General features: G+C 43.8%; 1 protein-coding gene and 1 pseudogene across 3 annotated transcripts; both read right to left on the bottom strand.

Annotated features, from left to right (window-relative positions):
• Positions 1-26950: 26950 nt before the first annotated feature.
• On the bottom strand, positions 26951-29341 carry LOC125554199 (annotated as a pseudogene).
• A 148-nt stretch (positions 29342-29489) lies between these two features.
• LOC125554174 (pentatricopeptide repeat-containing protein MRL1, chloroplastic) lies at positions 29490-48550 on the bottom strand. Of its 3 annotated transcripts, XM_048717778.1 has the most exons (20): positions 48138-48549; positions 44884-45196; positions 44515-44766; positions 44202-44424; positions 44006-44069; positions 43788-43932; positions 43591-43706; positions 37081-37209; positions 36565-36756; positions 36304-36468; positions 36067-36207; positions 35767-35866; positions 35175-35283; positions 35009-35100; positions 34749-34839; positions 33368-33599; positions 33196-33288; positions 30802-30850; positions 30133-30226; positions 29490-29907 (listed from the first exon to the last, which is right to left on the bottom strand). In XM_048717778.1, the coding sequence occupies exons 1-20, from the start codon at positions 48453-48455 to the stop codon at positions 29679-29681; spliced, it is 3147 nt and encodes a 1048-aa protein (XP_048573735.1). In that variant the 5' UTR covers positions 48456-48549; the 3' UTR covers positions 29490-29678. The 3 variants fall into 3 exon arrangements, with proteins under 3 accessions (XP_048573735.1, XP_048573730.1, XP_048573742.1); XM_048717773.1 differs by having other exon boundaries at positions 44515-45196; XM_048717785.1 differs by lacking the exon at positions 30802-30850 and having other exon boundaries at positions 29572-29907; positions 44515-45196; positions 48138-48550.
• Positions 48551-72089: the final 23539 nt, after the last annotated feature.

Genomic DNA, 72089 nt, shown 5'->3' with positions numbered 1-72089 from the left:
TTAACAGTACGGTGGTTCCTATGACTCAACACAAAAGAAAAAGAACTACGAAAGATCTAAGTCTTCGAGCTCCATAGGCTTCATATCGTGTCTTCTCTTGTCATAGTCTTCAATGTGAATATCTTCATATACCACCTTTGACTTCAATGTCTTCATACATTTTTAGGGGTCATCTCTGGTAGTAAAACCGAATCAATGAGGGACTTCTACCTGTGTTATCCTGCAATTCTCACAAACACATTAGTCCATCAACTAGGTTTGTCGTCAATACTCCAAAACCAACTAGGGGTGGCACTAGATGCACTTACACTAAGCATCTTTCCAGCATTATGGGTACCCAGGATATTGTTTCTTGAGATCTTCTGAAGTGGTTTCAGTTCTGGATTTGTTTTGCTGCAGCGTTTATTTGCGCTGGTCGCCAACTTTGACAACCAGTGTATATGATATGCCGCTTTGTTCCCTATATTTGCACTGGTGGCAAACTTTGATGCCCAGTGGATGTAATATGTGTAATAGTCGTGATAGCCTAGCATTAGTTGCTTGCTTATTTATTTCCTTGTTGTCTTGTTTATTTGTTTGCTTGTAGTCATTGCAGTTCTTTTTCCGCGATTAGCTAGTGGCTGCAATAACCTATTTTTTAAAACTAGGCCACAATAACCATGGGCTAATATTTACTGTAGTGACACTGGGCCTCCTACTGGCCGTAGAAACAGTGGGCCTTCTATGGGCCGTAGAAACAATGGGCCTTCTACGCGCCGTAGAAACAATGGGCCTTCTGTGGGCCGTATTATCAATGGGCCTTATACGGGCCGTGAAAGTGCATTATATCGACTAGAGGGGGGGTGAATAGGCGATTTTTATGAAATTCTTCACTGAGGAATTTGCCGGTGAGGAAATTCCTTAGCGAAGAACTACTATGAGCGGAATAAGTACTCAACAGTAAACATAACAGAATACAAGCATAGTCATCATGATGAAATGAAGACAGGCACAGAGTACAGAAAGCGTAAGCACAGGATAACACAGGATGAAGACAGACAGACTGAAGAAATTGAACTGAGGAAATTAAGAAAGTCTTCATTCAAGGTCTTCAAACACAGATATGAACAAGCACACAACACAGTTATGAGGAAATGAAAGAGTTGAGGGAGTAGAACCAATAAGCTTGGTGAAGACAATGATTTGGTAGACCAGTTCCAACTGTTGTCTCAGTTGTACCTCTGGTTGGAGCGGCTGAGTATTTAAACTCAAGGACACACAGTCCCAGACACCCAGTCCTGAACACGCAGCTCAGGACACCTAGTCCTCACCGTATTCTCCTTGAGCTAAGGTCACACAGACCTCGCCCAATCACTTGTGGTAAGTCTTCAGGCGACTTCCAAACCTTCACAAACTTGGTCACTCGGCGATCCACAATTCCTCTTGGATGCTCTACACCATGACGCTTAACTGTCTGGAAGAAGCACAGTCTTCAAAGGTAACAAGCATCGGATCCACGCAGGATCAATCTCTTCAGTGATGCTCAATCACTTGGGGTTTGTAAGTGTTTGGGTTTTGGGTTTTTCCTCACTTGATGTTCCTCACTTTGTAGGAAATCCGCACTGGCGAATTTCTAACTCCTCAGTTAGGACAAATTCCTCAGAGACCAGAAGAACTTCGTCTCTGTCACTGAGGAAATTGACTGAACTGTATGAGATTTCCAATGGCTTCACTCGAAGGGATTGGTAGGTGTAGGATTTTGAGTTGAGCATCACATGGAAATTTTTCCTTAGTATTTCCTCGACCCCCTTTAACAGTACGGTGTTTCCTATGACTCAAGAAAGAGAAAATGAAACTACGAAAACAAAAGTCTTCACGCTTCATGTTCCTCGAACGAATACCAAGTCTTCAAGGTCACACCAATTTCTTCACTTTCAAAGTCTTCAAAAAGTCTTCAGTGATCCAAAGTCTTCAGTTGAAGAACTTCATTTTTAGGGGTCGACTTTCTCTGTAAATATCAGACTCCTCATAGACTTATAGACCTGTGTACACTCACAAACGCATTAGTCCCTTAACCTATAAGTCTTCAATACACCAAAATCACTAAGGGGCAGTAGATGCACTTACAATCTCCCCCTTTTTGGTGATTGATGACAATATAGGTTAAGTTTTCAACGGGGATAAACATATGAAGTGTAAATACTGATATTGAGGAATTTGATTGCAAGATATAGAAGAACTCCCCTTGAAGATGTGCATAGTGAGGAATTTTCTTTTGAAGCAATGCACACTTGAAGAGTTGAATCATGGAGATATCCCCTTATATCTTGTAATTCCTACACGCATTTGACATATAACAGAGAAGAATTTGAAATGCATGATGAAATATGGTGACTGATGTAATTCAGCATGCGTGCATTAGCATATATGAGGAATAAGCATGCAGCAAAACATATCAAAAGTATCAGAGCACCATCGGGTTTAAGTTTACAACTCGATCCATTAAAGTCTCAGAAGAACGAGAGTTGTAACTTAACACACAAAAACGCCCATATAGAAAGACCCGCTTGAAGACTAACTCAAAATTCTCCCCCTTTGTCATCAAATGACCAAAAGGATCAAATATGAGGACTAACGCCCCTGAAGAATATCAAGTTGATGAAGGAGCGCCAGCGTTGTTGGGGTCGTTTGTCGTAGTAGGGCCTGTCGCAGTGTCGTCCAAGTCTTCATTTTCATCAGTGTTGCGTGATGAAGAATATGAGCTGGCCACCAGAGAAGGAACCTTGACCTTCTTGAATTTCTTCGGTGGAGGTGCAGACCAGTCAAAATCTTCATTGAGACCCATTTTCTTCAGATCTTCTTCACCATACAGATGTGACAGGATTGCCCAGGTGCAACCGAAGACTTGATGGAGGTAGTAATGGTTTTTCTTCAGTGCATTGTGTGTGGCAGTCATGTTGTGAAGAAGTGAACCAAACTGACGCTTAACCCATTTGTGATTTCGATCCACCTTCTGGTGAAGACTAAGCAGAAGTTCACAGTCAGTCATCACGCGCGGAGCAGTAGCTTGGGGAGTGGACTTGGGTGCATTGGCAGAGTCATGTGTGGCAGAGTCATCATTGGTGGAATAAGATGCAACTTTGTGAAACTGACCATCCAATGGACGAATGCCTTCATCTATTACAGTTGGTGCCTTGCCCTTTCCATCAATTGAGGAATATGTCTGCTTGAGGACTTCAATTGGGGGCAAGTAGCTGAGGTGATTCTGGAAATCAGCTTTGTAGTTGAGTGAAGACCTTGTCCTGAGGAATCTCATAATCCAAGGTGCATAAGGCTTCAGCTCAAACGGAGACAATGCAACATTTGCCATAGTCCTCATGAAGAAATCATGATAATTGACAGGAATGCCATGAACGATGTTGAATACCAGATTCTTCATGATGCCAACAATTTCCTCTTCAGATGAGTCGTGGCCTTTGATAGGACTGATTGTCCTCGTAAGAATACGATAGACAGTTCTGGGCACGTACAGCAATTCCTTCATGAGGAATTTGGTTCTTGGTGCTTGACCTGGCTTCAAAGGTTTCATCAGCACCTGCATGTAATGATGTGTGAGCTCAGGTTCACTGTAGATGTAGCGAGCTTCTTCAAGGGGAGGACTGAGTGGTAGAGTACGAAGCAATTCAGAGGCTGGTGCAGTGTAGTGTGTGTTTTCAGACATCCAGTCCAACACCCATGAATTCACATCTTCAGCATCTCCGGTGATGTGTAGCGTTGCATAGAATTGAAGAATCAGTTCTTCATTCCAGTCGCAGATGTCAGAGCAAAAGTTTAGCAGTCCAGCATCGTGAAGAACACTGAGGACTGGTGCGAATCACGACAGAGATTCCATATCCACGTGAGGAATATGCTCATGGTAGAAGATTTTCTCCTTGTTGAACAACACTGAGGAATAGAAATTGGCTTGACTAGCAGTCCAGAAACGCCTCTTCCTAATCCAAGCAGAGTTATATAGGTTGTAATCTTCGAAGAATACATGCTCGCCGAAGAAATCATCAGCCTTGAAATTTTGCTTGCGTGAGAATGGATCCTTTGGCTTCGGCAGAGGAGTGTCAGTGAGTTGCATCACGACCTTAGGAATCTCAATCGTAGGTTCTTCAGGCTGAGGAATTTCTGGTTCCTCCTCAGTGGCAGTCTGCGTCGTTGGTTGTTCAGCAGCAGCTATTTCTTCAGTGCTAGTGGCTGGAATTTCCTCATGGACAGATGCAGTGGGATGTGTTTCTTCAAAGCCCATTTGAACAATTGGTGCATGCGACTGAGGTATTTGCTGTAGCGGTGTGAACATTGGAGAGTTTGGATGTTGACTGTCCCAGAATTCATCACTGATTACGGGTGTGGAGCAGCCAACGTCCACATCTTCATCTTCCATTTCTTCAACGCCAGCCTCTTCAGCTATGAACTGAGGCATAGGCTAGGAGATGATAGGTGTTGAAGGGATCGCATCCACTTCAATTTCTTCATCCAACGGCTCAGACAAAGCAGCAGAAGGAGTTTCTTCATCAGATCTGCTGGGGATCACATATTCTTCATCAAAAGGAACAAGGTCCTTTGATGGTCTGGTTGAGATGGGAACAACATCAATCGAATTAGCAAATGAACTTGTCATAGGCTTCATCTTCTTCAGAGCTGAAGAATCTGAAGCAGCTGATGCTTTCCTTTTCTTCACTGCAGCACGCTCTGCAGCCTTGGTCTTCTTCACATCTAATGCAGATGGAAGGATTGGAGTTGAAGTTGGTGCAGGAGCAGCTGAGGAATCTGGTTGATTTTCTTTAGGCACAACTGATGCAGTTGCCCTGAGTTCTTCATTTTCTTCAGGCGCACCACTAGTGGGTGCCCTGGCAGTTTCTTCAGCGGCTGGAATGCAGTCATCAGCCCTAGAACTCACATTTTCTTCAGCAGCCTGATTGTCATCAGCGGTGCTGGCATTTTCTTCAGTAGGCTGAGCAGATGCTTCAGCCTGAGGAATTTCCTGTTGCATTGGGGCTGCAACATTGGAAGTGAAGTTATCCGCAAGTTTCACAAAACGAACCTTGGCTCCAAGCCAATCAGCGCGATATGCGTCAAAGTCATCACTGAGTTTCTTGATCTCAGTCTGAATAGTGACAAGTTCTTCAGTTGTCATAGATACAACGTTTTTCTTCAGATAGCGCTCTTTCTTGTACCGCGCTTTCTTGATCTGCTTGGCCTTCTCAAATTTCCACTTTTCTTCTTGAATGAAGTGGGTCAGCATGTGACTTTGGCCAGGAGTCAGCTTGAAGTCAGGCATGGGAGTGTTGGGTTCCTTGTGCCAAACATCAATGTAGTCAAGGATCAACTTGGGATCCAAAATAGTGGCACCCCCGTTCCTTTGGCTCTAGCGGCCCTGACTTGCCTGTCTCTGATGATTTCTGCAAGTTCATCATCATCAGCTTCGTCTTCTTCAGACGGCACTTGGAAAGCGACTTGTTTCTTCTGAGGACTTGGGCGAGGACCTCGTCCAGTAGTGGCCTTTGTCTTCAGCAGTGAGGGGCTAGCTGAGGAAGTTGGTGCAGCTGAGGAGCTAGCTGAGACACCTGAGGCAATGGAGAGGCCTGCAGTCCTTTGGCACGAGGCAAGATGCACAGGTGCTGAGGATTTAGTCGGAATAGCTGAGGGCTTTGGTGGAGGAGCTAAGGACTTTGGAGGAACAGGAGCATCATGAGGAATTGGCCGTGAGGGCTTTGAGGATTCTGGCCATGAGGGCATTGCTGAGGAACTTGGCCTTGAGGGCATTGTTGGTGAAGCACTTGGCTTGCGCGCAGGCTTCTTTGACATAGCCGTCTTTGCTTTGACAGCAAAAGCCTCAGCAGAGGCAGCAGCAGCAGCAGAGTCTTCATTGAATTTCCTCACTGCTTCTCTGGCTTGCTTAGCCAACTTGGCTTGGCGCTTGGCCCATTCGCCAGGATAGTCCTCACCGCGCTTGAGGCTGGTGGGTTCAGCGATTTGGCCAGGTGCCAATGGAGCTCTTGGGCATGGAGGATTGAGTGCGAATTTCTTCATGTACTTTGGAGTTACATACCTGTACTCCCTCCACTCTCTTGCCCATCTCCTTTCTATTTTCTTAATGCGCACCTTGCGCTCATTCTTGGTTTCCTCAGTAGGTGTGCAGTACCCAGCATATATTTCATCAGGGATCTCAAACGCTGTATTGACCTCAGGCCTCTTTCCTCCCTTCTGTGGCTTCTTACCGTCAGCCATTTTCTTCAGTTGAGGAATTTGGACAATTGAATTCTCTAAAGAAGTATGCAACTTTTCTTCGAGGAATGCTGCAAATGAGTTAAGTTGATGAGAACCTAGTGATTCAGCAGCTGACATGTGTACCTGTGAATAGAGTATAGTTGCGAGGAATTTGGAGAGGTCATATGCGTTCTCAGAGGGTTTTTCCAAAAGAACAAGTTTGAGGAATTTGACCAGATGAGTCTTGAAGAATTTCACTAAGCGTTCTTTGTCTTAGGTTCCAGAGTTGTATAGATCAAAGATCCACACAATTGAGGAATCTTGAAGAAAAATGTTGCTTAGAGAAACGAATCAAGAACAGATGACTTGTGAGGTGTTTAGTGTGTGAAGCTATGAAGAAAAACACCTTTGAAGATTTTGAAGATAATCATTCCAATCAATGAGGGCAGTAAAAGTAACTTTTAATTACCCTGGACAAAGAACACGACGAACTGGAGTGAGGAGATGTGAAGTTCATCTGTGCAGATCTTCCACGCCCTAACTTGGAGGAGGAAGACGGCTACGGCGGCGGCGAAGTGAAGATTTCCACGGTCGGCACGAGTACGTCGGCGACGAGGTCGAGGCAGTGAAGCTCTTCCTCACCGGCGGTGATGAAGTAGCGGCGGCGCTAGGGTTTGAGAAGCTCGAGCTGGAGAGAGAGTTTGAGCGGAGTAAAAGAAGCAAGGAAGGGACGGAGGGGTATTTATAGCCATGGTGAAAAACTGCTCTCCCGAATAAATTGGACGAATGTGCCCCTGACCCTTCTCATTTGCTTGACATGTGTCACCCACGTACTGAGAGGTGGAGATCGTGTGCGATCGTGGGTGAGTGGATAAGTATAACGTGGGATGCGGAACGGTTTGAGCGGCAAAGCCAATTTTTTTGATAAGATAGGTTTTAAAGTTCCATTCGCAATTTCTTCAGCTGACAAGGACACAGTGAAGATTTTGAACGAGTTTCAAATAGAACGCATATGAAGAATTTGTGAATAGATTGGGTTGAGTATAGCATAGAGGGGGAAGGGTCCGATCACATTCACTTAGCAAAAAAAACACCAACTTGAAGAATTAGCAATAAGTGAATGTTGTAGAGGACACAAACTTATATATATAGCCAATGAAGAAAAACGACGGAAGCAGTGAAGACAATACAAAGTTGAAGAATATGAATAATTGAGGAATTTCAACTTCTGGTGGTGGCGTGACCCACCGTATAAGAATGATGATTTCAGACACCGCGTACAATTATCGTAGGGTTCTGAGAATCAAATTCTTCGTTAATTTCTTCACACTAAGAGTGTTGTTCTTCATTGAATTGAAGAAAAATGTTTCTTCATGTGTTGCACATCTAAGTCATCAATTTTGCATAAGTGTTAGGATGAGTGTCCTTTTCAAAGAACATTCGAAGATTCTAGGATATTTAGCTCACACCGCAACTTGCTAAATCTCTTCTCATCCAAGGGCTTTGTGAAGATATCGGCTAGCTGTTCTTCAGTCTTCACATGCTCAATAGAAATGTCGCCCTTCAAGACATGATCACGAAGAAAATGATGACGAATCTGAATGTGCTTTGTCTTCGAGTGCTGAACTGGGTTGTGAGCAATCTTGATGGCACTCTCATTGTCATAGAAGAGAGGTACATTCTTCATGTTGACGCCGTAGTCCTTGAGAGTTTGCTTCATCCATATCAGTTGAGCACAACAAGAACCAGCGGCAATGTACTCAGCTTCAGCAGTAGATAGTGATACGCAGTTCTGTTTCTTTGAGGACCAATAGACCAAAGATCGTCCGAGGAAATGACATGTACTAGATGTTGACTTGCGGTCCACACGATCACCAGCATAGTCAGAGTCAGAATATCCAATGAGATCAAAAACCGAGCCCTTGGGGTACCATAATCCAAGTGTTGGTGTGTGAGCTAGATATCGAAGAATATGCTTCATAGCCTTATGGTGTGATTCCTTCGGTGTAGCTTGAAATCGGGCACACATGCAAACACTAAGCATTATATCTGGCCTAGATGCACATAAGTACAATAAAGAACCAATCATGGAGCGGTATACCTTATGATCGAAGTCAATACCATTTTCATCAGTGCACAGATGGCCATTTGTGGGCATAGGAATTTTGACGCCTTTGCAATCTTGCATGCCGAATTTCCTCAGTACATCCTTGAGGTATTTCTCCTGAGATATGAATATGCCATTGCATTGTTGACGAATTTGAAGACCTAAGAAGAATTTCAACTCTCCCGTCATAGACATTTGATATTATGCACTCATCATATAGGCAAATTCATCACTATAACATTGGTCAGTACAGCCAAAGATAATATCATCAACATATATTTGGCACACAAACAATTCACCATCATAAGATTTAGTGAAAAGAGTAGGGTCTAGTGAATCGGGTTTGAAGCCTTTCGTCATGAGGAATTCCTTCAAAGTATCATACCACGCCCGTGGGGCCTGCTTGAGGCCATAGAGGGCCTTGTTGAGTCTGAAGACTTTGTCAGGATTCTTTGGATCTTCAAAACCTGGGGGTTGAGCAACATATACTTCTTCCTCAAGCTTACCATTGAGGAATGCACTTTTCACATCCATTTGATATAAAGTGATATCATGATGGTTAGCATAAGCAAGTAATATGCGAATAGCCTCAAGTCTAGCAACAGGTGCAAAAGTTTCATCGAAATCAATTCCTTCAACCTGTGTGTAGCCTTGAGCTACAAGCCGTGCCTTATTCCTCACCACAAGGCCATTTTCATCTTGCTTGTTGCGGTAGATACACTTTGTGCCGATGATATTGTGCTTGCGAGGATCTGGACGTTTGACCAGTTCCCAGACATTGTTGAGCTTGGACTAATGTAATTCTTCTTGCATGGCCTGAATCCACTCAGGCTCCAGAAATGCTTCATCTACCTTAGTGGGCTCTGTAATAGAGACAAAAGCATAGTGCCCACAAAAGTTAGACAAATGTGAAGCTTTCGAGCGTGTGAGAGGACCTGGCGCTTTGATGTCATTGATTATCTTTTCAACTTGCACTTCTTTTGCAATGCGAGGATGAGCTGGTTGCCATTGAAGAATTTGATCAGCGTTTTCTTCAGCACCATTTTCTTTAGCATTTTCTTCAGGTGGATTAGCTCGACGTTCTTCATGTTCTGGAATGAATTCTTTAGCAGATTCTTCAGTAGGAATGACATCCTCGGTAGCCTTGAACTTGATAGTTTCCTCAGGTGCTGGTTCATCTATCACAGTAGGTAGGTGCTCTATTTGTGAGCCATTAGTTTCATCGAACCACACATCTACAGTTTCAACAACCTTGTGAAGAACGTTGTTGAAGACTCTGTAGGTGTGCGAGTCCTTTCCGTAACCAAGCATAAAACCTTCATGTGCTTTCGGTGCAAATTTTGAGTTGTGATGAGGATCTCTAATCCAACATTTAGCACCGAAGACTTTGAAATAACTTACATTGGGTTTCTAATCAGTGAGGAGTTCATAGGCAGTCTTCTTGAAGAATTTTTGAAGATATACTCTGTTGATGATGTGGCATGCAGTATCAATTGCCTCAGTCTAGAACCGACGAGGCGTTTTGTATTCATCAAGCATAGTGTGAGCCATCTCAGCAAGAGTCCTGTTCTTACGCTCCACGACGCCGTTCTGCTGAGGAGTATAAGGAGCAGATAACTCATGAGTAATACCAAGTTCATCAAGATAGTCATCGAGACCAGAATTCTTGAACTCAGTGCCATTGTCACTTCTGATGTGCTTGATCTTCACACCAAAGTTGGTTGAAGCCCTCGAGGAAAATCGTTTGAAGACTTCCTGCACTTCATGTTTGTAAGTAACAAGGTGTACCCATGTGTAACGAGAATAATCATCAACAATAACAAAGCTATATTGAGATGCTTCATTTGAAATAGCAGAATAATGATTAGGACCAAAGAGATCCATGTGAAGAAATTCAAATGGGCGAGTGGTGGTCATGATAGTCTTCGCTGGATGCTTGGCCTTCGTCATCTTCCCAGCTTCACAGGCTCCGCATAGATGATCCTTGAGGAATTGGACATTCTCGATGCCAATGACATGCTTCTTCTTCGCAAGCGTGTGCAAATTCCTCATGCCTGCATGATCAAGTCGTTGATGCCAGAGCCAGCCTTCTGAAGCTTTTTCAAGTAAGCACATGGCTGGTTGTGGTCCTGTAGAGAAATCAACAATATACAGGTCTCCTCTCCTAAAGCCTTCGAAAACTTTGGAATTGTCAGCTTCCATAACCACAACACAACGGTACTTGCCAAAGACAACAACCATATCATGATGACAAAGCATTGAGACTGACATAAGGTTGTATCCTAAGGACTCAACAAGCATGACTTTGTCCATGTGTCGATCCTTTGTGATCGCAACCTTACCTAGACCCAATACCTGACTTTTGCCTTTGTCAGCAAAGATGATATGCTTCAGATGCGACGGAGATAATGGAGCATCCATCAATAGATTCTTGTCACCAGTCATGTGGTTTACATCCACTATCGAGGACCCACTCAGTGGCTTTGGGTTGATCATCCTCCAGTTGAATTAGTGCATCTTACAAACTCATATACTTTATCAGTGAAGAATATGACATCAATTCATCAGATCAATTTCATCAAGCAAAAGAACAGATAAAGCAATATGAGGACGTGAGAAATGAAAGTTCATGTCTTCATGATTAGCCTGCGTCCTATCAGGCATGCTCAGGTCTCCAGCAAATTCTTCAAACGATTACGTACGTCTGGTGACTTGACCCTGCAGAAGAGATTAGTTCTTTTTCTTCACCACCCACATCTGAAGGGGTGGCAAAGAGTTCATCATTCTGCGAGCTCCATAAGAGAAAGGTGGCATAGAAGCCAGTCCATTTCATTTCACATAAGAGGGGTTAGAATAAGCATAAGAGTAAGCAGAGAAATTCTTCGAGGACTTATGGACATAGTGATTTGAAGAATAATGCACATATCCATAATCCTTAGATCTTCCCTGCGAAACAGACGGGTTAGCACGATGATGTTCATATGAGGACTTTGATCCCTTTGAGGAATATGATCCATGCGAGGAGTTTGGTCCGTATGAGGACTTGGATCCATATGAAGAATTTGGTCCATATGAAGAATTTGATCTGGGGTTCCTATTCTTCACAGGTGGCGTCATGATGACATTCACCTGAAGATTTTCAAGGCATATTTTGGGAACCCAGATTTTCTTCATAGGAGGACCGTTCCTGCAGTTAGTGCCAACATATCTAGCAAATACTTCACCAATCTGATTTTTGAACAGTTTATAGTTGGAGTCAAATGACTCATCATCAGAACAAGGAGATTCACATGCAAATCCAGATAAGTTAGATGGATCAACTGGAGGTCCCTTTGCAACAACCCATTTAGTTTTTGGGTGCTGCTCAGGCTTCCAATATGTACCATCAGCATTGAGTTTCCTCTCAAAGGCAATACCCTCTTTCCTAGTGTTCCTGTTGAGGATCTGCTTTTTAAGCACATCACAAAGAGTCTGATGCCCTGTGAGGCTTTTGTACATGCCTGTCATGTACAATTCCTTCAGCCCTACATCGTCATTGATACTAGCAATGTCCTCAGATGAGGAATTAGTAATAGCAGAGGCATGTGAAGAATTTGAAACATTTGCAGCATTTGAACATTCAGGTGAAGAATTAGCAGATTCACGTTCAATGCATTTCAAACATGGAGGAACAAATTCTTCCTGAGAAGCGCTGATTTGTTGAGCAAGTAATGAATCGCGCTCCTTCTAAAGATCTTCATAACTCACTCTTAACTTCTCAAGGTCTTGCTTTCTTTGAAGAAATTCATAAGAAAGCTTCTCATGATCCGATAAGAGAGTGTTATGGTTGATCTTGAAGGGTGTCATACTTAGTATGAAGTCTCTGAAGACTTTCAGCCAAAGCTTTTTACTTAGTATGTTGGAGACCTGAGCATGCCTGATAGGACGCAGGCTAATCATGAAGAAATGAACTTTCATTTCTCACGTCCTCGCACTGCTTTATCTGTTCTATTGCTTGATGAAATTGATCTGATGAATTGATGTCATATTCTTCACTGATGAAGTATATGAGTTTGTAAGCTGCACTAATTCATCTGCAGGATGATCAACCCAAAGCCACTAAGTGGGTCCTCGATAGTGGATGTACAAATCACATGACTGGTGACAAGAATCTATTGATGGATGCTCCATTATCTCCGTCGCATCTGAAGCATATCATCTTTGCTGACAAAGACAAAAGTCAGGTATTGGGTCTAGGTAAGGTTGCGATCACAAAGGATCGACACATGGACAAACATGCTTGTTGAGTCCTTAGGATACAACCTTATGTCTGTCTCAATGCTTTGTGATCTTGATATGGTTGTTGTCTTTGGCAAGTACCGTTGTGTTGTGGTTATGGAAGCTGACAATTCCAAAGTCTTCGAAGGCTTTAGGAGAGGAGACCTGTATATTGTTGATTTCTCTACAGGACCACAACCAGCCGTGTGCTACTTGCAAAAGCTTCAGAAGGCTGGCTCTGGCATCGATGACTTGGTCATGCAGGCATGAGGAATTTGCACACGCTTGCGAAGAAGAAGCATGTCATTGGCATCGAGAATGTCAAATTCCTCAAGGATCACCTATGCGGAGCCTGTGAAGCTGGGAAGATGACAAAGGCCAAGCATCCAGCGAAGACTATCATGACCACTACTCGCCCATTTGAATTGCTTCACATGGATCTCTTCGGTCCTAATCATTATTCTGCTGTTTCAAATGAAGCATCTCAATATGGCTTTGTTATTGTTGATGATTACTCTCGTTATACATGGGTACACCTTGTTACTTACAAACATGAAGTGCAGGAAGTCTTCAAACGATTTTCCTCGAGGGCTTCAACCAACTTTGGTGTGAAGATCAAGCACATCAGAAGTGACAATGGCACTGAGTTCAAGAATTCTGGTCTCGATGACTATCTTGATGAACTTGGTATTACTCATGAGTTATCTGCTCCTTATACTCCTCAGCAGAACGACGTCGTGGAGCGCAAGAACATGACTCTTGCTGAGATGGCTCGCACTATGCTTGATGAATACAAAACGCCTCGTCGTTTCTGGACTGAGGCAATTGATACTGCGTGCCACATCATCAATAGAGTATATCTTCACAAATTCTTCAAGAAGACTGCCTATGAACTCCTCACTGATAAGAAACCCAATGTAAGTTATTTCAAAGTCTTCGGTGCTAAATGTTGGATTAGAGATCCTCATCACAACTCAAAATTTGCACCGAAAGCACATGAAGGTTTTATGCTTGGTTACGGAAAGGACTCGCACACCTACAGAGTCTTCAACAACGTTCTTCACAAGGTTGTTGAAACTGTAGATGTGCGGTTCGATGAAACTAATGGCTCGCAAAGAGAGCACCTACCTACTGTGATAGATGAACCAGCACCTGAGGAAACTATCAAGTTCAAGGCTACTGAGGATGTCATTCCTACTGAAGAATCTGCTAAAGAATTCATTCCAGAACATGAAGAACGTCAAGCTAATGCACCTGAAGAAAATACTGAAGAAAATGGTGCTGAAGAGAATGCTGATCAAATTCTTCAATGGCAACCAGCTCATCCTCGCATTGCAAAAGAAGTGCAAGTTGAAAAGATCATCAATGACATCAAAGCGCCAGGTCCTCTCACACGCTCAAAAGCTTCACATTTATCTAACTTTTGTGGGCACTATGCTTTTGTCTCTATTACAGAGCCCACTAAGGTAGATGAAGCATTTTTGGAGCCTGAGTGGATTCAGGCCATGCAAGAAGAACTACATCGGTTCGAGCTCAACAATGTCTGGGAACTGGTCAAATGTCCAGATCCTCGCAAGCACAATATCATTGGCACAAAGTGGATCTACCGCAACAAGCAAGATGAAAATGGCCTTGTGGTGAGGAATAAGGCACGGCTCATAGCTCAAGGCTACACACAGGTTGAAGGAATTGATTTCGATGAAACTTTTGCACCTATTGCTAGACTTGAGGCTATTCGCATATTACTTGCTTATGCTAACCATCATGATATCACTTTATATCAAATGGATGTGAAAAGTGCATTCCTCAATGGTAAGCTTGAGGAAGAAGTATATGTTGCTCAACCCCTAGGTTTTGAAGATCCAAAGAATCCTGACAAAGTCTTCAGACTCAACAAGGCCCTCTATGGCCTCAAACAGGCCCCACGGGCATGGTATGATACCTTGAAGGAATTCTTCATGAAGAAAGGCTTCGAACCCGGTTCACTTGACCCTACTCTTTTCACTAAATATTATGATGGTGAATTGTTTGTGTGCCAAATATATGTTGATGATATTATCTTTGGCTGTACTGACCAACGTTATAGTGATGAATTTGCCTATATGATGAGTGAAGAATATCAAATGTCTATGATGGGAGAGTTGAAATTCTTCTTAGGTCTTCAAATTCGTCAACAACGCAATGGCATATTCATATCTCAGGAGAAATACCTCAAGGATGTACTGAGGAAATTTGGCGTGCAAGATTGCAAAGGCGTCAAAATTCCTATGCCCACAAATGGCCATTTGTGCACTGATGAAAATGGTATTGACTTCGATCATAAGGTATACCACTCCATGATTGGCTCTTTATTGTACCTATGTGCATCTAGGCTAGATCTAATGCTTAGTGTTTGCATGTGTGCCCGATTTCAAGCTCACATCGAAGGAATCACACCATAAGGCTGTGAAGCATATTCTTCGATATCTAGCTCACACACCAACACTTGGATTATGGTACCCCAAGGGCTCGACTTTTGATCTCATTGGATATTCTGACTCTGACTATGCTGGTGATCATGTGGACCGCAAGTCAACATCTGGTACATGTCATTTCCTCGGACGATCTTTGGTCTGTTGGTCCTTGAAGAAACAAAATTGCGTATCACTATCTACTGCTGAAGCTGAGTATATTGCCGTTGGTTCTTGCTGTGCTCAATTGCTATGGATGAAGCAAACTCTCAAGGACTATGGCGTCAAAGTGAAGAATGTGCCTCTCTAGTGTGACAATGAGAGTGCTATCAAGATTGCTCACAACCCAGTTCAACACTCGAAGACAAAGCACATTCAGATTCGTCATCATTTTCTTCGTGATCATGTGTTGAAGGGCGACATTTCTATTGAGCATGTGAAGACTGAAGAACAGCTAGCCGATATCTTCACAAAGCCCTTGGATGAGAAGAGATTTAGCAAGTTGCGGTGTGAGCTAAATATCCTAGAATCTTTGAATGTTCTTTGGAAAGGACACTCATCCTAACACTTATGCAAAATTGATGACTTAGATGTGCAACACATGAAGAAACGTTTTCTTCAATCAATGAAGAAAAACACTCTTCGTGTGAAGAAATTAACGAAGAATTTGATTCTCAGAACCCTACGATAATTGTACGCGGTGTCTGAAATCATCATTCTTATACGATGGGTCACGCCACCACCAAAAGTTGAAATTCCTCAATTGATCATATTCTTCAACTTTGCACTGTCTTCACTGTTTCTGTCGTTTTTCTTCATTGGCTATATATATATAAGTTTATGTCCTCTACAACATTCACTTATTGCTAATTCTTCAAGTTGGTTTTCTGCTAAGTGAATGTGATCGGACCCTTCCCCTCTATGCTATACTCAACCCAATCTGTTCACAAATTCTTCATGTGCGTTCTATTTGAAACTCGTTCAAAATCTTCACTGTGTCCTTGTCAGCTGAACTAATTGCGAACGGAACTTTAAAACCTATCTTATCTAAATTTTCGGTTTTGCCGCTCAAACCGTTCCGCATCCCACGATATACTTATCCACTCACCCACGATCTAACACGATCTCCACTTCTCACTACGTGGGTGACACATGTCAAGCGAATGAGAAGGTTCAGGGGCACGTTCGTCCAATTTCTTCGGGCGAATAGTTTTTCACCGTGGCTATAAATACCCCTCCTTCCCTTCCTCACTTCTTTTACTCCGCTCGACCTCTCTCCAGCTCGAGCTTCTCAAACCCTAGCGCCGCCGCTACTTCATCGTCGCCGGTGAGGAAGAGCTTCACTGCCTCGACCTTGTCGCGCGTACTCGCGCCGACCGTGGAAGTCTTCACTCCGCCACCGCCGTAGCCGTCTTCCTCCGCCAAGTTAGGGCATGGAAGATCTGCATAGACGAACTTCACATCTCCTCACTCCATTTCGTTGTGTTCTTCATTAAGGGTAATTAAAAGTTACTTTTACTGCCCTCGTTGATTCGAATGATTATCTACAAAATCTTCAAAGGTGTTTTTCTTCATATCTTCACACACTAAACACCTCACAAGTCATCTGTTCTTGATTCGTTTCTCTAAGCATCATTTTTCTTCAAGATTCCTCAATTGTGTGGATCTTCGATCTATACAAATCTGGAACCTAAGACAAAGAACGCTTAGTGAAATTCTTCAAGACTCATCTGGTCAAATTCCTCAAACTTGTTCTTTTTTAAAAACCTTCTGAGAACGCATATGACCTCTCCAAATTCCTTGCAACTATACTCTGTTCACAGGTACTCATGTCAGCTGCTGAATCACTAGGTTCTCATCAACTTAACTCATTTGCAGCGTTCCTCGAAGAAAAGTTGCATACTTCTTCATAGAATTCAATTGTCCAAATTCCTCAACTGAAGAAAATGGCTGACGGTAAGAAGCCACAGAAAGGAGGAAAGAGGCCTGAGGTCAATACATCGTTTCAGATCCCTGATGAAATATATGTTGGGTACTGCACACCTACTGAGGAAACCAAGAATGAGCGCAAGGTGCGCATTCAGAAGATAGAGAGGAGATGGGCTAGAGAGTTGAGGGAGTACAGATATGTCACTCCTAAGTACATGAAGAAATTCGCACTCAATCCTCCATGCCCAAGACCTCCATTGGCACCTGGCCAAATAGCTGATCCCACCAGCCTCAAGCACAGTGAGGACTATCCTGATGAATGGACCAAGCGCCAAGCCAAGTTGGCTAAGAAAGCCAGAGAAGTAGTGAGGAAATTCAATGAAGACTCTGCTGCTGCTGCCTCTGCTAAGGCCTCTGGCTATGTCAAAGAAGCCTGCGTGCAAGCCAAGTGCTTCACCAACAGTGCTCTCAAGGCCAAGTTCCTCAGCAATGCCCTCACGGCCAGAATCCTCAAAGCCCTCACGGCCAACTCCTCATGCTGCTCCCGCTCCCTCAAAATCCTCAGCTCCTCCAAAGTCCTCAGCTGTTCCAACAAAGTCCTCAGCACCTGTGCATCTTGCCTCGTGCCAAAGGACTGTAGGCATCTCCATTGCCTCAGGTGTCTCAGCTAGTTCCTCAGCTGCACCAAATTCCTCAGCTGGCCCCTCACCGCTGAAGACAAAGTCAACTGCTGGACGCGGTCCTTGCCCTATTCCTCAGAAGAAGCAAGTCGCTTTACAAGTGCCGTCTGATGAAGACGAAGCTGATGATGATGAACTTGCAAAAATCATCAGAGATAGGCAAGTCAGGGCCGCTAGAGCCAAGGGAACAGATGTGCCACTACTTTTGGATCCGAAGTTGATCCTTGAATACATTGATGTTTGGCACAAGGACCCCAACACTCCCATGCCTGATTTCAAGCTGACTCCTGGCCAAAGTCACATGCTGACCCACTTCATACAAGAAGAGAAATGGAAATTTGAAAAGGGGAGGAGGGTGAAGAAAGCTCAGTACAATAAAGAGCACTTTCTGAAGCAAAACGTTGTCTCTATGACAACCTGAAGAACTTGTTGCTCTCCAATCAGAAATCAAGAAACTGAGTGATGAATTTGATCGCTATTGTGCTGACTGGCTGGGAGCCAAAGTCAGATTTGTAAAGATAACAGAACAGTTCACCTCCAATGTTGCAGCCCCAACGCAACAGGAAATTCCTCAGGCTGAAGCATCTGCTCAGCCTACTAAAGAAAATGCCAGCACCGCTGATGACAATCAGGCTGCTGAAGAAAATGTGAGTTGCAGGGCTGATGACTGCATTCCAGCCGCTGAAGAAATTGCCAGGGCATCCACTAGTGATGCGCCTGAAGAAAATGAAGAAAATCAACTAGATTCCTCTGCTCCTCCTCCGCCTACACCAACTCCAATCCTTCCATCTGCATCAGATGTGAAGAAGACCAAGGCTGCGGAGCGTGCAGCAGTGAAGAAAAGGAAAGCATCAGCTGCTTCAGATTCTTCAGCTCCGAAGAAGATGAAGCCTATGACAAGTTCATTTTCTAATCCCATTGATGTTGTTCCCATCTCAACCATGTCATCAAAGGACCTTGTTCCTTTTGGTGAAGAATATGAGATCCCTAGCGGATCTGATGAAGAAAATCATTCTGCTGCTTTGTCAGAGCAGATTGATGAAGAAATTGAAGTGGATACGATCCCTTCAACACCTGTCATCTCCTCGCCCGTGCCTCAGTTCACAGCTGAAGAGGCCGGCGTTGAAAAAATGGAAGATGAAGATGTGGACGTTGGCTGCTCCACACCCATAATAAGTGATGAATTCTGGGAAATTCAGCATCCAAACTCTCCAATGTTCACACCATTGCAGCAAATACCTCAGTCCCCTGCACAAACTGTTCAAATGGGCTCTGAAGAAACTCACCCCACTTCATCTGCACATGAGGAAATTCCAGTCACTAGTGCTGAAGAAACTGCTGCTGCTGAACATCTGAAGACGCAGACTGCCACTAAAGAGGAATCAGAAATTCCTTAGCCTGAAGAACCTGAGATTGCGATTCCTGAGGTCGTGATGCAACTCACTGACACTCCTCTGCCCAAGCCAAAGGATCCATTCTCACGCAAGCAAAAGTTCAAGGTTGATGATTTCTTTGGCGAGCATGTATTCTTCGAAGACTACAACCCTTATAACTCTGCTCGCATTAGGAAGAGGCGTTTCTGGACTGCTAGTCAAGCCAATTTCTATTCCTCAGTGTTGTTCAACAAAGAGAAAATCTTCTACCATGAGCATATTCCTCACATGGATATGGAATCTCTGTCGTGCTTCGCACCAGTCCTCAGTGTTCTTCACGATGCTGGACTGTTAAACTTTTGCTCTGACATATGCGATTGGAATGAAGAACTGATTCTTCAATTTTATGCAACGCTGCACATCACAGGAGATTCTGAAGATGTGAATTCATGGGTGCTGGACTGGATGTCTGAAAACACTCACTACACTGCACCAGCTTCTGAATTGCTTCGTGCCTTACCACTCAGTCCTCCCATTGAAGAAGCTCGTTGCATCTACAGTGAACCTGAGCTTACAAATCACTACATGCAGGTTCAGATGAAACCTTTGAAGCCAGGTTAGGCACCAAGAACCAAATTCCTCGTGAAGGAATTGCTTTATGTGCCCAGAACTGTCTATCGTATTCTTACAAGGACAATGAGTCATATCAAAGGCCACGACTCATCTGATGAGGAAATTGTTGGCATCATGAAGAATCTGGTATTCAACATCGTTCATGGCATTCCTGTCAATTATCACGATTTCTTCATGAGGACTCTGGCAAATGTTGCACTGTCTCCGTTTGAGCTGAAGCCTTATGCACCTTGGATTATGAGATTCCTCAGGTCAAGGTCTTCACTCAACTACAAAGCTGATTTTCAGAATCAACTCAGCTACTTGCCCCCAATTGAAGTCCTCAAGCAGACCTATTCCTCAATTGATGGAAAGGGCAAGGCACCAGCTGTAATAGATGAAGGCATTCGTCCATTGGATGGTCAATTTCGCAAAGCTGCTTCTTATTCCACCAATGATGACTCTGTCACACTGACTCTGCCAATGCACCCAAGTCCACTCCTCAAGCCACTGCTCCGCGTGTGATGACTGACCGTGAACTTCTACTTAGTCTTCACAAGAAGGTGGATCGAAATCACAAATGGGTTAAGCGTCAGTTTGGTTCATTTCTTCACAACATGACTGCTACACACAATGCAGTGAAGAAAAACCATTACTACCTCCATGAAGTCTTCGGTCGCACCTGGGCCATCCTGTCACATCTGTATGGTGAAGACGATCTGAAGAAAATGGGTCTCAAAGAAGATTTTGACTGGTCTGCACCTCCACCGAAGAAATTCAAGAAGGTCAAGGTTCCTTCTCTGGTGGCCAGCTCATTTTCTTCATCGTGTGACACCGATGAAAATGAAGACTTGGACGACACTGCGGCAGGCCCTACTACAACAAACGACCCCAACAACGCTGGCGCTCCTTCATCAACTTGATATTCTTCAGGGGTGTTAGTCCTCATATTCGATCATTTTGGTCATTTGATGACAAAGGGGGAGAATTTTGAGTTAGTCTTCAAGCGGGTCTTTCTATATGGGCATTTTTTTCAAGTTACAACTCTCGTTCTTCTGAGACTTTATTGGATCGAGTTGTAAACTTAAACCCGATGGTTCTCTGATACTCTTGATACATTTTTCTGCATGCTTATTCCTCGTTAATATTATTGCACGCATGCTGAATTACATCAGTCACCATATTTCATCATGCATTCCAAATTATTCACTGTTATATGTCAAATGCGTGTATGGATTACAAGATATAGGGGGGGATCTCCATGATTCAACTCTTCAAGTGTGCATTGCTTCAAAAGCAAATTCCTCACTATGCACATCTTCAGGGGGAGTTCTTCTATATCTTGCAATCAAATTCCTCAATATCAGTATTTACACTTCATATGTTTATCCCCGTTGAAAACTTAACCTATATTGTCATCAATCACCAAAAAGGGGGAGATTGTAAGTGCATCTAGTGCCCCTTAGTGATTTTGGTGTATTGAAGACTTATAGGTTAAGGGACTAATGCGTTTGTGAGTGTACACAGGTCTATAAGTCTATGAGGAGTTTGAAATTTACAGAGAAAGTCGACCCCTAAAAATGAAGTTCTTCGACTGAAGACTTTGGCCTTCTGAAGACTTTGAAAGTGAAGAAATTGGTGTGACCTTGAAGACTTGGTATTCATTCGAGGAGCATGAAGCTTGAAGACTTTTGTTTTCGTAGTTTCATTTTCTCTTTCTTGAGTCATAGGAAACACCGTACTGTTAAAGGGGGTCGAGGAAATACTAAGGAAAAATTTCCATGTGATGCTCAACTCAAAATCCTACACCTACCAATCCCTTCGAGTGAAGCCATTGGAAATCTCATACAGTCCAGTCATATTCTTCAGTGACAGAGACGAAGTTCTTCTGGTCTCTGAGGAATTTGTTCTGACTGAGGAGTTAGGAATTCGCCAGTGCGGATTGCCTACACAGTGAGGAACATGATAGCCCTGAGGATTTTGCTACTGAAAATTCCGATCGTTGCTGTGCTATGCGCCAGCTGTCCCACAATATCTATCCACCTAACGGTCATATCATTGAAGGGCATTTATGTCTTATCATGTCGGGCTGCTCCCTAGGCTATAAATAGCCGCCCCCTACAACCACTAGCTGGTTGGCTGCTCCGAGAGAAACTGACACTTGTCATTTGAGAGCAACCCATCCTCCGAGGACTGAGCGAAAATCATCAAGTGAGGAAAGACCCAAAACCCAAACACCTACAAACCCCGAGTGATTGAGCATCACTGAAGAGATTGATCCTGCATGGACCCGACGCTTGTTACCTTTGAAGACTGTGCTTCTTCCAAACGGTTAGGCGTCATGGTCTAGAGCATCCAAGAGGAATTGTGGATCGCCGAGTGACCAAGTTTGTGAAGGTTTGGAAGTCGCCTGAAGACTTACCACGAGTGATTGGACGAGGTCTGTGTGACCTTAGTTCAAGGAGAATATGGTGAGGACCGGGTGTCCTAAGCTGCGTGTTCAGGACTGGGTGTCCGGGACTGTGTGTCCTCGAGTTTAAATACTCAGCCGCTCCAACCAGACGTACAACTGAGACAGCAGTTGGAACTGGTCTACCAAATCATTGTCTTCACCAAGCTTACTGGTTCTATTCCCTCAACACGTTCATTTCCTCACAACTGTGTTGTGTGTTTGTTCATATCTGTGTTTGAAGACTTTCACTGAAGACTTTCTCAATTTCCTCAGTTCAATTTCTTTAGTCTGTTTGTCTTCATCCTGTGTTATCTTGTGCTTACGCTTCCTGTACTCTGTGCCTGTCTTCATTTCATCATGATGACTATGCTTGTATTCTGTTATGTTTACTTTTGAGTACTTATTCTGCTGCTAGTAGTTCTTCGCTAAGGAATTTCCTCACCGGCAAATTCCTCAATGAAGAATTTAATAAAAATCGCCTATTCACCCCCCTCTAGTCGATATAACGCACTTTCACAGGTTTCTTTGTCTGAAATAAGTGTACCACTTGTTTATGAGGTAGACACTTCAGGAGTTCTTTTCCCCAATCCAGTGAAGCCCCAACCACAGCCTGTCCAAGTCATGAAGACATAGGAGAGCTCTTGTTTGTTGAAGCTAAAGGGCCCAAGTGAACCTGAGTTTGCATTGGACTATGGTAATGAGAGGCATGAGTATTTCATGGAGACAAACCAAGAGCAAGAGTACATTGAGAAGATGATGGAGCAGAAGAGAAATGAAGAGATTCAGAAGTTCAAGAGTAATAAGATACAAAGAGAGAAGTACAAGGCAACAAAAAGGAAACTCCCACAACTGCTTGCTGAAGAGTTCACTGATAGTGAAAGTGAGGATGAAGATCTAGTAGATAAGGACATATTAGCTAGGTTGGAGGCAATGAATAGGCATAGAGAAGATCCACTATATCACTTTGAAGGAGACATTGATGTAGAAGAGCTTTATGGACCAGATGAGGAGGAGGGGGAGGATGAAGCAAGAGAGGAAGAGGCAGGACAGGAGGAGCCAGTAGATGAGGGCAGGAGAGGAGGAAGCAGTGTAAGAGGTAGCAGCACAAGAGGAAGTCAGAGGAGGGGGAAGGGGCCAATAACTAGATCTCGTGCAAGCTTGGATCAAATCATAGAGCAAGAATGGGCACCTTCATCTGATGAGGAGAGCAACCCAGGTGACTTAAGTCGGGAAGAGAATGATGGGGCTCAGCTTCCACCATTTAAGCTACCAAATGGTAGGAAGAGTGGAGCCAAAAAGAATAAAATTAGGGTTTGGTATGATGAGAAGAGGGAAAACCCACAAGAACAATTTGTTAGGAAACTTTGTTTCCTAGATGTCCATCAGTTCAGGAGGGAACTTCTTACATTTCACATCTCACAAAACAGAAACTACTCATTTCATATGAACTGCTTAGATAGAGTTATTGTAGTTTGCAGTACAGATGACTGTCCTTTTTTCATAACTGCTTCCCAAATTGCACATGAGAGGACATTTTGCATAAATAAATTGAACTTGTACCACAATTGTCCTACTGTAGGAGAGATCACCAAAGTGACTGCAAGGTGGTTGGCACATGAGTGTGAGGAACAATTGAGGTCATACATAAACACACCAGTCCAGGCAATAATGGAGAATTTGTACAAAAAACATGGAATAGAATGTTGTACAAGGAGATCAGAGGGCACAATACACAAGGATAAGGGATTACCTCCAAGTTGTGCTAGATACCAATCCTGGAAGTAGATGCATTGTTACAACAAAGCAATTGAAGGCCCATCCTAGCATAAATCCTAGATGTCATGGCTTGTTCATGTGCCTCAATGCTTGCAAAGAGGGCTTCCTAAATGGTTGCAAACCCTTCATAGGTACTTGCATTACCTTGTGTAGTTTGTATCTTTTATGATGTCCTGGTACTAATGTGTTATGTTCTAATTTAGGTGTTGATGGTTGCTTTGTTAAGTTGACAACTGGGCAGCAAATATTGGCTGCAACTGGAAGAGATGGTAATAACAACATCTTTCCCATTGCATTTGCAATTGTTGACAAAGAAGACACTGCCAGCTGGTCATGGTTTCTAACCCAGCTCAAGTATGCTCTTGGTGGTGAGTCGGGGAAGTATGGCCCATACACTATCATTTCTGATAGACAAAAGGTAACTCACCCATCATCATTCTTATATGCACTAAAGTTTCACCATGCTTAGTACTGTCAAATAGTATGTTGTTATATTATTTTTAAACACTAGTTATTTAAACAGGGCCTTCTTAAAGCCATAAACAATATCTTCCCAAATTGCCCTCAAAGATTCTGCCTTAGACATATTTATCAGAACTTTCAAACAGCTGGCTTTAGAGGTGAAGAGTTAAAGAAGTACATGGATCAGGCTAGTTATGCATATACTGAGCATGGTTTTGATCAAGCAATGGATGGCGTGAAAAGAGAGTGTGAGGCAGCTTGGAAATGGCTTAGAAAGATACCCAAGCATACATGGGCTAGACATGCCATGGACAAAAATTGTAAAACTGATTTGGTTGTTAACAATATTAGTGAAGTTTTCAACAAAATGATACTTGATGTGAGAGGGAAACCAATTAAAACCATGGTTGATGGCATCAGAACTAAATTGTTAGTTAAGTTCAATGCCAATAGGACCAAGACTGAGACAACAAAGTGGCAGATATGCCCAACATATGCTGAAAAGCTAGAAGAAGCAAAACATAATGCCAGATACTGTCAGTCCATCAAAGCAGGACCTGATCTATACCAAGTTAGCAGTGGAGAAAGCACTTATGCAGTAAATCTGCAACTGCATACATGTGGGTGTAGCCAATGGGACATGACTGGGGTTCCTTGCAAGCATGGTGTTTCTGCAATTAACAAGGCAAAACTGCATCCAGAAGATTTTGTTAGTGATTTCTTCAAGAAACCAATGTACCAAGCAGTCTACAATCCAATTGTCTATCCTATGCCTGGGCCTGATTTTATGGCCAAAGACTGGGACCCCTGACATAGAGCCACCTGTTTTCAGAGACAAGCCAGGAAAAAAGCAGACAAAGAGGAGAAAGAATCAGTTTGAGAAGACAGCTCCCAAGGATACTTCTAGGATGGCAACAATAACTTGTAGCAATTGTAACTTGACTGGGCATAGGTACACTAGCTGCCACAAAAATCTGAAGCCAGCCCTAGCAATGAGAAGGAACCAACACCAGGTTAAAACTTGCAAAACTACATATTTTGCTTACTTATTTAATATTATGTTCTAATCTGTCTATGTTGTCACTGCAGGAAAACAGAAGGGTTGATGCACCAACTCGAACTCCATCAGCTCCATCAGCTCCTGCTGCAACTAGGGCACCACCAGCACCAAGGGCAGCTCCAACAGCTCCTGCTGCAACTAGGGCACCACCAAGGGCACCAAGGGCAGCTCCTTCAGCTCCTGCTGCAACAAGGCCAAGTTCATCTTCTACTGCTACTGATAGGCCTAGTTCATCTTCTGCTACTGCTGCTAGGCCAAGGGCAAAGAAAAACTTCATACCACCAAGAGTATCAGGTACTGGAAGATTGAGAAAGCCATCATACAAGATGTCTGAGTGGTTCAATTGTTCTCAGGGTGGCAAGAAGTGATGTGATGTTGAAACCAATTTAATTCAGCCTATTTTGGCTAGTTTGATGCATGTCATGTTGAAACCATACTTTGATGCATGTCATGTTGAAACCAGTTTGATGCATGTGATGGACTATGCAATGTACCTGATTATGGCTATGATGCACTATGTTACGATGATATGATATTGAACTTAGTTCTTATGATGATATGATGATGAACTTAGTTGTTATTATGTTTTCAAGAAGTTTTCATGATGTTATGATGATACGATGATAGACCCTAAATGATGATACCATGCCTTTTAGGGTGCCTCGGCGTCGAGAAACCCTAAATGATGATACCATGGCTGTTAGGGTGCCTCGGCATCGACAAACCCTAAATGATAAAACCATGGCTTTTAGGGTGCATCGGCGTCAACAAACCCTAAATGATAAACCCTTAGCTTTTAGGGTGCCTCGGCGTCGACAAACCCTAAATGATAAAAGCTTAGCTTTTAGGGTGCATCGGCGTTGACAAACCCTAAATTATAAAACATTGGCTTTTAGGGTGCCTCGGCGTCGACAAACCCTAAATGATGATACCATGGCTTTTAGGGTGCCTCGGCGTCGATAAACCCTAAATGATGATACCATGGCTTTTAGGGTGCCGCGACGTCGAGAAACCCCAAATGATGATACCATGGTTGTTAGGGTGCATCGGTGTTGACAAACCCTAAATGATAAAACCATGGCTTTTAGGGTGCCTCGGCGTTGACAAACCCTAAATGATAAACCCTTGGCTTTTAGGGTGCCTCGGCGTTGACAAACCCTAAATGATAAAAACTTAGCTTTTAGGGTGCATCGGCGTTGACAAACCCTAAATTATAAAACATTGGCTTTTAGGGTGCCTCGGCGTCGACAAACCCTAAATGATGATACCATGGCTTTTAGGGTGTCGTGACGTCGAGAAACCCTAAATGGTGAAAACTTAGCTTTTAGGGTGCCTCGGCGTCGACAAACCCTAAATGATAAAACCTTAGCTTTTAGGGTGCCTCGGCGTCGATAAACCCTAAATGATGAAAACTTAGCTTTTAGGGTGCCTCGGCGTCGACAAACCCTAAATGATGAGACCATGATAATTCCTCACAAACCAACCCCTAAATAACACTTAAATACCACTGCAAACTGATCTTAATTAAAAGATTCAACAAACAGCATACAAACCAAGGTTCAGTGCTACAAAACTAGAGTTCAACACCGTCAAAGTTAACACATTTAAAGCTTTAGTCCAAAGCTATTACAAAAGACAAATGACCCACATGGTCAGACAACAACTCAACTTAGTCTTCATCACAAATAAACTTAATCTGGTGAAGATTCCTCTTGTTACTATCACCTGCTGTCTTGAGCTCAACAATGCAGGAAGCAAGAGTACTCTTCTCCATGGTCAACTTCTCCTTCTCTTTTATCAGCTCAGCAATGCAACTATCCACCTGACCCTTCTCTTTCTTTAGGTCATCCTTCTCTTTCTTTAGGTCAGCATAACAAATCTCCAAAGTCCTCTTATCAGAGCTCATCTTTTCCTTCTCTTTAAGATGATTGAACTTCAATTCCTAATGACAGTGGATTGAGCTACATGAATTAACTTTAACTGGTCATGAGCAGCCTTCCATTTTTTGATCTCAGCATCCTTTGCCATGCTGCTTTCCACACTGAATGTAATGTTCTCAGCATCATTCATCTGATTTACCTCAGGCAGGTTATCCTATGAATCCAGGAGGTTGTTCACATCTTCAACAAGCTTCTCATATGTCTCCTGCAACTCTTTTTTCTGTTGTGTGAGATTGTGTACAGTACATGAATGCTCCAGGCATGCCATCCTATTGTTATGCTGGCTATCCTCATACATAAGCCACAGCTTGTGAAGAGCATTCTGCAGATGATCTGGCCACTCCTCATCTACCCACTGCACTAATCCACAATTATTAGCACCCTGCAACAGAAAAATTCAGTTCAGTATATGCAATGAAGTTCCAGATTCAGTTATATGTTACAGATTTAGTTAAGTATATAACACACATCATCATTCTTATATGTTACAGATTCAGTTAATGTACCATATGCAATGAAGTTACAGACTAAATTAGTTACAGAAAAATTCAGTTCAGTCAATCCATCAAATTCAGTTAAGTTAATCCATCAAATTCAGTTAAGTTAATCTACCATATTCAATTAAGTTACCAGATTCAGTTAAGTTAATCTAGCAGCTTCGGTTGATGAAGAGTTATTATGAAGCCTACAACTTTGAACAGTAGCTCTGAACCCTAGAACCATGAACAGTAACTATGAACCCTAGAACATGAACAGTAACTATGAACCCTAGATGAATTGGAATGCTGTAAAGCTACAACTTCATACTTACTTCAGTGGCACATGCAATGAACCTCCTCCCAGTGCTTATCCCCTCAAATGCAACACATTTCCTCCCTGGATTCCCATGCTCGCACATCACCATCAAGTCATTAGCAGCACCCTCGAACAACAATTGTAGCTGGGATCTGGGCAATCCAACACAAACTTGTTCAAATCGAGCAGAACTAGTAGAACCCTAGAACACAAATGAGCGGCGGCCAGACAAACAGAGAACCAGAGAAGGAACTGACCTTGAGAGGGGAGTCGGGAGTGGAGATGTACTACGCGGCGGAGCCCTCAGTGCTCTCGCTCTCGCTCCAGGACACCATGGCGGCCGGCGGCGACTGGAGAGGAAGAGGAGCAGGAGGGAGCGAGTGAGCATGAGAGAACACAACGCGAGGTCGATCTGATAGGGCGCAGTCGGTCTGTCCGACACGAGCCGACCGCGTTCTCTTAAGCGAACGACGCCGTTTGCGCGACCGTTAGGCCACGTCGAAAGATTTTGGGCCCCACCTGTCGGAAACGTCCTCAACCACGCCAAATCACCTGTTCGGTGCTATCTGCAAAATGTTTACTGAATCCGCGGTGCATTTTGCAAAAAAAAAAAAATTAGCTACCTGATGGTTTTCCGCAGATGAAACCTCAAATGTGGTGGTTTTCTGCTTTTCACTCCAAGGTTTGCCAGGCTCCGATCAAGGAGGAGCGATGACGGTGCCTTCAGCTTGCTCCAGTGCTTAGTCATTGCTAGGTAGTCCTATGAAACTTGATGTCTTTCTTTTACTTCCGGTATTCTTTGTACTACGTTGACAGTACCTTGACAGTTGATAAGTAGACCGAAAGTTTTTCTCAAAAAAGGCGTGGGGGTCATGGCGCTTGATCGTATTGGCCAATGTGTTGCGGCTTGTTCTGAGCACCTCGCTGCTGCATTGGAACCTGAATTGGCTGAAGCCCTTGCACTCCGCTGGGCAGTCTATTTGGCTCATGATGAAAAGATAAAATCGAACGTGGTCTTTGCTTCTGATTGGCTATCTCTTGTGCATCGGCTCAACTCCGTGACCCGGGATCACTCGTCTGCTGGTTCTGTTATTGCTGATATCGAGTTTGCAGCAAGGGATTTCTCTTCAGCGGCCTCCAAGCACGTTCGCCGACACCTTAATTTTCTGGCTCATGTACAAGTCTTGGATAAACTGAGTTAGTCTTTGTATTTTTCATTCAATTTTGCTAAAGCACGTCTAGATGTGCCATAAGTATTACACATCTAAGTCCTATATCATTGATCTTACATTGAGATCAGTGTGGATATTTTCTTTTTCTTTTTTTCTTTTCCGCTTTATGCTTGATTCACTCACTTAGATATACAATAACTAGAGCACATCTAGATGTGCCCTAGACACACCCTTTTTCATTATGCGCTCCGGACTGTATCCGGAAGACTACGTGTAGTAATTTTGTTGCTTAATTAATAAAGTGTCAACGTTCTAAAAAAAGAGTAATTGCCTTCTTGGCATACACAAAAATCGGGACACAGAAAAGGTAAGACCTGCACTATAGAGAAAGGCTTCTGATATCACGCTGCTGATCAGCAATCCCTTTCGCTAACCGCGAGGGCAGTGGAAGCAACTCAACTGGAGCTCCTGTGGAGGGTGCGCTTGTAAATTTTGGGTTAAACCACCTTCTTAATGTGAGGCCGTTGATCCTCATCCTCCCGTGGGACTCCTCGCCTTGATATTTAATTCCTAATCTTCTCAGCAGGGAGCCAACTGCTTGCCCGACTCTGTATGTCACAATCCAAATTAGTCTCTTCAGACTTATTGGACAAGTGCAAGGCACAAAAGAGAAATTCTATTTGACTCAGCAGATTATGATATTTGTAGATGTTGGCACAGTAGCTTTTCAAGCAAATGAACTAATCAGAGCTGAGACTAACTTAATAATTATTAAACGAAAATTTCTGATATAGTATAGGACAAGTATTCAAGAAATGAAATGTGATTTTCACCTTCCAGCAAGTTTAAGTGTTTTCTCCCTTTCATCAAGATCAACTTGTTTCTTTTCGGTGGGTAATAGAATTGTAACATTTGGTAACCTTGCACCTGCATGTCATAACGTGTAATTAGAACTAAGGGAGCAAGATGTGAATTACACTATAATTTTTTGAAGTCTTCTTCTATTTGCACATGGAAATCACACTACTATTTGGTAGTTGCTTGGAGGGTTCCTCCTAGAACTAGAAACTGGTGATTAATACTACCTCCGTCCCAAATTAGTTATCGCTGAAATGGATGTATCTAGACGTATTTCAGTGCTAGATACATCCGTTTGAGCGACAAGTAATTCCGGATGGGGGGAATACAAAGTTTATCAATAAGTTGCAAGTTCCTTATAATTCCCTAGATAGATTTGATTCAGCACAAGTCATCTAAGCCGCAGCAACTCGGAACCAGACAAAAAGATTGGGATAAATTGGACTATGTCAGAATAAATATCTTAGTTTACCAATAATGTTGTGTAAAACAGTTTCAGATTCTACATGTCTGCTTTGGCCGATTTAACAACAAATATTAGAAATATAATGTGTATTTATTATTCTTCAGACAGTTCTACAACAAATTTATTGTAGACAAAGTAATAAACTATTTTAGGCATCAAGGAATACTTTCGGATTCACCTGCAGCTAGTCGATGCTTCAAAGACTTAAATGTCGATAGAAGAGAAACCTGACAAATGTGAAGTATAAGTATGTACTATATAGTAAGTATTATATAGGTAAAATATTTTGGGCACTTAGGTGCCTGGGCACCCGGAGCGCCAGACGTTGGATCAATCCATGATCCATCCAATTCATATTGGGTTGTTGGTTTCTATAACCCGTTAGCAAGCCTCTCCAGGCAACAATTGGCAACCTTCCAAATTATTGTTGCATGTGCATGCTTCAATAATGTCTAGGTGGCTCAATGACATGACACCAGCTGAGATCGCTCCCAGCTTCTTTGAGATGCTGCGGCACAAAAGCATCTCTCTTCCCTGGGTGCTTCAGGGTATCCACTCAGGAGCATTTGCACGGCTCAGCAGGTTCACGAGTTTATCCATCTTTGGATGTTGACTCGGGAAGTCGGGACATACCCCTTTCACCTGAGGGTAAGGACATGGTCACGTGGCGGTGGACAGAGGATGACACATACTCCCTCCGCTCCGAATTACTTGTCTTGGATTTGTCTAGATACGAATGTATCTAGACTCATTTTAGTGCTAGATACCTCCGTATCTAGACAAATCTAAGACAAGTAATTTGGAACGGAGGGAGTACACGGCTAGCTCCGCATACGCCATCCAGTTTCAGGGCTCCTTTTCTCCGGTCCCAATATGTTTGGATGCCATCTTGAAGGCTGTCGGAGAATAAATGCCGGTTCTTTCTGTGGCTTCTCGCCAGGAGGCGAATTCTCTTCATGGGCAGGCTGTCGGAGAGGGGTTGGCTTAGTCAAGAAAACCACTGTGCCAAGAGCCTCCCCTCCCTCCCCCCTCTCTTTCTCACCATATACTCTCCCTCTCTAAAAGAATGCGCAGAGCTCCTACCATATACTACCTCCATCTGGAATTAGATGACGCTCAAACGGATGTATCTAGACGTGCTAGATACATCCGTTTGACTGTCAACTAATTCCGGACGGAAGAAGTATAAAAAAAGGTTGTATTACATATCACAATAATCCAACGCTTGTCAATTGCGCCTTCGACAAGCGATATGCGGCCGGAAGAACATATTGCTTCGTTTCCATCGTCTACTTGCTGAGACGTAATATAATATGTAGAATGTATGAATATGAACTATGCATGATGCATTGGCTGACATCATGGCCATCTTTTTCCTGGCTATCTATAAGAATATTAACATATACTCCCTCTGTCCCAAAATTCTTGTCTTAGATTTGTCTAAATACAGATAGTCTGATACAGCAATTAAAAGTGCTTATATAGTTATATATACTCCTTACTAGCTTCAATTAGAAGTACATGTACTCCCTACTTAATATCACAATTCAAAGTATATATACTTCATAAGCGTACTGCTATACACCGTAGTACCTTTTATAAGAATAGTACTACCTCTGTCCAGAGTTAGTTGTCGCTAAAATGGATGTATCTAGATGTATTTCAGTGCTAGATACATCCGTTTGAGTGACAAGTAATTTCCGGACAGAGGGAGTAGTATATATACTCCATATTGGTGAGCTACATGGAAACATCCATAGATCGATGATTGCTAACCCCCCTATGATGCATGTATGACATCACATATGCAGCACATACGTACTCCCTCCGTCCGAAAAAGCTTGTCCCTCAAATGAATGTATCTAGCATCAAGTTAGTGCTAGATACATACATTTGAGGGACAAGCTTGGGGCAAACTTTTTCGGACGGAGGGAGTATATATTTATATTTGTCATATAAACATACTCCATGCATATGACGTTATCCATAATGTTTGCAAAAATCTCCATCCCAGAAATATCTGTATATTCTACATACTCTAGTGCCTAGAAAAAAGGATTATACTATGCTTCCGAATCAACTATGTACGTACGACGCACTTAATATTTATGGTTGTTTCTACCACAAGCACTAAGTAGTAAGTATGTACACATAATCCCAGTGCTAAAATTATACACGCACACCACAGCTCAATATTTCAAAGGTTAGGTGTTGAATCGAACAGGTGTAACACTGGCCTAATAATATATAAAGGCACTCTGGGGTAGCCAAAGTAAACTAGACAAAACTAGTAAGCTAGACACAAGATCATGAAGGGGATGCTCCGAGTGTCCATGGTAGGGGGACTGGACCGGCCGTGGTGGGATGGTCGAGATGCGTCTAATGGTTGTAGATTTAGCACATGGAAAGGAGCACTCATAGTCATGTCCTGGGGATGTAAAAATTAATTGTTGAACCTCGTTATCAAACATCGCTTCTCCGTCTACTTTCCGCAATGGCCTAATCGCATAAATTCAAACAAGAGTGCTAAAGTAGTTTTCATGAAAGTAACATGCAATAAGAAAAAAGAAACCTCGGCTGTGTAGATGTTTGACTTTCTTGCATCAATGACAATTTGACTATATTTTGTGGAAGTGCTTGCAACTGCTCCTAACAAGCCACCTTCCTGTGACAATAAATGCTGCTTTAATACCTAAAGAATACTGAAATGGAATCATGGTTTCATAGAAAGATAGCATCTCTACCTCCAATACTGAAAAAGCACGAATATCATATTCACCGAATCCTTCCAACAGTGAATTTGTATTGGGGTGATGTGGCATATCACAACTTATTCCCATATTATCAATGAAAGTGGTTTTCAATGAACTGTCATGAGGAAACCTCAAACAACCCAGCACTTGAGATAAAACATCGCTTGAGGGTAGCAGACCAGCGGTGATTGCCTGACGGAAAACCATAATTGCTGAGGATGTCCTACAAAGGAATCAACAAATATAAGCTTCTGACAAAGAAAACTACAGAACTGATTATATATATGGTACCAGTAATAATTGAAGTTTATATCTATTGATTCCATATTAGAACCCAATTGTACTCCATAGCATGATGCCTCTTTCCTGATTGGATATGGATTCAAGCCGTAGATTGTCCTCTATGTTCCCTCCATACCATAGCACGCATAGGCCTAACCAGTAGTAGAACAGCAGTCCAGTGACTGAGACTCGGCGGCAACCCATATTTCTCCGTGTTCCTCTCCAGTATCTTGTCAGTGAAGCAGAACTCCATGCTCGCAAACAGTTGCCCACATGCGGGGAAATATCTAGGGTGATAGTACGAGGGGACAATATGGCTTGGATGCGAGCTGGAGGTTAGCTATGGGATAGAGCAGACAATGAGCAGTTTGCTGAGATCGGGGACCTAAAAAAATTCGATTGGGAGCACGAGTTGCAGGTGCAGAAAAAATACCTAGGGCGGTAATACCATGTTAGGAAATAAGCAACTTGTATTTCCAGGTGGCCTGATATATACACATGTACAGGTGTGGAATATATGCAGAAACCCCGTATACAGCTGGATATTACACGGCAAATATATACAACTCTAACAAATATGAACGAGGCTTTGATAAAGATTAGGGTAAACAGTGTGCCCTTAGGACCCCACACCGCTTATTTATAATGTCAACCACCAAGATTACGAGTTTAGAACTGTACCAACTCAGACTCCTTCTAAACAACAAACCAGACACTTAATGGGCTCGGGTAATACTAATACCAGTAACCAATAATAACTTCTCAACACTTTACCTCATGGGTAAAGGTAGGAGATCAATATACTCAAACTAAAGCATGACTAACAAAATAATCTAAGATGTACCTTGCAATTCAGTTCACGTTTTAAAAAAACGCAGTCTTTCCTAGTAGTGGATTCCTATGGTAAAGCTTGCATCTATAAGATCTGAATGTATTGCTAAGTTGCAATTTTACGTGTATCTGTAAACATGAGCTATAGAATACTACTTAATAACAATGAATTGACTAAAGTTACAACATAAACTACATATTAACAAGAATCTTGGCATGCAAATTTATTTGAATTTATAGAGTCCAGCAATGCGTGTACCATTTATTGTCAATCTGTGGCTTCCCTTGGTTGAATCTGACAATGATGTTGCCAAGTGAAAGATCATAGGAAAACATTTGTAGACATAAACCTGAAGAAAAAGGTATTCCATTATGAACGATTGCCACCAAAAGGAAAAACAGTACACAGATGAAAAATAACTGCTAGCAGCAGTAGACACAAGAAAGGTAAAAACAGGTCAGTTCAGCACAAAATGAAAATTCCAGTTCTTCCATACAGTACCAACCAACAAAACTTACCAGTAAGACAACCGACAATGGTGGGATTGAGGCCAGTACCATCTACTTTTAGTTGCTCAAATAAATCAAGAGCTAGTTGTGCTTCACCATTTCTGCAGGTCAACTGTTAGTATCTCAAGAATATCATGAGAATAGTCTGAAACGACCAGTGCTTGCTATACTTTACCTTTCGCAAGCCACACATAAGACCGAATAGGTTATCTCATTTGGACGGACACGTAGTTCCTTCATCTCATTAAGGACCTCAGCAGCTTTTAAAACTTGATCGCCGTCACCTGCAATTTCATCATGTAGTTAACTAAAGCCTGAAATCATTGTTCTTTCCAAGTTCAAAGATAGGAGTAACAAAATAAGAAGTTGGAGGAAATGAAATACATGCATGTTCAAGGAAAGAATTGCATGAAGAACCTATATTTGAAGTATAATACATTAGGTCCCTTAATTCGAAAATTAACTTGGCAGGTTTGCAAACTCATTGTGGAGTGCCACTAGCATGCCTAAATTTTCAAATTGAATCATTTAAGAAATTCTGATTCAGCTAAACTTGTGAATTGATCTTGTCACAGTTGACATATAACACTTAAATAAGATAGTGTATGTGACAGTTGACATATTTGGGACCATACCAAGTTCACATTCAAGTTTAGTGGTAACAAGCTGCTAGAAGTGTAGGGTCATCTGGTGCAACTCTCTCTTTAAGAAAATAATAGGTAGTAAGTGAACAAATATTTTGCATTTCCTTCTAAGAGTACACATACAGAGGGAAGTAATTAAAGCATTCATCATCGGGACTGTTGGAATTAATTTGATAGCCTTGATCTCCTCAAATAGCTGCAGCGCCTTTTTCCAGTCCTTGGCCTGATACAATGGCGATCAGATCAGGATGAGCAAAAGAAAAACTCTGATAATAGAAATGGTTTCAGATCAAAAGTACATGGATGCAAGCTGAATACAGAGCTAAGTATGTAATGTGCAACTTCTAGGACTACTATAGACACAAAAGTCAAAATTCAATCCTTTAGGTAATTTTCCATCAAACAATCTGCCAAAGAACTTACATTGCAGCAAGCACCCATACAGGAACTGTATGCCATGATTCCAACATGAAATCCCTTTGCTCTTACATCTTTGATTATTTCAAAAGCAGCATCAGCCCTCCTAGCGTGGCCGGCCACATCAACTAGAGCACTCAGAAACATCTGTAGTACATGGCATTAAGCAAAGAGAAAAGTCAAATAGGCTGTAGGGGGGGAGCACATTACATATCCCTTAATGTTTCCACTAAACATTAACACCTCATCAGGTTGAACTCCGATCTTGTTCATATCTTCATAGATCTTCAATGCAAACCCTAAATCGCCAGTCAAGCTACAGCTTCTCAGTGCAATTGTGTAAACTTCTGGAGTACCTTTTATACTGTACTCCTGAAGCATTTTGTAAACCTCACGAGCTCGATCGGCCTACACAACAGAATGGTTTCGAGAACTTGATTTTCAATATAGGAAGCATATTTTCTGCTTTGCATTTCTGAAAAGAAATTAGTCTGTAAAAAACACCTGGCCAGCCTGAATACATGTCTTCATGAGTGCTCCAACTGTGACATGATCAGGAAGAATTGGCTTGCATCCTTTCGATTCTGAGGATTCTGCTGTCATTTCTGATAAAACATCAAAAGCTCGAGCAACAGCTCCAGATTCACCACATGCACTGATCAAAGCGTTGAAGACAACTCGATCTGGCTTCACCTTCTACTGCAAGTACGACCGAGTAAGTTCATCAAGCATGAAGATGCTTGCAGAGGCTTATTAATTGAACAATTTCTTCACATCTACAGCACAACGACTCGAAAAAAAAAACATCTACAGCACAAGTGAAATGAAGCACATCTAGCATAAAAATTCCTGAGTGAGCCTAGCTCACTTGGCTAGGAGAGTGAACCCAGCAACCCAGGTTCAAGTCCTCACAGATGGGAGTTCGGGCTCTTATTATTTCAAAAAAAAAAAAACTGTATGGGCCTCCCTTACCACTTCCCTTTATGAAAACATAAAAATTCATGAGATAGAACAATTCACCTTTGAACTCATGATCCCGTAAGCACCAAATGCTTTTGCTATTTGCCCAGCTTTAGCACAGCCATCAATTAGTGCACCGTATGTGTTAACATTTGGCTCTATTCCAGCACTAACCATCTCATGGAAGACCTAAAATATAAGTGCAGAATAATGGATAACATGAGGTACAGTATCAAGATATAAATGGAACCCCCACATATGAATTTGTTTTTTGTTATGAGCAAAAACTGTAGGGGAGGCCCCGACAGTAAAATTTCATGAAAATAGAGAATATTTACTAGGATGTATACACGGCAAGAAAATAACGGCTCCCACCTCCCAGTGCTACATGCTACATTGAACAAGAGAGGCCAGAAGAAAAGCTTAAACCCGAGTGTAGAAGTGCATGCTCTAGCCAATGCAACCAAAAGACCGATCTGATGGAAGAGACTAGGCAGCACATTATACGTCAACACTCCCCCTCACGTGTGGCTCCCTCGGGCCTAAACATGGACCGAAAGTGGGCTGCAATTTAATTGCGTCAGCCGGGTCTTGAACTCAAGACCTCTTGGCTCTGATACCATGTTAGAAGGGAGAGAGGGATTTGATGGAATAGTTCGTTGTATTGCTTGAGCCTCGTGGGCATATACATATATATATATATATATATATATATATATATATATAGGAGTACAAAGTCATCTTGGAGTACAAGGCAAGGTAGAATAAATCATACGCTATCCTACGTTTCCTAAATAACAATGACACTCAACACCGAGGGTTGTTGGGTGGGCCCCTCTCCTCTCACCCCTCCAGACCCAGCCCCCGCACCATCGCCGGCGCCTTACGACGTCCATCATTGGTGCAACAACCCACCCCCCTCATGACTCAGACAAGCCACCACCAGCAACCTCCAACACCGCAACAACAGATAGTTGAAGGAGAAGGAGCGGACGAGGAGATGCTGGCAAACTCCAAGAAGAAGGCATCTGAAGCCCCTGGAACTTCCAGCCCGAAGCAACACCAGAACATGCAAACTCTATGGATAGTCCGGAACCTCCCCGGAACTTCGGGCCTGCCATGGAACTTCCCGCCTCGATGACCCCAAGGCGTGCCAACTCTCTGGATAGCCCGAAACTTCCGGCCTACCTATGCGCAGTGAGTAGGACCACGGCCCATGTACCCCTTCCGCCAACCTAGACTATAAATACTCGTCTTCTATGTCCGTTTTAGGGTTAGCAAAGCATAGATGAAGAACTAGAGAGAACTTTGCTCATATCTACCCCTCTCCTTTGGAGATCAAGGCCTCCCTTGGAGAAGAATCCCTAGTGGATCATCAAGACCTCCTCTTGTGGAGAAGAATCCCCATCGTAGGATTGTCAAACCCTCATCTCGTCTTGGATTTGAGATGAACCATACTCTTGTTCCAAATTCCCTTTGTTGGTTTGTACTCTTGTAGATCTTGTGTGATTGTTGATCTAGTGGATGTGTGATTTGGACTTGTCTTTGAGTGTTTCCTCGTGTGATTTGTGTGCTCCTATTGAATCCCCCTCCAAGTTGTGAAAGATTAGGCCATCTAGGGTCCCTACCCTACATCATACCCCCTATGTATCTCCTTCTCCGCATCCAAAATACGACTGGACTCTGCCCCCATCGCTGCTCTTCTTCAAGCTTCATGCAACGGTAAAGCTCATGACTTCTATGTTGCCCAGCTAAATGAGCTAGCCTTCCATTTCCACGCCGTCCTGGCCGAGTTTCTCCTCCAATAGGAAGAAATACACCACCGAAACTTCTACTCCTTCCAGCCAATCCCCACCACCGCCGAGCCGAGCCAACCACTCAACAGCCACACTCCTCCCAAACGCTATCTCAGCTATTGCAGATCCCTCATGATCTAGGAGGAGGATTTATCCAACACATCGCTTGACTTGCTACACGACCAGTGTTGGCACTGCCCCGTTCATCCTGTCGGCGGCCCCATTTGTCCGACATTTGGGGTCGGTTGATGGTGTTCCACCGCCTCTTGGATTGACAGCTGTGACCGCCGCCTCCTCCCGCGTGAGTGGTTCAGGTCATCAAGGTCCCGACGGCAACGTACATCCTCGCTACATTCCGCAGCACCACCATGATAGGGACCACCGTGAGAATGGGTTTCACACTGGCGGTAGAGTTCACAACGGTCATGACTAGGCCTCCGGCAACGGGGACATGCTGTGGGACCTCACCCGGTCTTCGAGCCGACCGGATGGCAATTTTGGTGGGCACAGTCAACGCCCATCTCCGTCGCTGCCTCTCACGTCACACTCCCCTCTACCCGGGACCCCGCCTCTAACGCCCATGTTCAGGCACATGAAGCTGATGCGGCCAACCGTCTAGTTGTCACTGACACTAGCTTTCAGCAGGCAGTTGTGACTAGGCGCAGCGAGTTGCACACAAACCTCGACGTGGCTATCGTGCCTCTCCTGGAGGAATCCTCCACCATGCGAGAATGGATGTGTCAGGTGGCTGCTTTCATGGAGCGCACACCAGCTTTAGTCGCCGGGCTCGGCCTCTTCACACCAGTCACACATGGCGAGCTCACCGATGTCCGCAAAACTTGCACCCTCTCTGGTCTCGGCTGATGCTGACTCTTAGTGGGCCCCCAGCTTCCGCCTCTGTTGTTGGGCCGGACCTGCGCTTGGGCCTGCTGCCGCACCACCAGCCTCTCTTGGAGCCCATGGGCCATTTGGAGATGCTCAGATAGCCCACCTGGAATGAAGCCCCGGGTAGGTGAAAGGAAAGTAGGCAATTTTAGGGCAAATCGACGGATCCCTACTCAAACACTTTTAGGCCTCCAATGCAGACCTCTACTTTGGGTCAGATGCGTCTGGACGTCCGCTCCAAGGCCGTCTCCAAATCGAGGGGCAGAGTAGGGACTCTGACAGCCTGGACCCACCCATTTTGACCGCGGACAACCACATCGCCACCCAATGGGATTTCCCTCCAGCCGCCTCGCCTTCCCAAAGATGTTCCCCACCAGCCCCTTCCCCTCTACTTTGATCCGATGCTGATCACCTCCCCTAGCCACCTAATGCACTTTGGATCAAAATCAGCAATGGCGTGGAGCAACCATCGCGATGTCTATATCATCAGGTGTTTGTCATGCCGCCGCCAAGAGCAAGCCACCGCTACCAAGGGAGAGAAGGCCACTGCAGCCCAAGCCAAGCAGGAGGAGGCGCTCGCCGCTCCACACCAAGCAGAGGTGCACTCCGCCAATCACGGCGCCCATGCAAAGGAGGAGGTGCTCGTTGCCCGTCACTTTGCCAGAGCCAAGTACGAGAAGTGCAAGGCCTGTGATGCTCACGATCGAGCGGAGCAGCAGTAGGCAATCACTAGGAAGAACCAACACGACACATGTTTTATGCTAGAGAGGAAGCCGTCGCCCCATCCGCACCAGCCGTACCAGCAGCCGCATTCGAGGATGTCCTCTTCGATGTGTCCAAGGTAGGTATCCTCCAGGGCTCCGGCCATGGTGATCATTGATTGGTTCTAGTCTATCTATTTGTCTGCCAAATGTAATGTTGAACATCTAATTTATATTGAAGATGTTGCACTCTGGGGCAATTTTGAGTGCTAGCGTGGATGGTCGGCGCCCGCCTAGCTGTCTACCCTTATTGTTCTGCAAAAATAAACTGTCTACCCTTACATCCCAAAAAGCCTGCCTTGCGCATGCGCTGAGGTGGACCGCTCCCCTTTCGGGACGCGCACGAGGGCACCAATTTCTATCTCTCTCAACCCCTCTTTTCCTAGAGTGGGGCCCACACATTGTGGCTTTTTTCTTAACGTTTTCTCCTTGTGCATTGAAAGTTCTTTCCAAATTTGAAATTGGATGAGTTTTATTAAGTAGGTAAGCCCCCCAAATTCAAAAGTTAATGATTTCTGAATTTTGGAAGTTCAAAAATTCTGAAAATTCATTTTTTTCAGAAGTTCAAATTTGAAATTTCTGAAAGTTTAAAATCCCGAAAGTTGAGTCCAGATTTTTCTGAACGGAAAATCTAAGGGCAGCATCAAGTTCAATTTTACTTATGCATCCTTGTCTTCCCATGTTGCGGCATCCCATTGGCATTTTTTCCTAATAGAGAGCAAAGGCATGCATGCATTAATCTCCCACCTAACACTTACATCATTGCATTAATTGCTAAGTTCCAATTTTCAAGATCATTTATCTCACAAATTGTTAATCTGGTTAGCCTTCTTCACCAGTGAGTTCATCTCGACGAGGCCATCAAAACAAGGTCCCATGTTGTTGTTAAGCTTCATGCACTAGCCAACGCAACCAAAAGTCCGAACTGATGGGAAGGGCTAGTGCAATCCACATATACTGTAACACCCCCTCTCACGTGTGACAGGGAAGGCAAGTCAACACATGCAACCGGAAGAGAGCGACGGCGCGCGAAACTCATGTATGACTTAAGAGGCCTCTTCATGGACACAAAGGGGGGCTACCAGCAATTTTTAATAAATTGCGAAAGCCAGGACTTGAACTCAAGACCTTAGCTCTGATACCATGTTAAGCTTCATGCACTAGCCAACGCAACCAAAAGTCTGAACTGATGGAAAGGGCTAGTGCAATCCACATATACTGTAACAGTTGTCATGTTTCGGTGGAAAAAATTAGTCGGCACTAGTTCTCAGGGTATGTCAACATAGTTGGCATGTTAGCAGTGAACAGTTGTCACGATAATTATGTACATTTACCAGGCAATAGTTGTGTGTGTTTTTATACAATGCAATGTTTACGCATAGCAAGAGAGTTAGTTTTCAGGTGTTACCAACAAAAGAGGGCGGCATCAACCCACACAAGTACCATGAAGCAATATCTATACAGGTGTGTATTGAAGTTTTACTAACCTGGCAAGTACTCGCAACTAAGTGGCAATAACCTGGCAAGTACCTAAGTGACAAGAATCTGGCAAGTACTAACGAAAAAAAGTTGTCAAAACATGCTGACATGGGAGGATCATCAATCGGCTTAATGGTTTAAGAGATAACTTTTCTGAAAGGTTAAACATGCATTTTCTGGAAGTTACCAGAACAAGAAAGTTGCAATATACAGAAAGTGCCAAATGTAGAAAGTTGCTAAAACGGGAAAAATTTGTGTCTGAAACCGACCACACTTCTTCTGGTGGGCGGTTGACCGACAACCCCCTTTACAGAAAATCAGGCCAGCTAAATTGGCCAATTTGTCCTCCGGAATTGATGTGAAGGATGAAGGACTTGTGAAAATTAACCCGAAGCCAACAGATCGACCAAAGCTTTCCAGAAGGCATTTGAGACATAGAAGTTGAACAGAACATGTTTGCATCACAAAACAATAGGGAAGTCCTCACCGAAATGCAGAAGATCGAGGTACAAAGCCTTGCTGGTAATTGCTTGCAGAAGATCAGCAGCACACGAAGACGAGGGGAGAAAGAGGTCCCCCCTTACCTAAAGCCATGCTGGCAAAATTTCTTGCTGGCAACACCATTAAGAAGCACAGCAAAAGTGCAAGAGCCGAGGAGAGAGTTGATCCATCCAATCCTCAAAGCCATAGTTGTTAAGCATGGAGATGATCGTGTAGTGTTCCACCGTGTCAAAAGATTTTTCAAAGTCGAGCTTAAAAACGACAATGTTGTTGACGTGTACATGTGGATTGCCTAGCCTTTCCATCAGTTCGGACTGTTGTGTTGGCTAGTGCATGAAGCTTAACATGGTATCAGAGCTAAGGTCTTGAGTTCAAGTCCTGGCTTTCGCAATTTATCTAAAAATTGCTGCTGCCCCCCTTCGTGTCCACGTATAGGCCTCTTGAGCCATACCTCTTGAATCTATCCACGTGTTGACTTCCCGCGTCACACGTGAGAGGGGGTGTTGACGTGTATATGTGGATTGCCTAGCCCTTTCTATCAGTTCAGACTTTTGGTTGCGTTGGCTAATGCATGAAGCTTAACAAATGTATGTCTTAGACTGATGACACTTGTGAAGGAATTCGAAGCTCCGCGCGAGGCAGTCTTTGATCATGCAACATTTAATGAAACCAGAGAGAGAATGACTTTCTAAAGGCAATTGGAACAAATTTTAGTGATAAGCTTAATACAAGAATTCAGGAGGGAGATAGGGAGATAAACACCACGACCCTCAGAGTTGGAATTTTTTGGAACAAGGGTGATGAAGGAATCATCAATACTTTGCAGGTTGACCGACCCATCAAAGAAGTCTTGGACTAGTTTATTAAAGTCATTTTTTATAATATCCCAATATTTTTTGGTGAAGAGACCGTTACAACCATCAACTGGATTGCTAGCAAACCGCACAATAAGTTTCCTCAAACGAGAAAGAGACAGAGAGAGCCTCAAGATCATCAATCTGCTGAACAATGGTGCTAAGATCAAAATAATAGTAATCCCCATGAGGTTGGAAAAGGTAGAGCAAATGATGGCCGCCTTCCCCTCATGGTCACAAACAGGAGCTGGCACTGTTAATAAGGGTGAGAATTTGATTGTCTTATGTGCTTACCTCAAACATCGCATCAACTTTTCCACACTTTGCACAAGTTGATATCAATGTGGTGTAAAGTTTACAATCGGGTTTTAGCCCAGCCTCCTTTAGGAGCACCATAACTTGGAGGGCCCCTGTAAAGGTAAAACCATTTGGTCATACTCAATTCTCATCTTCTACTCGAGCACATCTGACAAGAAAAGCTGATGAGTTACCTTCAAAATCTTTTGAATTAGCACAAACCGATAAAAGCATATTGAAGGTGCTCATTTTCGGATTTTCAATCAATCGGCAGAAGCGAACAGCTTCCATAACAGCCCTTTGTTTTTTACATGCACTCAAAAAGCTGGCATGGTGGATCTAAGAAACAGATGTAAATGAGAAATTTGAAGAGTACATTACAAAAGCTAAACCATAACAGGTAATTAATCACCTTCTTCGTATCAAGCAATCCCTTCTGCTCCATGCTTTCCAACAAATCCACACAGTCCTTCAACCTGACAATACCAAATTGATGTGTCAACTGAAAAACTGATATGTGGAAAGATTACATTTGAATGGATATAACATACAGTAACTTAAGGCCTGCTCTGGGACAATATGTTAAAATCATCTACCAAATATTATACCTTCCATCTGTTAAAGAACTCTTGTATCGCCTCATGTAATCTGATGTATCCACTGTGCCGTTTATTCCAGCTGTTGTCGCTGGAATGAATTTATCTAGATTCTCTTTGTTCAGTATATCAGAAATACTCCAGCCAATAGTTTTTGCATCATCATGGTCTTTCACTGCTTTCTGTTGTTTGCTGGCAGGACCCTCCCTTAAGCATGCAAATAGAGCTAATTTCCCTGAATATAGAGTATGCTCATAAGGAAAGGGAAGAAATCACGGATATCAGCAGAAGTGCCAAGAAGAGTGCTTAAATTCCAAAGTTAAACCTGGTGTCAGATGAGAGCCCCCTACATATGAATCAGCAAACTCAATTGCTTTTCTTGGTCTGAACAAATTTCCAATACTGGCTTGCGGAACAAAATTGAGAGGGCATTCCACTGTTCTTTTGAAGGATGAAAGAGATGTCAAATCAATATTTTCATCATCATTACTCTGATGGCATCGAAGTAAATGAGCATTGTTGCTGTTTGTTTGGCTGTCACCAAGACCATTGCCATTTTGAGCATCTTTCTGTAGTTCTGAAAGGGATAAAAATTGGTATGAGAGCCCACCTTGCCAGCCAATTCTGTTAGAGACATACTTGCTTTTATGTTGTCCTGGTGGACCGGAATAAGACGTTGCAAGAACATCCATAACTTTTTTTGTAGAATTTCTTTTTTCTGCTGAAGTTGAGCAACCAACTTCTTCTTGCCGAGATACATCAACTAATGTGTGTAACATTGCCCCTGGATTAGTTACAGAAACCGCCTGTGTTGTCTTATTTACAGGATATATGCACGAAATACTAGCCCGGCACTCCAATTCATTAATAGTCATTCCTTCAGAAATAGATAGCTCTGAAAAGCTATTTTCATGAGTTGCACAACATGCATCATTACTATCATGTACGGATTGGGTTGTTGTTCCGAGGGCCTTGTTTACATTGCTTTTGACCTGTGTATGTAAAACCTGACAAATATTGAAGATGACTGCAAGTTAGAAAACAACTACCAGACACAGCGAATCACATTTCATTCGTCAAATTAAGACTAACAACAACAACAACAACAACAACAACAACAACAACAAGATCTCGAAACCTAGTTATGGTTCTGGCACGTGGATAGCTAACTTTTACGCACCACTGTCCATGGCTAGTTCTTTGGTGATATTCCAGTCCTTTAGATCACTCTTTATGGACTCCTCCCATGTCAAGTTTGGTCTACCCTGACCTCTCTTGACATTATCATCACGCTTTAGCCGTCCGCTATGCACTGGAGCTTCTGGAGGCCTATGCTGAATATGCCCAAACCATCTCAGACGATGTTGGAAGCTTCTCTTCAATCGGTGCTACCCCAACTCTATCCTGTATATCATCATTCCAGACCCAATCCTTTCTTGTGTGGCCACACATCCATCTCAACATGCGCATCTCCGCTACACCTAACTGTTGAACATGTCGCCTTTTAGTCGGCCAACACTCAGTGTCATACAACATGGCGGGTTGAATCGCCCAGAAGCTTGGCACCACTTCATCCACCCGGCTTTCATTTGATGGCTCACATCTTTATCGATATCACCATCCTTCTGCAGCATTGACCCCAAATATCGAAAGGTATCCTCCTGAGGTACCACCTGCCCATCAAGGTTAACCTCCTCCTCGTGCCTAGTAGTACTGAAACCGCACCTCATGTACTCAGTTTTAGTTCTACTAAGCCTAAAACTTTTCCATTCCAAGGTTTGTCTCCATAGCTCTAACTTTCTATTAACCCCCGTCCGACTATCATCGACTAGCACCACATCATCCGCAAAGAGCATACACCATGGGATATCTCCTTGTATATCCCTTGTGAAGCATCCATCACCAAAGCAAAAAAGATAAGGGCTCAAAGCTGACCTCATTCAATCAATGAACACAATTTCATTTTATTTGTGAGAAATAGCAAGCAATGCTAATTTTCAAGGATACATCTATGGTAGACGTATCAGTAACATAGAAGAGAAATGCCAAGATGGCTACATCGTCATTTTGCAAGCAACACGATGACCACACCACGGCCCAAAACTCCTCATGCTGATTACTCGCTATCCGACAACGCTGAATGATGGATAATGCAAGTGATTAGGCTTTCAGTAATTTTATAAGCCTATGCCGATTCGAGAAGCGTGATGAGGATAGTCTTGCCAATTGTAAATCTTACCAATGACTCTAATATCCCTAAGCTTAACTAACGGACTCTCGTTATGGAAGGGCTTAATGGGAGTAAAAGACACTTCTATACAACTGGGCTCGTTTAGTGTGGAGAATAGTGAATAATTGAGATTTGGGGAGGATAAACGTATCGGGGACATGCAGTTTTCAGATATGTACCCACAGCTATTCCGCACAGTTGCCTCTGTCATTGGAGTGCCTAATCCGCTGATTGATTTCCGTCAGGCTCTCATTCGCCAAAATTTAATAAACTGAAATGAGATCGTACTGAGAGTTCTAGGGATGCAACTAACTCTGGAACAGGACCCTTTAGGTGGGATCTTCTTCAGACAGACAAGGGTGTTTTCTGTACACTTCATATATGCGGCACTAATGGATATGTGGTCAGGTTCCGATGAAAACGGAAATCAAAGTATTCATCTGGTTTCTTTGCAGACAAGTAGTCCTTATGAAGGACAAATTGGTTAAGCGCAAATGACAAGGGGGCACTCATTGTAGTTTTTATTACAAATAGAAAAGTATACAACATTTTTTACTTGATCGCAGTTTGGCACAAATTGCACGGCATGCTGTGTAGTGAGCCTTTAATATCACACCACATTGTAGTAGTATTTCTAATATATTTGGCTCTTGGTTACAGGGGGGTGACAAATCTCTAGGAACACTAATTGTGGCCGGGGGTTACAATGGTGTTTTGGTCTATTTGGCTATGCAGAATTGATTTTATTTTTGACAAAAAGAAAGTTCAATGTTGTATGCAGGTGCTACTCTCGTGTACCAGTTGGCTACAGTCATGGGCGTTGTTATAGAAGGTGCAACATAAGGAGCTGATGTGGCTTCACGTCAAGCAGCTCACATAGATTACCAGGGAGTTTATGTCCCGGTTCGGATGGCATGCGACTGATAGGCTCCTTAGTCTTTAGAGTTGTCTTGATTTACATGTTTCTACCAACTGTAGTTGGGATGTTTCATTGTCTTGGTTTTACCGTTTCTGGCGAGGCCATTGTTTGGTAAATTTATAATAAACATGTAATAATTGGGCTGTATGCATATCGGATGTAGAGGTCGGGGTAATAAAGCTTCCATTATCTCCAAAAATATCCCTAAGTCTTCAATCAAGGGATAGCAACTGCTCTAATGCCTTAACCTCAGAATTACCAATATCTATAGAAAAAGGAATCAGCACTGGCAAATTTGGATCCAGCCTTTGGACTTAAGACATTACCGATAGCATTGACATCACCAACACTTGTCCCCAATAAACTTTCCTGTCTTCGAGGAGTAAACATCGGAAAACTAAAATTTCTCGAATTGCACTTAGATGGCCCAGAACTGGCATCTTTCTAATATGGATGTGATTGGTTTTAAAGTCAAGAAAATTCTATTTATTCTGTTAAAAAATACGACCACTTGTGTACTGTACAGAAAACACACTTATATTAGAAAAAATGGGTACAATCTTTTCTCTTTCTTGTATGATCGTGTCTTTGTACAAAAATTTACATGCACTTTGATGCTCTAGTCTCTGAATGCTTTGGAGAATTAGCAAATCCGTCTTATTTAATGTGCATGCGCGATAATCTAAGTTACGGTGCATATGCATATATACTAAAGAGGAGCCTGAGTTCAATTCAAATCATTCTTCAAAGAGCAGAACTAAGGTAAGAGGGATAAAACTAGTATCAAGAAGAAGCACACCTCCGGAGATTCCCTATGCATTGCGCCGCGCCACCTGAGCCAAACCAGCTGTAAGGCGGCGAGGAGAGCGGCCGCGGCGACCACCGAGCCGCCTAACACGTCCAGCGCAGTGGAGGACGAGCCGCTGAGAGAGCATGCCACCGGGCGGCGGGCACGGTACCCCAGCTCCAGCCTCCGTTGAGGCGGAGGCCGCAGCAGGAGCCCTCCCCCGCCGGCGCGGCCGTGCCGGCGGGCGGAAGGGTAAAGAGAGAGGAAGCAAGGGGGGGGAGTGAGTAGGGTGAGAGCTTGAGGCGTAGAGGCGGAGGCGGAGACCTCCATGGGGAACGGGGAAGGAGCAGAGGAGAATGGCGGGGTTTAGGATCGAGGATGATGATGAGATGATGAGTTTTATCCGGAGTTTGCGAGGCGCTCCGCGTCTGTGGTGCGGAGGAAGTCCTTCAAATTAGTCCAAGGCGACCCATTTTTCTTTTTAACAACGACATTCTTTGTTGAATTTGTTGGTTTATTAATAGCCTCCATGAGTGTGAAGGCCCCACTCAGAATAGCCACAATGAAGAGTAACATACACTAGTACATACATATATTCCTAGAATATGTTACTATCTTCATAGTGGACAGTAACATAGGTGTGGTGTCATGCAAAGCTCCATTTGTTAGGTTATAGACTCATACTGCATTGGGACATGTGATGTTACAGTAACTAGCTAAGTTACTAGAACTACCTCTCTCTTCATTAACTCATTGCCACACAGACAAATTTGCTGAGTTGGACTTGAAGTTACTGCTGAAATTACTCCCATTGTGGCTAGTCTCAGTATCCGCCGTCCACAAAATATATTTACTATCGTTATAAAGGCTACTCAAGGTAATTAGAGCTGACGATAAAAGCCTCAATTTCACCTCTTTGTAATTAATAGGAGAATAATAATGAACTCTTGACGAGGCTGCGTCTACCATAGTGAACACTGGCTTTGTGATTAATAGGAGAATAATAAATAACTCTTGGCGAGGCCGCGTCCACCTTAGTGAGGACTGGCGTGTAAGTACAGTAATGACGTGTGTGGTACGAAGTGTTGGAAATATTAGCACTTTTCCGATTAGACTAATCCACGAGTAAACAGTAAGCATGGCATAAACGGTATACATCTCATAGTGATACCTAAACATACTAGCACATACAGAACATAGAAGCGAACCATCTATGAGCAGCACATATACGGCTAGCATAAGTACGAGTAAACGAGGGATGGACAGATCATACCCTTCGGTTGACCAGGCCAACGCGGCGGCGGCGGCGGCGGCCTCGGCGTCGTCCATGGCCTTCTTCTTGGTGGCGGCGTCATCGACCATGGTGTCGATGTAGGAGAAATAGTGGAAGCAAAGGCGAATAGAGCTGGGGATGGATCGGGAGCAGTCGCGCCGAGACGCTCCCCAAAAACATTATTGCCGTTCTCCCGGGCAGGATCTCGAACGACAGGGTTTCGGAGGCACCTGCTCTCTCGACCAACCATGCACGCGCTCGTCGGGATGGGATCGCGGGAAGCAACATAGTGAGAGGAACAGTAGATGACGGCTAGGGTTGTGCGAGAGGCAGTGAGTGAACTGAGTTAGGGTTCACTCCACTGGCCAGCGTCTTCTTATATAGGCCGTCGGGTAGATGGGCCCGGGCTCAGGCCCACGACCGAGTCTGTGAACAGCCCACGGTTCAACGTCTCGGACAGTGGTACTTTCGTAAGCGACTCGTTAATTAATCTGAGATTAATTAACCATTTCTGACCGGAAAAAATATGCTTCGGCTCGGCTCATTTCCACAACTCGCAGCGCGCACGTCGTGACGAGGCGAGGCGAGGCGAGCGACGAAGGAGGAGGAGCGTGCATGTACAACTCCTATTCCCAAGCTCCTAATAGCAAGTGATGGAGCGGCCCTTTATAAAGAAGTCTCACTCTTCTTACTGTAGCAGTATGGTACTAAACTTTCCACACTTCCCACCACTTGACATACACATGCATGGGCCTTAGAGATTAACCAGGGATTATTGTCTTATATGGGACTAAGACCATCCATAATCCAACAATCCCCCACCAGATTTCGAGGCACATAAGTTTGTCAATTGTTCCAAACAATCTTTGATATATCAGAATTTTCAGTGAAGACTGTTAAGTTGAACTTCCATCTAGAGCAATGGGATTAGATTTATTCAGAACTGGACAATGGACTATGTCTTAAATTGTCAGTTTGGCGTATAGAAGGTTCGCCCATTGTGAGCTGGTACGAGGTTGCCGAAGGCTAAACCCCACGGGTAAAGCTTATTAGTCATACTTCGTGCCTTCTCATGAACTTCCTAGAGATCACCCAATCTCATAGACTGTGACCAGCAGTCGGGCTCACATAGGTGTGTTCCTTTAAAGAATGCTATGTTGGTTAGCATCTTGCTTACATAAGCTTTGGAACACATTAAGACAAAAGTCAGCCTGCCTTACAGAATTGAGAGTATTATTGCATCTCCAACGAAGTGGGTTAATTGAGGACACTCTCCTCAGTTGACCGTTGGATTGTTTTGTTGGGGAACGTAGTATGCAATTTCAAAAAAATTCCTACGGTCACGCAAGATCTATATAGGAGATGCATAGAAACTAAAGGGGAGAGTGTGTCCACGTACCCTCGTAGACCGAAAACAGAAGCGTTAGGTTAACGCGGTTGATGTAGTTGAACGTCTTCACGATCCAACTGATCCAAATACCGAACGTACGACACCTCCTTGTTCAGCACACGTTCAGCACGATGACGTCCCTCGAGCTCTTGATCCAGTAGAGGGTTGAGGGAGAGTTTCATCAGCATGACGGCGTGGTGACGGTGTTGATAATGTGATCCGCGCAGGGCTTCGTCTAAGCACTACGACAAAATGAGCGAGGTGGTAAACTGTGGAGGGGGGCACCACACATGGCTAAGAAACAATTGATGTGCCTTTGGGATGCCCCCTGGCCACATATATAAAGGAGGGGGGAGAGAGGCCGACATCTAGGAGGGGCATGCCAGGGGGGAGTCCACCTTGGACTCCCAGTCCAAGTAGGTTTCGGCTCCCTCCTTTTCCTTTGTTCCACCGGAGGGAATAGGAAGGAGAGGGAGAGGGAAAGGGAAGGGGGCGCCGCCCCTCCTCCTTGTCCTATTTGGACTCCCAAGGAGGGGGGCGCGCGGCCACCCCACGCGGGCTTCCCTCTCTCTCCCTTAGGCCCATGTTGGCCCAATACTTCCCCGGGGGTTCCGGTAACCCCCCGGTACTCCGGAAAAATACTCAAATAACTTGGAACCATTCCAATGTCCGAATATAACCTTCTAATATATGAATCTTTACCTCTCGACCATTTCGAGACTCCTCGTCATGTCCGTGATCTCATCCGGGACTCCGAACAAACTCCGGTCACCAAAACACATAACTCATAATACAAATCATCATCGAACGTTAAGCGCGCGCGGACCCTACGGGTTCGAGAACTATGTAGACATGACCGAGACACATCTCCGGTCAATAACCAATAGCGGAACCTGTATGCTCATATTGTCTCCTACATATTCTATAAAGATCTTTGTCGGTCAAACCGCATAACAATATACGTCATTCCCTTTGTCATCGGTATGTTACTTGCCCGCGATTCGATCGTCGGTATCATCATACCTAGTTCAATCTCGTTACCGGCAAGTCTCTTTACTTGTTCCGTAATGCATCATCTCGCAACTAACTCATTAGTCACATTGCTTGCAAGGCTTATAGTGATGTGCATTATCGAGAGGGCCCAGAGATACCTCTCCGATACACAGAGTGACAAATCCTGATCTTGATCAATGCCAACTCAACAAACACCTTCGGAGACACCTTGATGTAGAGTGGAACCCTAGATGGCCGATCTTTCACGAAAGGAGCGGATCCCTACGAGGAACACGAAGAACACGAGGGGGAAAACGAGGGGAAACACAAGAGAAACGCTCAACCAACAAGAAATAGATCATACATGTGCTAGATTCCCGAAACACAAACAGATACACGATGATCCAAGGTCAACAAAGGACGATACAAGTAACCGGTTCTTCTCCTAGAAGGAGGTCTTGATGGGGCCGCCCAAGAGGGGGTCTTGAATCCAAGTTGATCTTCTCCGAAGAGGGGCCGCAGTCTCTCTCGAGGAGGAGATCGGTATGGATGAGCGAAGCTCTATCTCAAAATATGAGCTAAACCAACGCTAACCCTGGCTAGGATAAATGGGGGGTCTATTTATAGTCTAAGTGCAAAAGGGGCAAAGTGAAGGGGTACATGGGCCTCGGGCCCGAATCTGGACGCAGCCAGGTACCGGACGTCCGTTGGGGACCGGTCGTCCGGTGTCTGAGGAGCTGCCAGACGTCCGGTGTCCTCCGGTCGTCCGCTGGTTCTGCTCTGTGATGGGGGCACCGGACGTCCGGAGGCTCCGGACTTCCGCTGATGTTGCCTCGGGTGCTGGTGCACCGGTCGTCCGGTCCGGACCGGACGTCCGCTCGTTCGCTTCGGGTGCAGGGGCACCGGTCGTCCGGTCCGGGCCGGACGTCCGCTGGCTGGAGCTCGGCTGACGCTTCAGGCGCCGGACGTCCGGTCCCGGCCGGTCGTCCGATGGCTGGGAAATTTCCTGCAGCTCTTCTTCTCCGTCTTCTCGTCCATCTTCCTCTTCTTCTTGTCCTTGCTCCTTAGATTCTCCATTGTGCCTGAGTATGCATAATGTATCCATATGAGGTAGTAGCCATGCTTCATGCGCATCGGAGTGGAATTGTGAGAGGAGAGATGTCACCTCGGTTTCAAGGGCTCTTGCACGTGATCGAGTCATGGCCCGGTAGGCACTTGGTGAGACGATGGTAGGTCCATGGGGATGACCTTGGGATGCTCCGCATCATCTCCCCTCCCTTGGGGAAGATCCGTCCTCGGATCAAAATCTTCATCACCATGGAAAGGAGAGAGATCTTTGACGTTGAAGATGTCACTCACGTTGTACTTGTCGCGTGGAAGTTCGATCTTGTAAGCGTTGTCATTGTAGCGTGCAAGCACCTTGAAGGGTCCATCCGCTCGTGGACTAAGCTTGGATTTGCGTTCTTGTGGGAAGCGGTCCTTGCGAAGGTGTAGCCACACTTGATCACCAATGTTGAAGACCATAGGTTGCTTGTTCAAGTTGAGCTTGGTCGCAAGGCGTTGAACTTGGCGCTCGATGGTGTTTCTTGTATCTTCATGCATCTTCTTGAGATGTGTCACACGCGCACTTGCATCCAAATTGATGCGCTCTTGTAGTGGTAGGGGAAGAATGTCCAATGGTGACAATGGGTTGAATCCATAAACGACCTCGAAAGGCGACTTGCCGGTTGTTGAGTGTCTTGCTCGGTTGTAGGCGAACTCGGCGATAGGTAGGCACTCCTCCCACTCCTTGATGTTCCTCTTGATGAGTACTCAAAGTAAAGCGGAGAGTGTGCGGTTTGTCACCTCCGTTTGACTGTCGGTTTGAGGATGGTATGCCGTGGAGAAGAGTAGCTTGATTCCGATTTTTGCGCATAGAGTCTTCCAAAAGTAGCTAAGGAACTTGACGTCGCGGTCCGGGACGATAGTCTTTGGTACTCCATGAAGGCGCAAGATTTCCCTACAAAACAAATTTGCAATATGTGAAGCATCGTCTATCTTGTTGCATGGAATGAAATGAGCCATTTTGGAGAAACGGTCCACGACAACAAAAACGGAATCCTTTCCATTTCGAGTTTTAGGCAAACCAAGCACAAAGTCCATGCTAATATCTTCCCATGGTTGATATGGAATTGGAAGTGGCATATAGAGGCCATGAGATTGGGCTTTAGACTTAGCTTTGCGACATGTAGAACAACGGTTGGTGAAGCGATTGACGTCGTGATGCATCTTGGGCCAAAAGTAGTTCTTGGAGAGCGTAGCAAATGTTTTGTCGCGTCCAAAGTGTCCCATGAGTCCGCCTCCATGAGATTCCTGCAAAAGCAACAAACGAAAAGAGGACTCGGGGATGCAAAGTTTGTTAGCTCTCAGAAGATATCCATCTTTGATGTAGTATCGATCCCAAGAAGTATGCATCAAACACTTGGCATAAGGTATGGCGAATGTAGGATCATGTTCATACAAGTCTTTGATATGCTCAAAACCAATGACATTCAACTCAAGGTTAGTGACAAGCATGCATATACGGGAAAGCGCATCCGCCACAACATTTTCTTTACCCTTAATGTACTTGATGACATAAGGAAAAGACTCAATAAATTCACTCCATTTAGCATGACGCTTGTTCAACTTAGTTTGACCCTTAAGGTATTTAAGTGTTTCATGGTCGGTATGGATGATGAACTCATGTGGGCGAAGGTAATGTTCCCATTCATGCAAAACTCGCACTAAAGCATATAGCTCTTTGTCATAGATGGGGTAATTGAGTTGCGCGTCGGATAATTTCTCACTAAAGTAAGCTATGGGGCGCTTCTCTTGCGTTAACACACCTCCTATGCCATTACCGCTAGCATCGCAATGAATCTCAAAAGGTTTGTCGAAGTTGGGTAATGCAAGGACGGGAGCATGAGTAAGCAAGTTCTTAAGCTCATTGAAAGCAATATCTTGAGGTGTTCCCCAAACAAACGGTGCATTTTTCTTACTCAAAGCATGTAAAGGTGAAGCAATGGTGCTAAAATCCTTCACAAATCTACGGTAGAAACCGGCTAAACCAAGAAAACTACGCACTTGTTGCAAATTGGTTGGTTGGGGCCAAGTTTTAATAGCATTGATCTTAGATTCATCAACATGAACACCCTTAGAAGAGACCACAAAACCCAAGAAAACGAGCTTATCAACACCAAATAGGCATTTCTCCATATTAGCATAGAGACGCTCTTTTCTAAGAGTTTGCAATACGGTGCGGACATGGGTGACATGTTCTTGGATAGATTTGCTAAACACAAGAATGTCATCGAAGTAAACCACAACAAATATACCAATGTAAGGGCGAAAGACATGATTCATAAGGCGCATAAAAGTGCCCGATGCTTCCGAGAGACCCATAGGCATGACTAACCACTCATACAAACCAAACTTGGTTTTGAAGGCGGTTTTCCATTCATCACCCTCTTGTATGCGGATTTGATAGTAACCACTCTTAAGATCAATTTGGGAAAATATAGTGGCACCGCTAAGTTCATCAAGCATATCATCAAGGCGTGGAATGGGGTACCTATATCTAACGGTGATAGCATTGATAGGTCTACAATCGGAGCACATGCGAAAGCTACCGTCACGTTTTGGCACAAGAATGACCGGTACGGCACACGGACTCAAACTTTCACGCACATGACCATGGTCTATGAGATGCTTTACTTGCCTTTGTATTTCTTTGGTTTCTTCGGGGTTGACGTGGTATGGAGCTTTGTTGGGAAGTGGCACTCCGGGGATGAGATCAATTCGGTGCTCAATGCCTTGTAGTGGAGGTAGACCCGGAGGTAGCTCATCGGGGAAAACATCTTGGAATTCCTGCAAGAGAGAACATAACACCAAAGGTAGATCGTGAGAGTTGTTAGTTGTTGTGGCCTTGTCCTTGCACAATAGGACATATTGTAGGACACTTGATGGGTTCTCACACACTTCTCTCATCTCACGTTTGGTGGCAAAGAGAACTAAGTTTTTCTTGTCGCTCATCGTGGAGTCACTCAATTTGGGCTTGTGGCCCTCACTCTCTTTTGGGTGGATCACTCTCTCACTGTTTCCTCCATGATGGGTGGCTTGCTTGTCGGCGAGCACTTGGCTTGGAGACATAGGACGTAGCACGAACTCTTTCCCTTTCATCTTGAAGCTATAGTGATTTGTACGCCCATTGTGAATGACACCTCGGTCAAATTGCCATGGCCGTCCAAGGAGGAGGTGGAAAACGGTCATCGGAAGGACATCACATTCCAATGTGTCTTCATAGGCGCCGATCTTGAAAGAGACTTGTACTCTATGCTCGACTTGTATGGTGCCGGTGCCGCTTAGCCATTGAACCTTGTAGGGGTGAGGGTGCTTCATCTTGACCAATTGGAGCTTGGAGCATAGTTCTTCACTTGCTAAGTTGTGGCAACTCCCTCCATCGATGATGACCTTGACGGATCGTCCATTGATGCCGGCCTTTGTGTGGAATATGGTGCATCTTTGGTCTTCTTCTTGTTGATGTTGGAGAGTCAAGACTTTTGAGACAACAAGTGCGGGACTTGAGTCTTCATCACAAAAGACTTGTTCTTCTTCATTGTTCACTTGGCGGTGCATGGCCACTTGCTCAAGGGCTTCCATTTCTCCTTCGCTCATGGAATCATAAGTACCATCGTCGTTGAAGATCATTGTGCTTTTGTTGGTGCACTTGAAGGACTTGTGGCCTCGGCCACCGCATGTGAAGCATTTTATAGAACTTGTTTTGACGGTCTCATCGGGTGGAGTAGATGATGATGGAGCTTTCTTGAAGTTGCTTGTAGTAGGAGGACGACTTGAGCTTGTCGAAGCTTTCTTGTAGCTTGACTTGTCGCCGTTGCTTTTAGAAGGCTTGGTTGAGGTAGAAGGTGTTGGAGTCGTCGAAGCTTGATTGTTGGAGAGGCCATAGGACTTGGATGAGAACTTGGCATACTTGAAGTCGTCTTGTACTTGCCGTTCCGCTTTGGTAGCTTGATGCACTAGTTCGATGAGGTTCGAGTATGGTTGGAAGTCGGCGATCTTCTTGATAGGATGATTGAGTCCATTCAAGAACCTTGCCATAGTTTGCTCAACATCTTCTTTGACATTGGCTCGTATCATGGCAATCTCCATTTCCTTGTAGTACTCTTCAACGCTCTTGATTCCTTGCTTGAGTTGTTGGAGTTTCTTGAAGAGGTCGCGGTTGTAGTAGGTAGGCACGAAGCGTGCTCTCATGACATCCTTCATTTGTGCCCATGTAGTGATGGGTGGATCACCTCTTGCCTCGCGGCGCTTAATGACTTGTTCCCACCAAATGAGGACATAATCTTGGAACTCAAGGGATGCCATCGCGATCTTCTTCTCTTCTTCATAATTGTGCAAATGGAAGATCTTGTCAACTTTCAATGCCCATGAAAGGTATTCTTTGGGATCGTTGCTTCCATTGAACTTGGGCATGGTGAACTTGAGCTTGCCGTAGCGTTGCTCTTCATTGTGTTGGGGTCAGGGATGATGACGCCCATGTTGTAGATGATTGTCCAACTCGTGGTACTCTTGACGCGGAGGGTTGTCAACCTCGTGTTGCTCTTTCCGCAGAGGATTCCCATTGTTTTCATGCTCTTGGTGAACTTGATGGTATTGGCGAGCTTGAGGGGGATCTTGTCTATCTTGACGAGGAGCTTGTTGACGCACACGTCTTTGGTAAATTCTTTCTCGAGCTTCATCGCGAAGTGCTTTTCGATGTAGTCGAGCTTGTCGGCCTTGGTCGGTTACGGCACGACTTGATTCATGAAGGGCCCGTTGCGCTTCAAGTGCTTGAGCTTCACGTAGTTGTTGTTCTTGGCGTTCTGCCTCGGCGTCTTGTGCATCTTGATGTTGTCGCGCTCGCTCCTCTTGTTCGTGTTGACGTTGGCGATGCCGTTCTCGGGCTAGCACAAAGGCTTGTTCGGCTTGACGTCGTCGATGTTATTGCGAGTCGGTGTCTTGAAGTGGATTGAGGTTTGCTTGACGCTCGTTGCGCGCGGCTCGTCGAAGAGTGTTTGATGTCGGTGTACTTGAACCGGAGATGGTGTCGTCGGAGTGTCGACTTGAACGGCTCCTTCTTGAAGTGGAAGAAGAGCGGTTGAGCAACAAAGCGCGAATCTCATCCATCCTTGCGTCATTCTCTTGCTTGTGATCGTCGAGCTTGTTGTCAAAGTAGTCCCTTGTACGTTGCTCGGAAAGTCGCAAGTCGGCGGCAAGGTTGTCGATGCGTTCACTCATAGCTTGTTGCTCTTGATGCAAAGCACGTTGTGCACCAAAGAGGTGACTCTTGGTGACGAAGGAGTTCATGTCGTTGTCTTGCTCCATGAAGAGTGGGTTGGTAGAAGTACTTGGCCTATCCATCATTCCAAGACAAGTGTGAGTGGAAGAAAGGGAAGAACCAATATCAAATGTACCTTGACCGATGTTGACAATGGATCAAAGATGACTCCAATGTGTAACAAGGAAATAGCACAATTGGTACCAATTCTTGTCGGTTCTCACACCTACACAAGTAAAAGCTTTTGGTGGATCTTGGTTAGGATGGTGGCACAATTTTTAATGTGAATGTAAGCAAGATTCAAGAATGTTGGAAAAGATTCGCAAGATGCAATGTAACAAGTAGACCAAGCATATACGGTACACGGAAACACACACGCAAAAAGATAAGTGGGGTTGAACAACCAAGGGTTAGCCAAAATGTGGAATCCACAAAAATGCTCTTGTTGCACAACACTAGAGAGACGCTAGCACGATTGCACGATAGGCGGATACAAGAACTTATGCACAACCTACTTAGCAAAAATGCAACGGCTTCTATCCCAAATATGTTTTATGCAAGGTGTTGCTATGATATGATCCAAGATGATCGAGTATGACAATCTTAATGTTGTATGATGCTATGGTTCTTGCTTAAAAGCTCTTTGCTTATCTTTCCTCTTTGCTTAAAAGCTTGGTTGGCTCTTTGATGTTTGAGCTCTTTTCTTATGCGACGCTTGATGAACCAAGATAGCAAGTGAGTATGCGATGACAACTTTGTGACACAAGAGATGATAACAATATAATCAACAATGATGCATGTATGTATGCTATGGGGAAGTATGATCACTAAAGTGCACAAGTCTCGTTGCCGGCAATACTCAATGGCTAGTCTCGATGGGTAAGCAACGCAAAGGAGTCAGGCGATGATGGCTAACAATGTGATGGCAAGAATGATATGTCCAATACCAAGATGGGGTTACCGGTCTTGCTTCCGGTATGGTGTCAAAATGGTGGCACGAATACCAAGTCATAGTCGAGGTGGTCATTGTTGTTGACCGGTTTTGATGACGCGTCCGTGGCGAAAATGAGCGGCGGTGATGTCGACGTCGAACCGTACCTAGATAGCCGAAACACAAAAGGATACGGTACCGCAACTCAAATTCTCAAAACCAAAGGCGACCAAAATCGTCGGAGTAGGTGGCGGTTAGGTGGTGGTGCGGGTAGGGATATTGGGACGGTTTTGCGGAAGTTGGAGGTGGTGTAGCGGATGATGTTGTGGAAGTAGCGGTCGTCCGGGCGCGAACGGATGTCCGGTCGCCGGCCGTCCGGTAATGTCGGACGTCCGGTGCTTCCTGGGTCGCCGGACGTCCGGTGATGTGACGGTCGTCCGGTGGTCGGGGTGAACGTGAGATTTTAGATCCGGGAGGTGATTTTGGGGGGAATATGGGGGATTTGGGAGGGATTTCGAGGTGGAGATGGTGGGGGAAGGCTAGATCTACTTGCAACGCAACAAATTCACGGATCAAAACCAACAAAACATCATCAAAACTCACAAAACACAAGAAATTTTTTTGGGGCTATTTTGTGGGGATTTTCGGATTAGGACGAAAAACAACAAAATCAAGCTAGAAAAACGAAGATGGGGCTCCAAAATCGTGATCAACCTTGCTCATGATACCAAGATGATGTAGGGTGGAACCCTAGATGGCCGATCTTTCACGAAAGGAGCGGATCCCTACGAGGAACACGAAGAACACGAGGGGGAAAACGAGGGGAAACACAAGAGAAACACTCAACCAACAAGAAATAGATCACACATGTGCTAGATTCCCGAAACACAAACAGATACACGATGATCCAAGGTCAACAAAGGATGATACAAGTAACCGGTTCTTCTCCTAGAAGGAGGTCTTGATGGGGCCGCCCAAGAGGGGGTCTTGAATCCAAGTTGATCTTCTCCGAAGAGGGGCCGCAGTCTCTCTCGAGGAGGAGATCGGTATGGATGAGCGAAGCTCTATCTCGAAATATGAGCTAAACCAACGCTAACCCTAGCTAGGATAAATGGGGGGTCTATTTATAGTCTAAGTGCAAAAGGGGCGAAGTGAAGGGGTACATGGGCCTCGGGCCCGAATCTGGACGCAGCCAGGTACCGGACGTCCGTTGGGGACCGGTCGTCCGGTGTCTCAGGAGCTGCCGGACGTCCGGTGTCCTCCGGTCGTCCGCTGGTTCTGCTCTGTGATGGGGGCGCCGGACGTCCGGAGGCTCCGGACTTCCGCTGATGTTGCCTCGGGTGCTGGTGCACCGGTAGTCCGGTCCGGACCGGACGTCCGCTTGTTCGCTTCGGGTGCAGGGGCACCGGTCGTCCGGTTCGGGCCAGACATCCGCTGGCTGGAGCTCGGCTGACACTTGAGGCGCCGGACGTCTGGTCCCGGCCGGTCGCCCGGTGGCTGGGAAATTTCCTGCAGCTCTTCTTCTTCTCCGTCTTCTCGTCCATCTTCCTCTTCTTCTTGTCCTTGCTCCTTAGATTCTCCATTGTACCTGAGTATGCATAATGTATCCATATGAGGTAGTAGCCATGCTTCATGTGCATCGGAGTGGAATTTTGAGAGGAGAGATGTCACCTCGGTTTCAAGGGCTCTTGCACGTGATCGAGTCATAGGCCCGGTAGGCACTTGGTGAGATGATGGTAGGTCCATGGGGATGACCTTGGGATGCTCCGCATCACACCTGTAGAGCATCTTTATAATCACCCAGTTACGTTGTGATGTTTGATAGCACACAAGGTGTTGCTCCGGTATTCAGGAGTTGCGTAATCTCATAGTTAGAGGAACATGTATAAGTCATGAAGAAAGCAATAGCAATAAAACTAAATGATCATTATGCTAAGCTAACGGATGGGTCTTGTCCATCACATTATTCTCTAATGATGTGATCCCGTTGATCAAATGACAACACATGTCTATGGTCAGGAAACTTAACCATCTTTGATTAACGAGCTAGTCAAGTAAAGGCATACTAGGGACACTCCGTTTGTCTATGTATTCACACATGTATCAAGTTTCCGGTTAATACAATTCTAGCATGAATAATAAACATTTATCATGATATAAGGAAATATAAATAAAAACTTTATTATTGCCTCTAAGGCATATTTCCTTCATGTTTTCCCAGGTCCTAATTCACGGGATCTCCGATCCCATGGGTTGGGTTACCCCCATGGCAACTTACGTGGGTCTCATACCCATATCCCTCGATGCATTTTCTATCACAATCCGTGATAGCCCTTTCGTAAAAGGGTCTGCCAGATTCTTAGCCGTCTGGATATAATCCGATGCTATCACTCCGGAGTTTCTTGATTTTCTAACAGATTCTAATCTTCTTCTTATGTGCTTTGTGGATTTCATGTTGTCCTTTGAACTCTTAGCCTTGGCAATCATAGTTTGATTGTCATAGTTCATAAGGACAGCCGAGACTGTTTTACCAACCACCAGCAAATCCATCAAAAGCTCTTACAGCCATTCTACTTCGACGCATGATATTTCTAATGTTGTGAGTTCTGCTTCCATAGTCGATCTCGTAAAGATCGTCTGCTTGCAAGACTTCCAGGAAACACCACCACCACGAAGTGTGAAGATATATCCACTTGTGGCTTTCATCTCATCGGCATTAGATATCCAATTAGAATCACTATACCCCTCAAGTATCGTCGGGTATCTAGAATAGTGAATTCCGTAGTTCACAGTACCTTGCAAATAACGCATCACTCGCTCAACAGCATGCCAATGCACATCTCGGATTGGAAACAAACTAGCTCAGTTTGCACACAGCAAATGAGATGTCAGGACGAGTAGCACAAGCTAGGTACATCAGTGAACCAACCACTTCAGAATATTTTAATTGATCTACAGTCGTGCCTTCGAACTTTTGAATCTGCACGCTAGGATCATATGGTGTTGCAGAAGGTTTGCAGTCCGAATATCCAAAACGGCTCAAAATCTTCTCAACATAGTGGGATTGCAAAAGTGTAATTCCACCCCAGTATTTCTCAGTAGCTTGGTGTTGAAGATAACATCAGCCACACTCAGGTTTTTCATCTCAAAGTTATGAGACAGAAAAGCCTTGACCTCCTCAATGACTTTGAGGTGGGTCCCAAATATCAGTATGTCATCGACATACACAGACAGTATAACTCCCCCACCATAGCGATAGTATACACATTTGTCAGCTTCGTTAACAATAAAGCCAGCAGATATCAAAGTTGTATTAAACTTCTCATGCCATTGCTTAGGTGCTTGTTTCAGGCCATACAAAGATTTCACTAGCTTACACACCTTTCTTTCCTGACCATTTACTACAAAGCCATCTAGCTGTTGCATGTAAATTTCCTCGTCTAGCTCTCCGTCAAGGAAAGCTGTCTTAATGTCCATCTGATGAACGAGAAGACCATGCGAGGCAGCCAAAGCGAGTAACACTCGAATGGTTGTCAGCCTAGCCACAGGTGAGTAAGTGTCGAAGAAATCCTCTTCTTCCTTTTGGGTATAACCCTTGGCCACAAGCCTAGCCTTGTACTTCTCAACAGTACCATCGGGCCTAAGCTTCCTCTTGAACACCCACTTACATCCCAATGGTTGGCAACCATAAGGACGATCAGTGATCTCCCATGTCCCGTTGGCCATGATGGAATCCATCTCGCTATGGACCGCATCCTTCCAGTAGTCAGCATCCGGAGATGCATAAACTTCCGAAATGGAACTGGGAGTGTCGTCATCCACGAGGTACATGAGGAAATCATCACCAAAAGACTTTGCAGTCCTTTATCTCTTGCTCCTAATAGGAGCTTCCTCGTCATCCTCCGATGAACTTTCATCACTTTTGTGTTCATAATATTCCATCGGAATGGCAGGTTCAGGAGTCTCATCAGATTCCAGTCTAGAAGTGCTTTGCATATCTCTCATGGGGAAAATATCCCCAAAGAATGCAGCATCCTTAGACTCTATAATGGTACCGACCTTCTGGTCAGGTACCTCAGATTTCACTAGTAGAAATCTATAGCCAACGCTATTCTTAGCGTAGCCCAAATTAACACAGTCCACGGTCTTTGGTCCAAGCTTATGCTTTTTGGCGATCGACACATTGACTTTCGCCAAACAGCCCCAAGTGCACAAGTAAGAGATTGTAGTTCTTTTCTTTTCCCATTTCTCATAGGGAGTAGTCTCATTATCCTTCGCGGGAGCTTTATTCAGGACATGACATGATATCAATACAGCCTCCCCACCATGCCTTGGATAAACTCGATGTATCTAGCATGGCATTAGCCAAATCTATTAGAGTACGGTTTTTTCGTTCGGCAACCCCGTTTGACTGGGGTGAATAGGGAGGCGTCCTCTCATGAATAATACCATGTTCCGCATAGAATAAATCAAACTCACTAGAAAAGTACTCTCCACCACGATCAGACCAGACTCGTTTTATTTTCATCTCAAGTTGGTTCTCAACTTCAGCCTTATAGATTTTAAAGTTGTGTAGAGCCTCATCCTTTGTATTTAACAAATACACATAATAGAATATAGTGGAATCATCAATCAAAGTCATGAAGTATTTCTTTCCACCTTTAGTCAACACACCATTCATCTCACAGAGATCTGAATGTATGAGCTCTAGTGGTGCTAGGTGTCTCTCCTTTGCAGGCTTGTGAGGCTTACGAGGTTGCTTTGCTTGCACACCCGCGTGGCGCTTAGAGCCTTTGGTGAAAGTGAAACTTGGGATTAGATTCATCTTAGCTAACCGCGTCATACAACCAAAATTTATGTGACAAAGACGTGAATGTCAAACCTCACATTCGTTTACATTAGAATGAATTTGGTTCACGAATTTATTACAGAAATCCTCCAGGGAAAGGCGGAACAAACCACCACAATCATATCCTTTTCCAACAAATAGTCCATAACGAGATACGACTACTTTGTTAGACTCAAATACTAACTTAAACCCTTCTTTACATAGAAGGGAGCCACTAACGAGATTCTTCTTGATGGCGGGGACATGCTGCACATTCTTCAGTTGCACGATCTTTCCTGAAGTAAACTTCAGATCTACCGTGCCAACACCATGAGCAGAAGCATGCGAGCCGTTCCCCATCAGGACGGAACAATCTCGTGCGACCTGGTAAGAAGAGACCAAAGACACATCAGCACACACATGAATATTGGCCCCAGTGTCAACCCACCAATCGGTGGACTGACAAACTGAAAGTACGGTAAATAGATTACCATACCCAGATGCCCCATCATTGTTGCTCAGAGTGACGTTGACAGACTTGGCATCCTGTCCTGGCTTCTTGTACTTGTTTGGGCACTTGTTTTCCCAATGTTCCTTTGAAGCACAAGTAAAGCAAACATCTCTCTTTTTGTCTTTCTTCTTACCCTTCTTCTTAAAGGTAGTATTCTGCTGGACAGAGTTCTTTCCCTTGAACTTATGGAAGTTCTTCTGCACCACATTGGCGGTAGAAGAACCCTCTGCCCCTTTCACATGCGATTCCTTTGCTCTCGAGTTCTTCTCAACACTTAGATGACCAATGGCATCCTCAACAGACAATTCACGTCTCAAGTGCTTGAGAGAAGTAGCAAAGTTCCTTCAACTAGGAGGGAGTTTGCAATAATGCAACCCGCGACAAACTTGTCCGGTAACTCACACTTCAGGAGCTCCAGCTCCTTAGCGATGCATTGTATCTCATGGGCCTGGTCCAATATAGAACGTTTATCAACCATTTTGTAATCATGGAACTGCTCCATAGCATACAACTCGCTTCCAACATCAGTTGCGCCGAACTTACACTAGTACAGTGAGCTGCTAAACAAACGGTTTTAACCCCTTTCCGCGACGACATTTGGAATCGTCGCCAAGTGAGTGTGGGCGATAGGGGGGTCCTTCCCACACGACCCAGAAACCGTCGGGGATATGCCCTCCTGGCACACACGCTCGGCAAAATGAGGTCGTGTGCGACCGGCGAGCGCTCAAATACGGAAATACGTACAGTAGAGCTAAAAAATACAATTATACGGTGAAATTGTTTCCGGTCGCAAGTACATCCCACACGGTTAGTCCCCGCTAAATGTTTCCGTTCATATGTACATCCCACACAGTCGCTCCAAGGAAAATGTTTCCGTTCACAGGTACATCACACACAATTTTTCCCGTTAAATCGTTTGCGTTATTGAATGTATCACACACGGTCCGTAGAAGAAACTGTGTGGCAAATACTGTCCATCACACACAGTTTTTATGTGGTAAACGTTTGCGCAAGGTGGCCTAACGCAAACAATTTTCAAGAGAAAGTCGTGTATGATTGTTCATTGATCCAACACGATTTATTCCTATAAACTGTGTGCGTTGCCTAAGGTCATCTCCCATGGTATTTTTTCAACAACCGTTTGCAATAGCAAAACCCAATTAGTAGGCTAATTCGCCATTAGCAGGCTAATTATCCGATTATTCATAATTCATTTATTAATCTAATTGACATTTCATATTAAGCACACAATATATTTCATTTTCATAATTGAAATACATCAGAGTACAACATCATATTGCTTCAACACTCAGCTACCCCATTACACAACTACACCAGGACCAAGTTTCACGTGCAACATCTATAACCTTTTGAAATTAGCATCATAGACGGTACATAGACAGATGTATCTCATCTGGAAAACTGCTGAAGCAGAAGGTGAATATTGAGCCTTCATTGATGTTGAAGGTCTTTGTAACTTTAGGCCAGTGCCTGTGGATGATTGACCGTCCATCCTTCGTCCTCTTTAGGAACACTTCAATATTGAACCGTGGGTGTTGTATGAATACCTTCCTCGCCTCCTGACCATACATGTGGTTTGAGAGGTAATCATCAGTGAACTGCTTTGAAAAGGCCTGAAAACAAGGATGTGCATAAATATCTTCTCTATATTGGAAATGGGGCAAAGGAATAAAAAGGCAAGGTATAATAGTTAGTACCATCTTGTAGTGAACTGATGTCTTCTTCATTGTGCAGACAAAGATCTTGTTGTTTTTTGTCGCTAATTTATTTATCCTAACAATCTTTCTGAGTTTCTTGACTTGACTGATATTCATGGACAACTCATTTCCCCATATGCAAAAAGGGTCGAACAGTGGGTCAAAACCTCTGACAGCAGGACCTACATATGCAAGACCAAATTATTAAAAACCAAAATATTAGAATGGTTCCTGCAATTGCACAATAATGTGCTATTAGACAACGGACCATGCACGTGCTAAGCTTGATTGTAAACCTCAGTGCTTCCCATTGTTTTCCTGCAACACATATAAGGTAGTTAATCATCAGGTTAAGATTTACTACAGCCAAATTCAATTTATTCCTCACATGGTATACAATAACAGAATGCACCCACAACTATTGAACATCGCATTGCAGAATTGAACCAAACAGTTAACTAAACACCATGACACAAATGAACCAAACGTTAACTGAGCACCATATTGCACAATGTATAACCAAACCAAACATGCTTCACAACTTGGAAATATAGCAATTGTATTCGTTTCTCATGTATTTTGTAAAGATAAATTCGATTTATTTCTCACATGAAAGGCAATACAAAATTGCAGCCTGAAGAATTGAACATCACATTTGCATCATTGAACCAAACAGTTAACTGAAGACGAGAACTAATTAACAAAACAGTTAATAAGTGAGCACCACACTGCACGACATATATAACATATACACTAGAGCAACAGATTGCATGGTAAAATTAGATAGCAAAATTCACTAGAATTTGTGAAGGAAAGGCAGGAGCAGCACACGCAACGGGTAAACCGAGCATGCTTAACCGGCGTAGCTAGCAAATGGCAAGGTGCTCCTTCAAGATCTGGGGGTCGGCACGAATGGCAGCCCTCACGATCTCATCCGCGTGTGCGGCCACGATTTGCTTCTCCACTGCCAAATGCTCCTTGAGATCCTGGCTGTACTATGTGCACCATGGCTTAGGGTGGCGCTTATTTGGTGGAGGGGTCGGTGATTTGGGTGGAAGGTGTCGCGCTTGCGCAGGCGGTCGAGGCATGTGGGATGTGGAAGGAGGAGGAGGATGGGGGTCGGGTGTGGATTACCTACCTGGATAGGCGAGGCCGAGCAGCGTGAAGGAGGGTCGTCGGCGAGGAGGCGGCGACGCTGCAAGCAAGGAGTGAAGGTTCCAACTTGGAAAGGAAGGCGAAAACAGGGGAAATGTGGCTTTTGGTAAGGGGGATGGGGCGGGGAGGTAGATATTTCCGTGAAAGTCGAAAATTTGGAATCGCTTCAGCGAAAAAACTGGCGCGCAAAGTGTCATCAGATACAGTCCCTCATTCAGAACTATGTACGATATGTGAAGGAGGGTCATCGGCGAGGAGGCTGTGGACTGTAGCCGACGCACCTTCTCTCGTAAGCCATAGGCGTACTATACACCGACGGTGCTTCAAGATATTTTGTGCTACATCTCACACGGTTGGTGATAATAAACTGTGTGCGATCTACTTGATCTATCGTCTTGATTTGAATTACGTAATGGGGTCATAGCTACAAAGGATGGTGTTTGAATTGTTAGAACTTTTATCTGCAGTGAACATGCAACTATAGGTGGTCGTCAAAAAATTGGAATTTTTGGGGGTTCATTTGGACGTTTTTATACATTAACTGGGTTTTGTAGGCATTTCAGGTGCATAATTCAAATTTGAACTACATGCACATTCTCCAGTGCATATAAACGGGTTGAAAAATCAAATATGTGTCATTGGTTGCATGCTTAGGTCCCATGCAAGAAATGAGAATGAATGTCACACGCCCTGCCATCGTCACTCGGCTGCAAACATTGAGATGCCTGGTTTTTAAATTCTAGTAAATCCAAAACTCATTTGAAATTCATGAAACTTGGCATGCTATCATGGAGCGGCATCAACATGACGTGGTAAATTTTTTGTCCCATTTGGGGCAGGTTTGGGTATAAACTTCTCACAACAAGCGTGATGGTTTTGGTAGGGAACGTGCCACCTTTGGGGACGAAATGATATCCGCTGCCTCTTATTGCTTTCAAATTTTTTCGAGTGTCAACATAGGACAACATGAGTGTTGTGTTCAATTTTGGAAATTTTTAGGGTTCGTTTGGACATTTTTATAGATTAACTGGGTTTTCCAGGCATTTTATGCGCATAATTCAAATTTGAACTACATGCACATGCTCCAGTGCATATAAACTGGTTGAAAAATCAAATATGTCTCCTTGGTTGCATGCTTAGGTCCCATGCAAGAAATGGGAATGAATGTCACACACCCTGCCACCGTCACTCGGCCGCAAACATTGAGATACCCGATTTTTAAATTATAGTAAATCCAAAACTCATCTGAAATTCATGAAACTTGGCATGCCATCATGGAGCGGCATCAACATGCCATGGTAAAAAATTGTCCCATTTGGGGAAGGTTTGGGTATAAGCTTCTCACAAACCAGAGCTTCTCACAACAAGCGTGATGGTTTCGGTAGGGTACATGCCACCTTTGGGGACGAAACGATATCCGTTGCCTCTTATTGCTTTCGAAAAATTTAGAGTGTCAACATAGAACAACAGGAGTGTTGTGTTCAATTTTGGAATTTTTTGGGGTTCGTTTGGACATTTTTATACATTAACTGGGTTTTCGAGGCATTTTATGCGCATAATTCAAATTTAAACTACATGCACATGCTCCAATGCATATAAACTAGTTGAAAAATCAAATATGTGTCCTTGATTGCATGCTTAGGTCCCATGCAAGAAATGAGAATGAATTTCAAACACCCTGCCACCATCACACGGTCGGAAACATTGAGATACATTGCTTTTAAATTCTAGTAAATCCAAAACTCATCTGAAATTTATGAAACTTGGCATGCTATCATGGAGCGGCATCAACATGCCGTGGTAAATTTTTTGTCCCATTTGGGGTAGGTTTGGGTATAAGCTTCTCACAACAAGCGTGATGGTTTCGGTAGGGAACGTGCCACCTTTGGGGACGAAACGATATCTGTTGCCTCTTATTGCTTTCAAAATTTTTAGAGTGTCAACATAGAACAACAAGAGTGTTGTGTTCAATTTTGGAATTTTTCGGGGTTCGTTTGGACATATTTATACATTAACTGGGTTTTCCAGGCATTTTATGCGCATAATTCAAATTTGAACTACATGCACATACTCCAGTGCATATAAACTGGTTGAGAAATCAAATATGTGTCCTTGGTTGCATGCTTAGGTCCCATGCAAGAAATGGGAATGAATTTCAAACACCCTGCTACCGTCACTCGGCCGCAAACATTGAGATATCTGGTTTTTAAATTCTAGTAAATCCAAAACTCGTCTGAAATTCATGAAATTTGGCATGCTATCATGGAGCGGCATCAACATGCCGTGGTAAAATTTTTGTCCCATTTGGGGCAGGTTTGGGCATCATCTTCTCACAAACCAGAGCTTCTCACAACAAGTGTGATGGTTTCGGTAGGGAACGTGCCACCTTTGGGGACGAAACGATATCCATTGCCTCTTATTGTTTTCAAAAAATTTCAAGTGTCAACATAGAACAACAAGAGTGTTGTGTTCAATTTTGGAATTTTTCGGGGTTCGTTTGGACATTTTCATACATTAACTGGGGTTTTCAGGCATTTTATGTGCATAATTCAAATTTGAACTACATGCACATTCTCCAGTGCATATAAATTGGCTGAAAAATCAAATATGTGTCCTTGGTTGCATGCTTAGGTCCCATGCAAGAAATGGGAATGAATTTCAAACACCCTGCCACCGTCACTCGGCCGCAAAAATTGAGATACATGGTTTTTAAATTCTAGTAAATCCAAAACTCGTCTGAAATTCATGAAACTTGGCCTGCTATCATGGAACGACATCAACATGCCGTGGTAAAAATTTTGTCCAATTTGGGGCATGTTTGGGTATAAGCTTCTCACAAACCAGAGCTTCTTACAACAAGCGTGATGGTTTTGATAGGGAACGTGCCACCTTTGGGGACGAAACGATATCCATTGCCTCTTATTGGTTTAAAAAAAAAGAGTGTCAACATAGAACAGCAAGAGTGTTGGGTTCAGTTTTGGAATTTTTGGGGTTCGTTTGGACATTTTTCTACATTAACTGGGTTTTCGAGGCATTTTATGCGCATAATTCAAATTTGAACTACATGCACATTCTCCAGTGCATATAAACTGGTTGAAAAATCAAATATGTGTCCTTGGGTGCATGCTTAGGTCCCATGTAAGAAATGGGAATGAATTTCAAACACCCTACCACCGTCACTCGGCCGCAAACATTGAGATACCTGGTTCTTAAATTCTAGTAAATCCAAAACTCGTCTGAAATTCATGAAACTTGGCATGCTATCATGGAGGGGCATCAACATGCCGTGGTAAAAATTTTGTCAGCTTCCCCAGGTTTAATTCGGTTTCCCCAGTTTAATTCAGTTTTTAAATATAAAACACTCATCGCAAATGTTTTAGTTAGAACACCCGTATGCAAACCGACAACTTTCCCAGGAAGCCAAGAGAAAATGTGCCGAGCAGGATTTGTGCAGCTCTTGATCGCAAACGTTTTAGATAGAACACCCGTATGCAAAGTGAGAGCAGCGCATGATTTGTGCATCCCTTCAACGCAAACAGTTGTTTTGGATGACCCATGTGCAACCATGTACAAACAATTATTGGGTATGTTGCCATTTGTCAAACTGGAAAAATTTACATTTGTTGATCTAGTAACGTTGCCATTTGTTAATCCTTGTAATACTGCGATTTGTCAAAATATGCAGCTAGAAATCATTAGCACTATCTAATATTTGCAACTAAAATTCAGTAATTAAGCATAAATTTCATTCATAGATTAAGCAGTCGTTCTTAATTTATACAAACAGTTCAACTCGACAGCTGAACCAACCAAACTTCTCCCCAATTGTTGCCAACCACGTACTAAAATAGCTAGTTCAACTATATACACTAGCTAATTTTAAGTATGTTGTATAGTTCGACCACACATCTATAGTAAGATGAAGGGCCAATTCCAGTTCTGCCCCTAACTCGAACCCACTACTCAGTTTTGCCCCTAATTTTCAGGTATGCTCAGTTTTGCCCCTCCGCCGTTAGTGTCACTTATAGAAATGCCCTTTTGCGCCGTTACCGTCCGGTCAAAGTACTTTGACCATCCAGAAAAAATAGCAAAAAAATCAAAAAAATATGAAATTTGGTGGGATCGAAGATAGTCATGTCCGCAAGGCACGTGCACATTTTTGTGTTGGTTGGACACTCCGGGAGCTCGTGGCAAAGGAAAACAAAAATAATTTATGCCTATGAATAGTAAATTCAAAAAAAATAGCAAAAAAGTTCAAAAAAATTTGAATTTATTTGGCGTCAAAGAGGCTTGAGTGCACAAAGTGCTTGCAAGTTTTGGTGATCAAATGACGTACGGGGCGCTCTAGAGAAAAAAAAACAAAATAGTGCATTTTTTCAAAGTTTTTTTGAGCTAAAATTTGTTTTTTTCTCCACGAGCTCCTACAATGTCCAAACACAACAAAAACGTGCACACATCTTGCGCACCTGAATATCTTGAGTCCCACGAAATTTCATATTTTTTTGATTTTTTTCTATTTTTTTTGAATTTACTGCTCGCATGCGTACAAAATTTATGTTTTCCTTTGACACGAGCTCCCGGAGTGTCCGAACGGCATGAAAATGTGCACGCGCCTTGTAGACATGACTATCTTTGATCCCACCAAATTTCATATTTTTTTGATTTTTTTGCTATTTTTTCAGGACGGTCAAAGACCTTTGACCGGACGGTAACGGCAGAGAAGGGCATTTCTATAAGTGAAACTAACGGCGGAGGGGCAAAACTGAGCATACCTAAAAATTAGGGGCAAAACTGAGTAGTGGGTTCGAGT

This window comes from Triticum urartu, chromosome 1 (genome assembly GCF_003073215.2).
Source record: "Triticum urartu cultivar G1812 chromosome 1, Tu2.1, whole genome shotgun sequence".
In the NCBI taxonomy this organism is placed as follows: Eukaryota; Viridiplantae; Streptophyta; class Magnoliopsida; order Poales; family Poaceae; genus Triticum; species Triticum urartu.
Note: the sequence above shows the minus strand (reverse complement) of the source record. Positions and strands in the feature narration are given on the sequence as shown.

What these genes read in the sequence shown, in the direction of transcription:
- LOC125554174 (XM_048717773.1), bottom strand. Translation starts at nt 48,455, where the DNA reads ATGGAGGTCTCCGCCTCCGCCTCTACGCCTCAAGCTCTCACCCTACTC. An exon ending in CATGTATTCAGGCTGGCCAG is followed by an intron (nt 36,469 to 36,564) that starts GTGTTTTTTACA and finishes TCTGTTGTGTAG; the next exon opens with GCCGATCGAGCTCGTGAGGT. An exon ending in CAAACATCTACACAGCCGAG is followed by an intron (nt 30,851 to 33,195) that starts GTTTCTTTTTTC and finishes CACATTTGTCAG; the next exon opens with GTTTCTCTTCTATCGACATT.